The 70,168-nt window shown below is 48.8% G+C and overlaps 3 protein-coding genes across 4 annotated transcripts in view; 1 reads left to right on the top strand and 2 right to left on the bottom strand.

Moving 5' to 3' along the window:
- The first annotated feature begins 2,659 nt into the window (after window positions 1-2,659).
- Window positions 2,660-28,246, top strand: CEP41 (centrosomal protein 41). 2 transcript variants are annotated; one of them, XM_073328912.2, is made up of 11 exons: window positions 2,660-2,739; window positions 3,579-3,642; window positions 7,434-7,481; window positions 12,850-12,911; window positions 14,053-14,122; window positions 15,764-15,908; window positions 17,220-17,386; window positions 17,858-17,925; window positions 20,002-20,116; window positions 21,399-21,614; window positions 23,327-28,246. In XM_073328912.2, exons 1-11 carry the CDS (start codon window positions 2,707-2,709, stop codon window positions 23,470-23,472), a joined length of 1,134 nt encoding a protein of 377 aa, XP_073185013.1. In that variant the 5' UTR covers window positions 2,660-2,706; the 3' UTR covers window positions 23,473-28,246. The 2 variants fall into 2 exon arrangements, with proteins under 2 accessions (XP_073185013.1, XP_073185014.1); XM_073328913.2 differs by lacking the exon at window positions 7,434-7,481.
- Window positions 28,247-30,860: 2,614 nt separating this feature from the next.
- On the bottom strand, window positions 30,861-49,926 carry LOC140911131 (carboxypeptidase A1). The gene is made up of 11 exons (XM_073343561.2): window positions 49,914-49,926; window positions 45,871-45,974; window positions 42,660-42,794; window positions 41,916-42,014; window positions 39,876-39,977; window positions 38,481-38,582; window positions 37,944-38,054; window positions 36,918-37,008; window positions 33,820-34,019; window positions 32,559-32,643; window positions 30,861-31,048 (listed from the first exon to the last, which is right to left on the bottom strand). The coding sequence occupies exons 1-11, from the start codon at window positions 49,924-49,926 to the stop codon at window positions 30,861-30,863; spliced, it is 1,230 nt and encodes a 409-aa protein (XP_073199662.2).
- A 12,031-nt stretch (window positions 49,927-61,957) lies between these two features.
- Window positions 61,958-70,168, bottom strand: part of LOC140907023 (carboxypeptidase A1) — a 14,018-nt gene continuing 5,807 nt past the window's right edge. The window contains exons 5-11 of the mRNA XM_073332124.2: window positions 68,488-68,589; window positions 67,638-67,739; window positions 66,515-66,625; window positions 65,820-65,910; window positions 63,833-64,032; window positions 62,709-62,793; window positions 61,958-62,145 (exon numbers count right to left, since the gene is read on the bottom strand). Coding sequence (XP_073188225.2) covers window positions 61,958-62,145; window positions 62,709-62,793; window positions 63,833-64,032; window positions 65,820-65,910; window positions 66,515-66,625; window positions 67,638-67,739; window positions 68,488-68,589 — 879 coding nt within the window. The remainder of the gene's footprint in view (window positions 62,146-62,708; window positions 62,794-63,832; window positions 64,033-65,819; window positions 65,911-66,514; window positions 66,626-67,637; window positions 67,740-68,487; window positions 68,590-70,168) is intronic.

The raw sequence follows: 70,168 nt of genomic DNA on the forward strand, positions 1-70,168 counted from the left end.
AGGGTATGCCAGTGCAGGATGTAGCCTTAGTAGTTTAATTGATGGGTGCAGAGTTGGTTTCTAGTGGGTGATCTGCAGGCAGCTAAATTTTGACTGCAGGAGATTATGGGGTGCAAGTAGGGGTGTTGGAGGGAGCACCCATTTGAGTTGGGTGTGCCTGGGTTTGCAATGGGTGGAACTGCCAGGAGCAGTTGAAGGAAAGGAAGGGAGAGTTGAGTTTACAAGTATCAGGGAAATGCAGGAGATGGGGCCAGCTGGGCCTGCAATGGGATGAATCTGCAGGGAGCAGTCACAAGGGATCACTTGGATGAGTTAGCTTTGAAAGGGAAAGAGATGGAGGTGCTGCAGGGAGAAGCCAAAGGAGATGGAGGGAGGCTTGCCGTTGAAATGAGGGGTAGCTGCTGGGCGCAGCCGTATAGTATTAGTGGGCGATGTAGATTTGCAAATGTGGGGGACACAGGGAGCAGCTCCCACAGTGTTAACGGGGGGGGGTTGCAATGGGGGGAGCGGCAGGGGCAGCCCTCAGGAGGGGAGTTTTCAATGGGGGGAGCAGCAGGGGATGGTCCCGAGCGAGGAGGGGTGTTTGCAGTGGGGGGAGCGGCAGGGGACAGCCCCGGAGAAGGGGGTTGCCATGCGGGGAACAGCAGAGGGCAGCCCAGGGGAGAGGGGTTTGCAATGAGGGGAGCAACCCCAGGGAAAGGGGGGCTTGCTATGGGGGGAGCGGCAAGGGGCAGCTCCAGGGAGGCGGGTTTGCAATTGGGGGAGCAGCAGGGAGGGAGGGTTGCAGTGGAGGGAGAGACAGGGAACAGCCCTGGGAAGGGGGTTTGGCAGTGGGGGGGAGTGGCAGGGGGCAGTGCCAAGGAGGGGGGAGCAGTGAGGGGAGCGGCAGGGAGCAGCCGTGGGGGGAGTTGGAATGGGGGGAGCAGCAGGGGACAGCCCCGAGGAAGGGGGTTTGCAATGGAGGGGGCAGCCCTGGGGAGGGCGGGTTGCGGGGGGGGGGCGCAGCAGAGGACGGCCCCGGAGGGGGGGGTCTACTGTGGGGGGAACGGCAAGGGGCAGCCCTGGGGAGGCAGGTTTGCAATCAGGACAGCAGAACCGGGGAAGGGGGTTTGCATGTGGGGAGTGGCAGTGGACAGCTCCCGAGAGGGGGGGATGCAGTCCCATGGAAGGGGGTTTGTAGTGTGGGGAGTGGCAGGGGCCAGTGCCGATGGGGGAGGGTTGCAGTGGGGGGAGCAGCAGGGAGAGGACAGTCCCGGGAAAGGGGGGTTGCAATGGAGGGAGAGGCAGGGGGCAGCCCCAGGGCGGGGCGGGGTTGCAATGGAGGGAGCGGAAGGGGGCGGCCCCGGGGCTGGGGGGGGGTTGCAATGGAGGGAGCGGCAGGGGGCAGCCCCAGGGCGGGGCGGGGGGGGTTGCAATGGAGGGGGCGGCAGGGGGCGGCCCCGGGGCGTGTTGCAATGGAGGGGGCGGCAGGGGGCGGCCCCGGGCCTGGGGGGGGTTGCAATGGAGGGAGCGGCAGGGGGCGGCCCCGGGGCTGGGGGGGGGTTGCAATGGAGGGAGCGGCAGGGGGCGGCCCCGGGGCTGGGGGGGGGGGTTGCAATGGAGGGAGCGGCAGGGGGCGGCCCCGGGGAAGGGGGGGGGTTTGCAATGGAGGGAGCGGCAGGGGGCGGCCCCGGGGCTGGGGGGGGGGTTGCAATGGAGGGAGCGGCAGGGGGCGGCCCCGGGGCTGGGGGGAGGGTTGCAATGGAGGGAGCGGCAGGGGGCGGCCCCGGGGCTGGGGGGGGTTGCAATGGAGGGAGCGGCAGGGGGCGGCCCCGGGGCTGGGGGGGGTTGCAATGGAGGGAGCGGCAGGGGGCAGCCCCGGGGAAGAGGGGGGGGGTTTGCAATGGAGGGAGCGGCAGGGGGCAGCCCCGGGGAAGAGGGGGGGGGGTTTGCAATGGAGGGAGCGGCAGGGGGCAGCCCCAGGGCGGGGGGGGGGGTTGCAATGGAGGGAGCGGCAGGGGGCGGCCCCGGGGAAGAGGGGGGGGGGTTTGCAATGGAGGGAGCGGCAGGGGGCAGCCCCGGGGCTGGGGGGGGGGTTGCAATGGAGGGAGCGGCAGGGGGCGGCCCCGGGGCTGGGGGGGGGGGTTTGCAATGGAGGGAGCGGAAGGGGGCAGCCCCAGGGCGGGGGGGGTTGCAATGGAGGGAGCGGCAGGCGGCGGCCCCGGGGAAGAATGGGGGGGGGTTTGCAATGGAGGGAGCGGCAGGGGGCGGCCCCGGGGCTGGGGGGGGTTGCAATGGAGGGAGCGGCAGGGGGCAGCCCTGGGGGAGGGGTTGCGGGGGGGCCGCAGGGAGGACGAGCCGGGGGCCGGGGCCAGCCACACGAGCTGGGCGCGAGCCGCTGGTGGAGGGGGCGGGGTCCCCAGAGCGCAGGGCGCCCTCGGCGGTTCTGCTGCGGCGCGAGACAGCCGCCAGCCCCGGGCGCGCGCCGGCCCCGCCGCACAATCTGCCGGCGGCGGCGGCGTCCCGCGTTGCCAGGTTACCATTGATCGCTGGCCGCGCGTGCCGGGCCCCACCTCCCGCTCCGCGAGCAAGGGAACGCGTGATTGGTTCGCGGCCCGGCGGCCGGCCAATGGGCGGGCGGGTTGTTGGAGGGGGGGGCTCGCTCCAGGCGGAGGGGGCGGTGCTGGGGGGGGGCTGGTGTCACCGCTCAGCTGCCAGTTTGAAAAAATGTCGGGAAGGAGGCGCATCGGGGACCCGGAGGTGAGAGAGCGGAGCGCGGGGGCCGCGTCTGCGACCGGACCGGACCGGACCGGGGATCCCTGGGAGGGGGCTGGGCTGGCCCCGATCCTGAGGGGAGTGAGAACCGAATCCCATGGGGCGGGGGCCGCGCTGGATGACCCCGGGGGGGGTGAGAAATAAATTCGTGGGAGGCCGGGAACAAACCCTGAGACCTGGGGGCTGGTCCTGGGATTGGTGCTGGATGATCCTGGGGCGGGGGGGGGGGGGTGAGAAATGAAGCCCCTGGGAGGGGGAGCTCAGGGCAAGGGGGCTGAGGCTGGGTGATCCCGGGAGAGGGGCTAGAGGTGGAAGCAGATTCAGGCGGGAATCCCACGGGTCCCTGGAGGAGCTGGGAGAGGTTTCTGGGGGGAGGAAGGTGAACATTGCCAGCAGACGGCTGTCGGGGGGGGGGGAGCGTTGGAGGGAGAATCCCCTGGGGGGCCCTGTGCTGCGGCCTCTTTGTATGGGTGAGGGGGAGAAATTATTACTGTGGGGGGATCATGAAATGGAAGTTGAGAGCTAAAAGGGTTTTCCTTCTTTTACCCCAGAGCAAGGGGCCTTGAGGTGTTTCACCATCAAACAAGCTTGCTGACTGAGGTACTGAGGCTATTTAAAATGAGTTCAGGCTTTCTCTGGCTATAGTTATCTGTAAGGGATGTGGTGGCCCAGCTCTGTGTCCCCCCTGTACACATTTTTTTTCTACAGCTGTTTAGGGCCCTTCCAGAGAGACTGGTTGAAGCAGTCTCACTAAAGGGCTGCAGCACCTGCAGCCAATACATGGCAACATAGTCAAGGCCTGTCTTTTTTCCACCCCTAAACAGTGTTTGACCAAAAGAATTCCACAGAATCCTAAATATCAACACATAAAATCTCGCCTTGACACAGGTAAGTGAAAATATCACCTTGTGTAAGAATCAGCTAATCGGATGTCATATTATACCCAAGTACGTTATGTTACACCTCTAACTGCCTGTGTTCAGCCAGCTATTTAAAATTTGCACTGAAATAACTTCAAATTTCTGGTCATAATTGGAGCCTTTCAACTGACTGTTGATGTCAGACCCTTGATGTAACAGTGCTCGGTAAAATTCATGGCCCTGACTTTTCTAGTGTATCCTTTTTATAGATGCTATTGTTTTACCCATGATTTGAAATTACAGCTAGTATTTTAATGGCCCCTGTTAGATTTCCCCCTTCCATTTCCCCATCCTTTTCCTTGCTAACACAGAATTATATTTTGTGCATTTCATGTGACTTGTCTGATGATTTTTTAAATGTCTTAAGTAATGATGCTTCCACCACTTTCCCTTGTAAATTATGCCACCAGTTAATAGGTGCCTGTTAACTTTTTTCCTGATTATACAACCTAAACTTTTGCTCCTTCATTTTCATTCCACTACAGCTAGTTATGCCCCGTTGGACCATCCTAAGTTATTTTCTTGCCTTGTTTTTTCACGATTTGAATATTTGTAGATATGTTACCCTCTCCACTATCTTAGCTGTCATTTAATAGCCAGGGTCTACCTATTGTGTGATGGGTTCTTTACAACTCTTGAGTTGTAGTCTTAATGCTAGTGTACATATGTGGTCTAGTTCAAACAGGCTTTATTTTGGGGAAGTTCTGTGTATGGCATGTGTTAGCAGTTGCAGGTCAGACTAGATGACAGTCGTCCCTTCTAAAGTAAATGCACAACTGGGGGAGCGGGAGAAGGTGGGATGAGTTCCCATGTGACTGACTATAGAAGTTATGATCATATATAATCTTTAGCTGTCATGAAGTGATCCATCCCCTGTCATCCAGTCCCAGCAACTGGCATTCAGAGGCCTAGGGACACCCAGAACATGGGGTTGCATCCTTGACCATCTTGGCTAATAGCCATTGATGGAACTATCCTCCTTCTCTGGATTCTTAAGAATCTAATCTTGGTCCTTTTATCTTTTCCCATTATGAAATGTCATTGGATGCTGATTCTAGGGCAGATACTCCCGAATGCATCTCCCTCAAATGAGTATAATATGCTAGAAATTATTAAAGCATCACAATGTAAGAAACAAAACAAAAGGCAGGTAAAGAATTAACTAAATGCTAGGCTAAGGGGATGGGTCTTCAATATCTCCAGATTCTCCTCTGTTAAAAGGACCCAGATTTCACACAGTCATTTCTTGACCACACAATATTTTCAGTTAACAAATGTGTCAAAGACTGAACTCTTTGACTTGTATGAGTGCCCTTTTTATCTACCTTTTCAGCCCATCTCAGACCTTGTCTTGGGAGCAAATCTAAAAATCTAACCTCATTTCCCAATTCTTTTCCTCCACCACCTCATCTCTGTTGTCTCAAATCCCACATCAGAACTTTCAGGATACTTCCAGAATTAGTTTTCTTCTTGAGCCTGTTTTTACCTAAATCCCTATTTGTATCTTAATTGTTTTCTTATCTTAACTGTTGCAAATGCTCTGTTAATAGTCTTCCTTTCACTCCTCTAAGGGATCTAGAATGCAGAAGCCAAGTTAACACTGGAAACAGGACTATATTGCTTAACCTTCAGTGTCTCCCTGTCCATCTCAGGATATGTCTACACTAGAAATGCTAAGCGCTGCTGTAGCACTGTAGTATAGATGCTCTCTACAGCAAAGGAAGGAGTTCTTCTGTCACTGTAGTAAATCCACCTCTCTGAGAGGCAGTTGCTAGGTTGATGGAAGAATTCTTCCATTGACCTAGCAATTCCTCCTCCATGGCTTTGGTTGGCTTAATTACATTGCACAAGGCATGAAATTTTTCACAGGCCTGAGCAATGTAGTTAAGTCAACCTAACTTTGTAGTGTAGACCAGTCCCCGGGTTATGGCTCTGTCTAAGCTATAGATGCTACCGTGGCACAGCTATGGCACTGCAGCTGTGCTGCCGTAGCACTGTAGTGTAGACACTTTTGCTATGGCGACAGCAATGGTTTTCCGTTGCTGTAGTTAATCCACCCCCGCAAGAGGCAGTTGCTGTCTTCCATTGACCAGGTGGTGTCTACGCTCAGGCTTAGGTCAACTTAACTATGTCTCTTGGGGGGGTGTGGTGTGTGAATTTTTCACACCCCAAGCAATGTACATCGTTCGACCTACTTTTCAGGTGGAGACCAGACCTTTGAATGAAATTAAAAAATATTCTCCTGGTAGAGATCAGACTTGCTCCATCTGACATAGTATAAACTGTGACTGTATCCGAGGGGCTCCAGACACTTAAGATATTTATTATAAATTATGTAGGTTATGGTAGTGCTTAACACACCTTGAATACTGAACAAACACATAGAAAGACAGAGTTCCTGCCATAGGCGCTGACTTCAGCTCCTGCCAGTGGGTGCTCGACCCCCTTCTGCCCCCGGCCCTGCCCCGACCCCACCCCTTCCATGAGGCCCTGCCCCACTCCCATTCTAACCCCTTCCCCAAAGTCCCCACCCCAACTCCACTCCCTCCCTGCCCCATTCCAACTCCTTCCCCAAATCCCGGCCCCGCCTCTTCCCTGCCTCCTCCCTGAACGCGCCACGTTCCCGCTCCTTCCTCCCCACCAGAGAGGCCAAACAGCGGCCAAATGGAGGCGGGGGAGGAGGTGGGGTGGGAAGGGAAGGGAGCTTGGCTACCGGTGGGTGTAGAGCACCCACTAATTTTTCTCTGTGGGTGCTCCAGACCCAGAACACCCATGGCGTCAGCACCTATGGTTCTTGCCCAAGAAACCATAGAATCTAAATTGAGACATGAAACATCTAAACTTCAGTCCCTCTGTGAGGTAGGGGTAAGTAGCGCTGGGGAAAATTCTGATTCATTAATTGGTGTAAATGAAGAGTAACTCTGGAAGTCAAGGAAGTTACTTTGCATTTACACTGGGGTAACGGAGCAGAATCTTTCACAGTAATACTTACCCCTATGTCACAGAGTAATGAGAAAGAAAACGACTTAGAAGTAGTGGTCAGAGCCAGGAGTAGAACCCCAAAGTTGTGACTCCCAGTCCCCTCCTCGAATCACATTGTAGATGTCCCAGATAACATCCTTTGTAACGATCACGTCTCCATTCTGCAAAGCATTGCCAAAACCACGTGTGCTTTTAATTGGCTGGGGAATTCTGGGTGGAACCAGTAGTCTGCACACAAGCCCTCTCGGCACTTATAAGCGTGCTGCTGTTTTGGTTGGCAGACTGTGGATGCCTTTGTATCACTTTACTGCAAATTCTTCTAATAAATTAAGTGGAATGCTCACTGGCTTACTACATAGCAATTAAACACATCCTTTAAAAATAAGGTTGTGCGAAACAATTTGAGTTCCTGTGAGCCACTAAGCCTCCCAAAGACCACCTCCTCCCAAGTATTTACAGGCTTGGACCTACTGAGCACTGCCCATTCCGTGGATGCTTGCCTGCGTCAGTTCAGCCTGTTTTCTGTCTGACCTGGCTGTTCAGCTAGACCCCTCACCATGAGAGATCTTTATTAAGAGGAGAAACTCCTTCCTGTTCCTTTTTGGTATTGGGTGGACTCATCATGGTAAGGGGGGAGCTGGTGCAAGCATTGCTTCTCCCAGAGTTGCTAGGCTGCTAGAATCCAGTCTTCTCCCTTTATAAGCGTTTAAGCATTCATGTTATGAAAACTCTTATTATAAAAACAATCTGTTACAAAGTGCTTGTTTTCTGTTGTAGGAAACAGCCTGACCAAATACATTGAGAAATTGGAAGAGATCAAGAGAAGTGAGTAACGTATGCGGAGTGGAGGTTAACTCAAGGGATTTGTTGAAAGGTGCACAGTGAATCCTGACCCCTTCATTGTGAGTGGTGTAATCTGCTCTTGGGACCTGTGCCCAAATCCCATTAACTACAAATAGGTGCTGTAAGCATTCAGAGGGTGTGGTGCAGAGATAGTGTACCAAAATCTCTTTTGGATATCTACCCTGTTTCTGCATCTAGCACCTTTAATTTCCCAATGTGATTACCAAAAGCCTTTACAGTTAGGCTTTTAAATAAAGCACCAGAGCAGAGAGTTCTGGGAGCTAATCCAGAAACAGTCAGATGCCTGGTGCACATTGCATTACGGAGGACAAATGCGGATAGATTGTGGGAGGGAGGGACCAAGTACAAAGAATTCTGCAGATGGAAAAGACAAGTTCAGGATTGGCTTGGTGATGAGGGACCTTAGTCGTCTAGTACTGTTCCTGTGGTGCTGTAGACAACGATCTACGTTTATTCCTAAAGCCACCCTGGCCAGGCTTAGAAGGACATGTGTTATTTATGCCCAAACTCCTGTTTTTAGGTTGTATGTTGGCTTGTGCTCGCTTCTCCCAAAACCTTGGAAATTGTCTTTTCTTCTTCTTCCTCAAACCATAATAATTCCTTCTCTCTTCTTCCTCTCCTGCCCTTGCTCTTCTGGATTATCTGTACACCACGGCCACTAGAAGGTGACCTTACGCACACTTGGACAGGTCTGCCAACCTGCGGCTCCGGAGCCACATGCGGCTCTTCAGAGGTTAATGTGCGGCTCCTTACCTAGGCACTGATTCCAGGGCTGGAGCTATAGATGCTAACTTTCCAATGTGCTGGGGGCTCACTGCTCAACCCCCTGCTCTGCCCCAAGCCCTGCCCCCACTCCACCCCTTCCTCCAAGGTCTCTGCTCCTTTCCCTGAGCCTGCCATGCCCTTGCTCCTCCCCCACATAGCCTCCTGTGCACGTGAAACAGCTGATTGCAGTGGCCGGGGGTGGGGGAGGGCGCTGATTGTTGGGGGCTGCTGGCAGCCAGGAGGCGCTGGGGGCTGGGGAGCTGATGAGGGGCTGCTGACGTATTACTGTGGCTCTTTGGCAATGTACATTGGTAAATTCTGGCTCCTTCTCAGGCTGGCCACCCCTGTTCTATCCAGTAAAGGCAATTTTAGGTTTGATAGACAAACTGTTCCACAGGAGTGGTAGGAGGTAATTGTATTAACCATAGTGAACCTAAGCCGATTGTAAATGGCATAACTAAAATACCTCCCTCTACAGGAGCTATCTGTAATCTCTTTAGAGTTAAATGGCTTTTGTTTCTACTTCAGCTGGTTGTGTGCTTGAACTTGAGGCCTTGATTTTGATATAGTTAGACTTTTAACAGGACACCTTGTTAAAAAGTAAATGAGCCGTGTTCATCCCTGTGTAAACCCACTGAAGTCAGTGGCGTTATTATGAGGTGAATTTGCCCCAGCATATCTTAACTCTGTAGATTTTGAAGCTGATGAAACCCTAACTACTCCTCACCACTTAGTGTCTTTCTGTTGCATTTCACTTAGTTTGGCCAGTGAAACTAGGCTAGTTACTCTCAATTTCTATTTCTAGTCAGTTTTGCTTTCTTGTTCTCAATCTCCAGCACTGCTATAAATGCATGAGAAGGCAGGAAAATTATTTAAATCCAAATAACCCTGCTTTTATTGAGAAGTGAAGAAAAAAGTCACAAAACACTAAGGTCATTAGGATTTTGTATGCCCATTTTCAGGGTTTTTTAAAACTATTTTATGCTGTCCCTTTAACATTATAAAGTTCAAATTACAAGGGAGATCACATATCTGAAATACAAAAGTGTTGGTTGCTGATTTGGTAAAAAAATGTTCTTTCACTTTTTGCTCCCTCTTCTTTGTTTTTAGTTGTGAGTCTCTTGGTAAAACGAAAAGGAAAATTATCTTGTTTCACGCTATCCTTTGTTGATCAATTGGCTAAGATTTCAGTATGTACAAAGCAGTGGCAGTCCAATGGTATCTGTACCACAAATCTTGTTGTGTTGCTGTCTTCAGTTTTAACTCTGCTGTGAATCTAATTTCCTTTTGTGCTGAAGGCGTCTTGTTTAAATCCCAGTTCTAGAGTACAGTAGAGGTTTTCTCATCACATTTCTGCTGAATGGGCACCTTGTGTTCCTGGGAAATTTAGAAACTTTTTCCCCCTTGATTTCTCATGGATAGATGACACCAGTTGGACACAACATCAGATGCCTAGAACAGTCAATTCTCTGTCTCTTGTGTAACTTGAGAGAGTCAGACTCAATACTGTCAACCTGCTGGAAAATCAAAACTGATAAGATAGCTGAAACTCTGATTTTAGTCCTTTGAAGCAGAGACTTGAGAGAAGCTGCTGCAAGATCTGATCCGTTCTTAAATATATATTGCTTCGCTCATTGCTGAAGCCCAGGGAAACAAGGCTTTGTAAATATTCAGCAGGACAGTTACAGTTTAATACCAGATCCTTGATTCATAATGTCAGAAAATCGAAATGGATCTTCCGAGTCAGAGCCAGGTAAGTAATGTTGATATTGCAATCAGAAGCAGCATTTTCCTGCGCTTTCTGCTGTTCAGTGCAAATCCCCAACAAAATATTTGTTATGATTTGCTCCATTTCAGATACAGATTTGGTAAAAGTGATAGTCCTCTGAGCTCATATGAACTGCTAGGGGATAGAACGAAGTCGTAAAGATTTGTGACAGCTTCTTTTTTTGTAAATAAACTTGGTTTGAAGAAGATTAAACACCATCCAGTAGTTGCAATATGTAATTACTGTATTAGTCATTACGATACAAAAAATAGGATCCGTTGACTTTTATACATAAGTCTTCAAAACCTTTTTCTTAAACTATAATTGGGCTTTATCTTCACTTCTTTCATCCAGACAACTGAAATGAGGGAGGGATCATCTCTGAGCCATGGCTGGGGATCTCAGCCTTGGGATACAAATTACATTGACTTCAGGGGTTTTGAGTTTTGTTGCATCAGGCAAGAGAAGCAAAAGCTGTTCAGAAGAAAGATGTTTCCATTAGTTATGAGTCATGTTGGTGTTCAGGACACTGGCTAATAAGAATGGAGGTGTAGGAGGTGGCTTAATGGTCTAAGCATAAGGCTTGAAACATCTAGTCTTGCTGGAACCACAAGGGTCACCCCAGTCTTTCATATGTCCAAGGTAGCTCATTTCACAGGATTTATCTTATGTGAAGATTTTTCATATGAAACTTTATAACCAAGGTTTTGAAGGCATGTTAATGGATCCTATGGTCACCTTTGTAAGAGGGTTTCAAGGTTTTACACCTGTATTTTTTTTTCTGCTCTACTTTGGCACAGACCAGTATGGGGCACTTAGGACCTAGTAATTACTCTCCATGTTTCAACAGATCTCGTGTAGGGCAGGATGCTGAATTTGTGGATTCTTCCTGCTCTAGGGTAGTGGAAATGGCTCTGCCAAATCTCCCCCAGGAAGTGTGTGTTTGAGAGTAAGCAAATAGCGAGGATGGAGAATGTTTCAAATTGTGTATGCAAAAGCTGGTGGGGATGCTCTTGGGGTCTGTTTTATGTGACTGTCAGGCTGAAAGGTGCCCTGGAGATTGAAGGGCAATTGTAGACACTGACAATGCAAGACTTCTCCCCACTCCCACTCCATATGTAGTCAGGACCTATGGATTGTGAGGGGAGTTCAGTCTCCCTGGCCCACAGTCTCCATAGTCTTCTCAACCGAGAGGATGTCAGCAAGAGAGCTGACTAGTACTAATTCTGTTGGTGATCTTGTGGTGTCTGCTGGGATCTGGATTGAGACTCAGCAAATTCCTTTACATAAACCATGGAATAGTCAACAGATGGTAGCAATTTCAAGTCCCTAGCAGCCTGGATTTGATAAAGGGTCTGCATTCCATTATCAGTCCCCAGCTGGAGTGAGATTTCTGGGACATGTTCTTAAAATTATTAACTTCCTTCTGACGGTGATTCCCTGACCTGTGACTTCAGTGGGGAAGAAGTAAAGGAATGGAGGAATGATTGGCCCTATTTTGGTTTTCTTAAAGGGCTACAGCCCATAGAGTGTGGATGAGGGAAAGAAACATGGGTTTTGAGTGTTTAAAAAGTTGTGTGCATAATAATCTTTTGTAACAGTTGCAGACCCTAGAGACGGTAAAGCCTTATTAGGACATCTGGTGCATCCCCCCTGCCAGTGCACGGTTGTTCCTTACTGGACAGTCTCCAGTGTTCTGACCTGTCTAGTTTTAAATGCCCCAAGGAAGGAGGCTTCTACAGCTTCGCTTGGGAGACTTTCACATCCTAACAGATTCACATCAAGAAGTTCTTCCTGATATTCATCTTACATTTTCCTTTCTTACCTTTTACCCCATTACTCCTCTCGTATCACACTAAAGAATTTCTCTCCTCCTTTCTATGGAGGCTTCTCTGTTCACTGTTATATTGCCCCTCTTAGTCATCTCTTAGGCAGATGATCTATATTTAGCTCTGTTAATCTTTCTTCATAAGTCAATCCTTCTGATCACTTTTGTGGCTATTAGAGAGCTTGCCTAGTCCTTACATACAATTAGTCCGATATCCTTCTGGTAACAAGGGTTCCAACCCTGAATGCGGTGTCCCCATCAGAACTGTGTAATGTTCACTTGTCTGTACTCTAGTGTCTTGTGAGAATCGCACTCTTCTGTAGATTGTCATACTGTCATAACCAGTGGGGTCCCAGATTTGACTTTTATTGAAAATAAAGTAGGAAAACCTGAAGGATTTTCACCAATCAATTATAGTATGCAAATTATGACTTGTACACAGCAATTTCTTAAACTTAGACCCATCCCCTATCTCAGAATACTTGTCATCTAACTCTGCTATAAACAAAGCATGGGATAAAAATTTAGGTCGTAGGGACATTGTCTGTGGCTCAAGAGGCTTTGCAGCAGCAATGAGTTTGAACCGAACAGCAGGGGAGATTAGCTCACCGAAGGTAAGGGGGGCTTGTGGGGAAGGAGTCTGACTGGTGCAGTGTCCTTTCTTCTCAGACCTGCCATAAGAATGCTGAATTTGTGAACTCCTGCGCTGGAGTAGTGGAAATAGCTCAACCAAACGTCCCTCAATAAATGTGTATTTAGAGTAAGTAGGACAGGATCTGTCCGAGGTGTAAATTCTTTTGGACCTTCAGGTTTGTTCTGACCTTCCCATCAGTTACAGCAGCCTGTATCACCCAGAAATTCTAGCCTCTTTATAGGTTCGGTTGTGTGCTAATGGCTCTCGCTCATTCTCATCATTTTGATGCTGTGAATGGATGTGGGAAAATACATACTCTTTCTTTCTGTTAAAGATTACAGATACAAAAAAGATGAGCTATTCAAGAGGCTGAAAGTGACTACTTTTGCCCAACTGGTACGTATGGCTATTTCCCAGCTGGCTTCTGAACATTGCCTGCTTGTGATGAGGTTCTTGTTAGCCCCACTCTTATATTGTGACTAATGTTATTTTTGTTGCACTTGAAGCTTTTTCTGGAGGACAGGCTGTTGCCATTGTTCCCCTGTACACACTTGTTTTTTATATCAAGTAAATCACTTAGGCCATAACTTTTAGAGGTGCTGAGCACCCTTCGCTGCAACTGAAGTCAATGGAAACTCTGAGCTGTCAGCACTTATATGGAGCTTCCGAATTAGTGAATGCTTTAGAACACTCAGTTCTGTCCATCTGTAAAATGAGTTTGTAATAATAATGCACCCTTTGTAAGGTGCTTAGAGATTGCCTAATGAATGGGGCTGTAAGTGGTTTAAATAAAGTAAATGTAGTGCCCAGTTGAAATCATAACTCTAAAAGACTGGAGGGTTGTTATGTTTAGAGGTTTTTGTGTGTTTCTTTGTGGAAAAATGCAACATACCAATGAAGTAAAATATTAAAAAATGAAACAAAGCATGATCAGAAAGTACAGAAGCCAGAGAACATGGGTCAAGGTAACTAGTAAAAACCTGAAAGGGAAGACTCCTTCCCCTCCCCTTCCTAAAGTAGAACATGAATTTGCTTTGGTAGAGGCCCCCTCCTTCAATCCTTATATAGGATTAGTTCCACTACCTTCAATAGGATTACATGTATGAGTGAGGCGTGTAGGGTTGGCCCCTAATTTATGAATGCATTATATTATATTAAATAAGGCTTCTTGCACGATTACAGATTAATGCTACAAGTCTTTTTCGCTGAGTTAGTGAAGGCTCTGCAATGTGTAGATCACAACTTAGAGGTAATGTTCTATAAATGTCAGAACCCGCTATGATTTTCAAGGGATACGTCAATGGACTATCTGGGGTACCTTCATTCTGAAGCTGAGTGGCTTTTTGTTTTAATTAAGATGTGAGACCTCCGTGTGACGTGGGGGCATGGACTCACATTCGCAACCTTGGCCCAACAGAGAGGATGTCCTCACTCTCTGTGTTCTGATGCGCAGAATGCTCTGATTATTTGAAAAGCCAGTGCTGCTGCCCCTGCTCCAACAAGACACTTGTACCAGGTTTATTATTGTTTCCTACAGGTCATCCAAGTTGCTTCTCTATCTGATGAAACATTAGAAGTGTCAGCTGAGGAGATCCAAAAGCTGGAAGGTAATGATATTTATTGTAGGAATGAGGAGACGCGCTGAATTGCAGTATTTGAACTTGAGCTGTGTCCTCTGATTCTGGAGTTCAGTGTCTTAGAAAACATCATGCTTGCAAACTCACTTGACAACTTGCTGAATTTTGTCTAATTGGAGAGAAAAACAGTTTTAGTCTGCAGCTGTTTTGCCGTGTGCTATGAGCTAATTAAGCTAAGCAGGTTTGGATCTGGTCAGTTCTTGTATAGGAAACTTCCCACTATGGCACTCTTGGGAGTAGTGTTGCTGGCCCAGTACATGGCCCTTTTATTACTGAAGCAGGTATTGCTTTTTGGATAATAATTAGAACTGAGGTCCTGAGCCATTAATGATCATCTGGCCACTTTTAGAAAGATTGGGGTGCTGGCCCTACTATTGTGATCATAATTCTCTGGTACAGAATGTGTTTGGCTGATTTTCCTGGTAGTTTCTATTGGATATGTGCTTCTTTACACACTTCCTTTCAAGCTTCTTTTAAAAAAAAAACAACAAAAAAAACCCCAGAGCATCCCCCTAACTCCCTGTTCTCCTGTCTAGTGTTGCAGGTTGCCATAGGGGGCAGCATTTCAGTAGTGGGAGAAGGATCCTTATATCTAGTAGGAATGGGCCTGACTTACAAAATCAAGGTCTAGATGCAAAATTCTCCCAGTGTTCTGAGATGTCTGGCTCCTGGTTTTGATTTGGCCCATTACAGAGATGAAGTACTAATGGTGAAATTTAGATACATGTCCAAATTTCCCCCAAGTTAAGCCATGATGAGATCTGGGGTTTGGTTCAGGACCAGTGCTTAGACTTTTTTTTTTTTTTTTAATGACTCTTTGGGATCCTTTGAGAGAGCATGGTGTCTTAAATGTAAGAGATTAATAACAAACACCAAATCCTGCTACACACATGCTTCCAAGAATGGAATTTGGTCTTTGAGTTCACAAATATGTGACAGGTTTCAGAGTAACAGCCGTGTTAGTCTGTATTCGCAAAAAGAGAAGGAGGACTTGTGGCACCTTAGAGACTAACCAATTTATTAGAGCATAAGCTTTCGTGAGCTACAGCTCACTTCCTCAGATGCATATCGTGGAAACTGCAGCCGGCTTTATATATACACAGAGAATATGAAACAATACCTATTCCCACCCCACTGTCCTGCTGGTAATAGCTTATCTAGTTTGTGTGTGTATGGGGGTGGGGGGGATGTGAGAGAACCTGGATTTGTGCAGGAAATAGCCCAACTTGATTGTCATGCACATTGTGTAAAGAGTTGTCACTTTGGATGGGCTATCACCAGCAGGAGAGTGAATTTGTGTGGGGGGGTGGAGGGTGAGAAAACCTGGATTTGTGCTGGAAATGGCCCACCTGATGATCACTTTAGATAAGCTATTACCAGCAGGACAGTGGGGTGGGAGGAGGTATTGTTTCATATTCTCTGTGTATATATAAAGCCTGCTGCAGTTTCCACGATATGCATCTGAGGAAGTGAGCTGTAGCTCACGAAAGCTTATGCTCTAATAAATTGGTTAGTCTCTAAGGTGCCACAAGTACTCCTTTTCTTTTTACAAATATGTGAGTCATTCATGCACAAGCAACTTACTTTTCCATTACCTTTTTGCACTTTTAGATGGTGATACTGTTATTTCAGAGACTGATGCTGAGCTCACAGCTGGGACTAACGGGAAAGGAAGCCCCACAGAGAAGCCAGCCAGTCCAGTCCTGTTCATAAACAACACGGGAGCAGGGGAATCGTATCGGTCTACTCTGCAAAGGTACCTTATAGCAATGCACAAAGAACGGCTTTCCTCTCCCACCTACTATATTCCTCCTATTTCCCCACCAGCTGTGGTACACTCCACCTGTCCCTTCCAAATGTCTCGTATAAGAAGTCTCAGTTTTTCTGGTACTGTAGATGGCTGCTTTCATGGACTTGTCATCAATTAACAGCTAATCCCAGTGAGATCTCAAGTGACTCAGACACCATCTTTTGTCAGAATCATTTGTTTGCAAATAATTCATTGTTGCACTTCTAGTCATTGCAAAACATCCCCAGTAGCAGGTTAGGTTTGGAGTTAGAAATCCTAATGCCACAGACTTGGGGTTGCAGTGGGAGGCAGAGCTTTTCAGGTTTGAATCCTGGCCTGAATGTTAGGGACTGGAAGCTGTTACCATCTGGCAGCTGTCCAGTGACCGACCTGAAATGAGATTCAGTCCAAATCCTGCTGTTCAAGAATCTGCATTACGAACTGCCACCACCAAACTAAAACTAATGTGTCCTTGTTGATGGTCTTAATGGAAGTGCTAGTGATTGGATCATGGAAATTAAGCTCTCGTCTTTTCTAGATGTGGTCACTTCCAGGTCTGAGGCATATTAGAAAGAAGTAGGGGGGAATCTTGTACCACCACTACGCATAGTCTGTCTGGGTTAATGGAGGATTTGATCTCCAAGGCTGTCAGGCTGGTACCTTGTGTATCTTGGCTATCAATCAGCCTATCTTGAATAGGACCCAGTGGTATGATCACCATGTAGATCTTCACTCTTGAGCATCTCGCCTCCAGCTTGGTGATGGCATGTACAATCTGTGCAGCATGCTGCTTGCAGAGAATAGGCAAATAATTTACTGTGAATGAACTACCAAAAAATCTCCATTTTGGTAACCTATTGAAGTACTAGAGCTTTTAACCACTCTCCCCTTAGCAAATGATGCAGCACACTCTTTCAGAAAACCTTCTCTGAAAGGGGCCTTGCTGTGTTTCAGAGGTACTGAGTACTCCCAGACCAGCCGCTGAGACTGTGGGAGTGCAGAACCGCTGAAAATAAATATCCTAGATTTTTAAGAAGTAATCGTAAGGAAAAATCTTAAAATCTGATCTCTAGCTGTTCACTTGACTCCTTAAGTTTATTAATGAATTTTGAAGAAAGGTGGCAATAGCCTTTTCAATAGTCTTGTGTGATAACTTGTTGTGTTAGGTTGTGAATGGATCAGAAAGAAACTGAAAAGTATCCTGATCTTAATACAGAGGAACAGAAGTGCTTACAGAAGGAGAACTTGCATCAAAATCTGCTCTCTTTCCTTTTGTAGTGTGATCAGTGGTGTAGGTGAACTAGACATAGGCAAAAACCTGCAGAAGAAACCTGATGCTAATGCTAAAGACACTAACGCTAAAGATCAGCCTTACCCTGACTGCCCGTTCCTGCTGCTTGACGTACGAGATCGAGATGCGTATGACCAATGTCATATTGTTGGAGGTAAGGGAGGGAATCACTGCAGGATTCTCTGAACCTTGATCAGTGTCAGCTGCTTGCATAATATGTTCAACACTTCTTGCCCCAAAGATGGGCCTCAATGAATGCAGCAGGATGACCCTGCAAAATGAAAATCGAGACAGCCTCACTGTCTGTGATTAGAAAGCAAAATAAACCAACATAAGCAGAAAAGGAAACTGGCGGGGTGGGGTGTGAGGCGGGATGAGGGATGGACTCCTTAGTTTGAGAGATCCCAAAGACATTGTCTCCACTATTTCTCCCAAGCAGCCACTCTTATAGCCTCTCCTCCTCCCTTCCCAAAGCACCTGGGCAGAAGAAGGGAGTAGCTGAGTTGAAATTAACCCTATCTTCACTGCAAACCAGGCCTCTGTACTCTGACAGGTCCTAATCAGGTCACTCTAGGCTGTTTGGTAGGTGTTCATTCCCTAACCCCTTTTTCTCCTGTATCTGCAGCTTATTCCTACCCTATTGCAACGCTGTCTAGAACCATGAATCCTTATACGAATAGCATTCTGGAATACGTATCCTTTTTAAAGCGCGGGTGCGCTAGAGAGTCAATGTTTTGGCAGAGAAACTCCATGACTCCTGCATTGACTGAACACAGAGCCAACTCCTGCTCCCATTACATTCAGTGGGAGTTTATCTGGGACTTCAAGAGGGGGCATGACAGGGTCATCCCACGCTGACGGTGATTTACCTGATGTTAGGATTCTGTGTTACAGCTGTAAAATGCAGGTATTAAGCACCTGTCGTTTGCAAAGCCCATTGACTATAGTGGGAGCTGTGTGCATGCTGCAGCTCTCAGGATTAGACCATTTTGTGCTGATGTGTGAGCCAAGACTTGAACAGCTTGGATGGCTACCCACTGCTGATGCTGAGGTGCCACACTCTTTGGCTGAGGCACTAAACGGTGCTCCATTTGCTTCCCCACAGCAGGGGTTAGCCTTTCTCTGGAGAGTTTAGGATTAAGTGGGCAATATCTCAAACTATTGACTTCCATGCCCACAGGGGGAAGAATGGCTGTGTGTAGACCTCACTTCTTACTGCCAACTTCTGTGTTTCTACATTAACCAGCAGAAGGGTGGTGGCACAGGTCAGACTAGCAGAGGATTTTCCCTTTCCTCTGCAGGATGGGGTACGGGTCAGTTGCTAGGATCATCTGGGTATCTCTCACTAAATCAGTTCCCTGCCATTGCAGGGGCCTTGGGCACTGGTGCACCTCTGTCCCTCCTGTTTGCTGCCTGTGGCACACAATGGGTTAGTCTCCTGAAGGGTGTTATACTTTGGTCTAACTCTGGTGGTTGGTCTGAGTGTGGCAGAGGCTGGATAGCATCAATGGCTGTGATATACAGGAGGTCAGACTGGGTGATCTGGTGGTCCCTTCTGGCCTTAAATTCTATGGGCTTGTTTACACTTGAAATGCCACAGTGTAGACATTACCTATGCCAACAGGAGGGGTTCTCCCATTGGCACAGGTAATACTGCCTCTTGGGGAGCTGGATCTGGGCTTCTGACAACCTAGCACTGTTTACACCAGGGGTTAGGTTGGATTAACTATGTTGCCCAGGGGTGTGGATTTTTCGTACCCCCTGAGTGGCATAACTTTTTAGTGTAGACCAGGCCTATGACTCTAGGATTACTCTCAGGGCTTGAGTCCCAGCATGAGAAAGTGATTTTTGCCTTTCCTTGACTAAGAGTCCCATCCACTTGCAAAACTAGAATCAGTAGGGGTGGGGGAAGCTTTTGAGCTTGGTAACAGACAGGAGGTTGGGAGTTCAAGCCCAAACCTTTTGGCTGCTTTCAAATCATAGAAGATTAGGGTTGGAAGAGACCTCAATAGGTCATCTAGTCCCAATCCCCTGCTCAAAGCAGAACCAACCCCAACTAAATCATCCCACCCAGGGCTTTGTCAGGCCGGGCCTTAAAAACCTCTAAGGATGGAGATTCCACCACCTCCCTAGGTAACCCATTCCAGTGCTTCACCACCCTCCTAATGAAATAGTGTTTCCTAAGATCCAGCCTGGACCTCCCCCACTACAACCTGAGACCATTACTCCTTGTTCTGTCATCTGCTACCACTAAGAACAGCCGAGCTCCGCCCTTTTTGGAACCCGCGCACCCCCCCTTCAGGTAGTTGAAGGCTGCTATCAAAACCCCCCTCATTCTTCTCTTCTGCAGACTAAATAAGCCTAGTTCCCTCAGCCTCTCCTTGTAAGTCATGTGCCCCAACCCCCTAATAATTTTTGTTGCCCTCCGTTGACTCTCTCCAATTTGTCCACATCCTTTCTGTAGTGGGGGCCCCAAATTGGACGCAATACTCCAGATGTGACTCACCAGTGCCGAATAGAGGGGAATAGTCACTTCCCTCGATCTGCTGGCAACGCTCCTACTAATGCAGCCCAATATGCCATTAGCCTTCTTGGCAACAAGGGCACACTGCTGACTCATATCCAACCTCTCGTCCACTGTAATCCCCAGGCTAATCATGTCAATTTGTCTCCGCCACTTATGTAGCATCAAGAAGATGACATCAGACATCCAATTCATGTTAAGTTTAATAAAAAATATACAGGATCTTTAACATCTCTGCCTATCAGAAAAATGCACATGGGAAGATTATCATCCTGTATGATGATGATGAGAGACTCGCCAGTCAGGCTGCCACTACCATGTGTGAGAGAGGCTTTGAGAACGTATTCATGTTATCTGGAGGTGAGTGTGATTTCCTTTTGCAACAGAAATGTGGGGACTTGGCTTAAAATTGAGAGCTGGGGGCGAGGCTTGCCCGAATTAAATGATGAGATATGGACTAGAGCGAAGTACACGGCTCTGCCTGTGTGTTCCAGTCCTGGCCAACAAAGCCATGGCTGTTCCAGTCTTGGGCCTCTCTTAGCCAGAGACTGCCATCAATTTGGCTTGGCTTTGGCAAGTGTCTCCTAGGCTTTGTCTACATTGAGGATTTTAAGGAATTCTTTCACCCGCTGGGAGTTCTAGACTGCCATGTTCGTACCCCTGTGACATCCAACTCTGCTCAGACCAGGTCAAGAGGATGTGGGAACTTTTCTTTCTTTTTTTTTTTAAAGCTGATATCTGGTCTATACCAAATGCTTTTCTAGGGCTGGTGGAAGAATGCCCTGCACATACTGCTGCTCCTGCCATTGCTAGTACCACTGGAGAGGCACTTGTGCTAAAGTAACAGTGGGAATAATCTCTGATAATCCTGGGTGTAAACAAGGGTTGGGGGGGATAATATATAGTCATGCAACTTGTTTTCACTTGCCCTAAAATAGGTCATTCTTTAACCCAAGTCACCAGTGGTGAAAGGCTGGTGTCAAATCCATCCCACCGCTGAGGGCCCACTTTGATTCCACGATTTATAGTGTCAGCACCATGTAAATAGCTTTTACCAAGAACAGCCTGAGACAGCTAGCCTCTGTGTGTTCTAAGCAAATTGAAAAAGCCCATCACTTCAGGACCTAGGAATCCTGGCAGAGGTTGGCTCTCCTAGCTTCATTAACATCCCTTATATCAGTACCCTCCTGAAGAGCGTGTATGATAAGATGGGGGGGGGGGCACTTAGACTTTTATTTTCCTTTTCATGCTTTGCATCATACATATTTATTCCCTAAATATGCTGCAGTCTCCAAAGCCCTTTTGAAAACCTGCATCTTGTAGCTGCTTCATGAGACTTGCTGCTCCCAAGAGCAAACTCTAGGAGCTAATCCTGGAATGTGCTGAACCTCCAACTTCCACTGAAACCTGTGGCAGTCGAGGGAGCTCAGTACCTCTTGGAATATGACTTGAAATGCTCCAGCAGTTCAGAAGAGTGACCTCTATATAGGTGTCTCCTGAGCCTCACCTCATAGTTCCAGAGTAGTACTATCAGTAGCTCTCCTCCTGCCACTTCTGATCCGGAGATGAAAGTTAAGTTGAGTCTGACCAATCACGGCAAATAACTGGCCATCACTAACCATATGATCTGTATTGTCTCCAGGCCTGAAGGTCCTTGCACAGAAGGTCCCTGAAGGACTGGTCACTGGCTCATTCCCAACGTCTTGCCAGTTGGCAACCTACACTGGATCTGCCCGGAAAAGGGCCACCCCAAGGGGGACACCCGCACGTGCTGAGAATAAATGGAGATTTGCCTCAGAAGATCTACAAAAGATAGAATACTACCTGGAAGAGGAGCAGATCCCCTCAGATACTGCCAGTAAGACTCCTTGACAAACAGTGGGACTGCCCTGGAGTCCTTATGCCTGCAAAACTCCCATAGACTTCCCCTGAGCTGGCTACAGCACCATTTTATACCAGCTCTCTGGGGAAAGGAAGTGCTTTTTCATACTGACCACGGATTGTAGGCTGGAACTTGTGCCATGCTGATCCAATTGTGGACAGGGGCTTTTCTTGTGTGTATTTATAGAGCACTAAAACACCCACTGAAGACAATGGAAGCTTTGCCTGAGTAAGGACTTCAGGATTTGTCCCATAGACTATTAAAAATAATCCAGGGGCCAGGGGATTGGCCGGCACGTGCCACACCGCATAGTACCTGTGAGCCCTTATGACAATTTCCTGGTTTTCCCAGTTCATCCAGCCTTTCACTAAAACAGTGCTGTATCACTCCTCCAGCTAGTTGCTGCACTAGCCAAAGGTCTGTGTGGGTGTAGGTCCGTCACAGGGATGCTGGGGGCAGCAGATCAGCAGGGTGTATATCTTTCAGATTGCTGTCTGTGCTCTGCAAGGAGCATCCCCAGCCTGCTCTGGAGTGTCAGAGAGGATTAAACCTTCCGAACGGCAGACTGAGAGCAGTGATGAGGGGACACCGTGCAGGTTTTAGGGGCCCCAGAATGATGTGGGAGGGTTTTCTGGGGAAAGGTGATGAGCCGGGAACAGACTGTGTGGGTGGTAACAAGCATAGCCATGGCAGTCGTGCCCCACCATCCGCCAGGTCCACCTCAGACCCTCTGTGCAGAACTGTTTTCATCCCTTCCCCCTCCCAAGTGCAGGTGTAACATTGACAGACTCTGGTCGGTGGTAGGCGGGATTGAACCTTGGACCTCTGGAGCCTAGTGCATGAGCCTCTACCACGAGCTAAAAGTGAACTGGCTGTTAGCTAAGGCTGTAGAGCAGACTCCTTAATCTCTCTCTAAGTGGTCTCTGTGCCACTAGATGGGACAGAAGACCACACCCAGAAGGTGTGTGGGTTACACAGGCAGGCTGCCTCGCCTTAATGCTGGCATTGGGCAGTCTTGGGGCTGTAACGTGGTGTGATAGGTCCAGCTCTCTCAGTGCTGGGCCTGCATATTCCACACAGCCTGCCTCTCAGGGTATGTCTACACGGCAATTAAAAACCCGCAGCTGTCCTGTGCCAGCTGACTTGGGCTCTGGCTCGCAGGGCTGCTTAACTGCAGTGTAGAGGTTTGGGCTAGGAGCTCTCCCTCCCACTTCTCAAGGTCCTAGAGTCTGGGCTGTAGCTGAGCCTGAACATCTCCACTGCAGTTAAACAGCCCCGCGAGCCCAAGTCAGCTGGCGTTTAATTGCAGTGTAGACGTTCCCTCTGTGGCAAGTCACTGGATCTAGAGCGAAGTACACGGCTCTGCCTGTGTGTTCCAGTCCTGGCCAACAAAGCCATGGCTATTCCAGTCTTGGGCCTCTCTTAGCCAGAGACTGCCATCAATTTGGCTTGGCTTTCGCAAGTGTCTCCTAGGCTTTGTCTGCATTGAGGAAGCGTGAAAGGTGTGTTTGGTACCTGGGCTGTATCTCTGCCTGTCTGGACACAGTTAAAAATGACAGGCAGGTTGTATCTGTACCCCAGTCTCTCACATCAGCCCTGACCCGGCTATCGGCAAAGGAAAATAAAACCTTTCTGTCTGATTGTCTGTTCAGCACAAAATCACATGGGTTTCTGTTCTTCTTCCCCAGGCCGTCTTAGCCGTGCTTCCTCAGGCCGAGAGTCCAAGGCAACGGCTGTACGGAGCAGCCAGAACCTCCCCACCGCCAGTCCAGCTGGCTCCCTCGCCACCCGCTCCTTCAGCAGTAGCAGCCTCCAGAACAAGCCCTGGAAGTAAAGACTGTCTCTTTCTGTTGAATAAACGAATGTCCCGGTTCTGGGAACCCCTGATCAGTACATCCTGTTTGTCATTTTAGGAAGCTGCAAAGAGGAAAATTAAATCAATGATCTAACAACGGCAAGAGGGGTGGGGTGTGGCAGGCTGACATTTAGTAAAAGAAGTAAAGGTATCCCTTTCTAAGACTGATCTAAAGGGATAACGTTGTTTTGTGAAAATGAACTTTTCCCCGAAGTCTCTGACCCACAGAAGTGGGTCCATGAAATTTCTAATTTTAAAAAATGCCAGTGGAATCTGTGTTCTTAGAAAATATTCCCCCTGGGGTCTGGGATCTTAGTAATGCAGCGTTGTGCTAGCACGTGAGAACCCGAAAGGTGGATAGACTAGCCACTGTCTGTAAACAAAAGTCTTGGTGTCGAGCTGAAATACAGAAATGGAGCTAACGAATAGCACAACTAGTGACAAGTGAGCAAGATACCAAAAACACCTTTTTTAACCATCCAAAGTGTTTGTAATAAGGGCATTCTTGTAAAGAATGTACAGAATGATGTTTCACCTGACAGTGGCCCTTTATCCACAGTATGTTTACAAAATATATTTGCATTTAAAATCTTTCCCCCCTCGTGTCCTGAGTACTCGGTCTCTGTTCTGTGTTCCATGCGGTGGGGTAGTGCTCTGGGTCCGAGCGAAGTGATGTAATGATGCGTATCTTGTTTTGTGAATGATTTTAGAAGGTAACTTTGGGCATGGTGCTGAGATGGGCTGAGCAAAACTCCGACTGACTTTGCTCACAGCAGGTGCCGACTCATCTGGCTTCAGTCTCTCCTAGTGAATTTCTGCTTGCAGAGCCGGGTTGCTGGTGACTGGAGTAGTGAAGAGAACCCCAGAGTGACTCTGGAGGAATGTCCTGGTCCTTTGTGGTGATATTTGCCTCATGACATTGCAGTGCTGAGTGAACTGATCACACAGTGATCTGTCGTAAGGTCTCTGTCACAGCCCTGCAATGTCAAGCCTTCTTGTCATTGTCTGGTGACTCCCAGCAGTTCTTCATAACAGTGTTTTCTGCTCCCATCTTGGTGGCTGGGTGTGAGGGAGAAGAGGGTGTTCCTGGATGCTTGGAAGGATCCTGGCTTCTCCAGCCCATTTGGTCAGTGAGTTGCTTTCTGCTGAGTTGTGTGTCGGAGTGGTATGGGGTGCACTAGATGAACAAGGCTCATTCGCTCTACCTGAGACCAGACTCCCACCTGGCATGTGGGTCTCAGTAATGCACGCAGCTATTCTGAGCTGCAAGCTGAAGATCGCTGGTCTAGACAGTCTGAAGGGCAGATATTAATGAGCCTGCTTTCCACGATGCATATGGATCACCTTAAAATAAGGTTAAGGGGCAGAACTCAAACTTGCTCTGCTGAGCTCCTTTGATGGAGTTTGTGGCAGCAGGGCTTGGTCACTAGAGTAGTGAGGGGCTCTGCTTCACTGCGTCTTAACTGCGTCTTAACTGACTAGTGGAGGCGTGAAACTATTGCTGTCTATTGCATGACTGTCTCTCTGCAGCTGCTGTCATAATAACTTCTTGGCGTTAGCGGGGCTAGAAAAAACTGTCCCCCAGTTGTCACAATGATATTCCAGCAAGGCTCCCTGGTGGTGGGGGCTGCCCAGAATTTATGAGGCCATGAATCTGGTGACTTTCTGGGAGCCTGAGGATTTGAATGTAATGTGTATCAAAGCTTAAAACTCCTCTTAATCAAACACAAAGGGTCCCAAGCCAGCAGTATTGGCTTATGCTTGCAATGTCCTTGGTGACTGGCTAGAAGTTGTTTGGAGCCCACTAGCAGTAGAAACCTAGTTGATGTGTTGTCTTCACTCTACATAGGCTGTGTTTTGGGGACTCAGGGGACAGCCACTTGTGGACCCTGCTTTCTAGTTTTTACCTAGTGTGTTGGTTGAATTTAGTCCAACTATTTTATTTTGTCCTTTAAAGCTTGCTGTCCTCTGGCTTCATCTACACCAGAAAAATCAGACCCATAATTCACCACGGATAGTGCTCAGCTGGAAGTAGCAATAGCAGAAGTGCAAGTTTACACAGAGTGCTGGCATATTACCGCAGTGCTGCCTCACTCTACTCTGAGCCGGGTGAGTGATCAACGCTCTTGTACCCTGTCTACACTTCTGCTTCCATCACTGGAAAATTATGGGGCCTGAGATGTGATTTTGCTGGTAGGTTTAGATGGAGGGGAGAGGGTGTTAGTGGAGTGGGGTCAGCACTCATCTAACAGGGTGGTATTGGCCCTTGACTATGTCAAATATAGGCAGCAGTTAAAGCCATGGAAGTAATTCTTTCAAGGCTCTTAATCTGAATCCTCACAGAAAGAGCACTTGCTTGTTTAGGTGACTTTCCAGTGGCCAGGGATTGGTGCTCTAATGCTGATCCTGCTTAGTGCTGTCAGGGCCTGACTCTGCAATGTGCTGAGTGCTCTCAATTCCCATCAACTTCAGTGGGAACTGTGGATGCTCAGAAGCTGCTAGTGACCTTCAAAAACCAAGCTGAAGAACACACCGCTCTGGCATTGTGCAGAATAAGCCCTACCTTGATCTTATTCCTCCTCTGTAGCAATCTGCCAATGTATGTGTATTGCCAACAGCAGCATGTCTTTAAGTGGTGTAAAGATTGTAAATAGATTCACTTCTCTTTCCTTCCTTAGAGAACTAGTTGGTGGCACTGGGACAGGGCATGTATGGAAAGGCGGCTCCCTGCAAACGGGCATCGTCTCACCTTTCTGAGAGAGGCTTTGTTGTCCTGTAGCATGCCAAAAATTCCCTGCTTTCGTTTCTGCTTTATAGCACTGACAGACCAATTTTTATTTAGTACGTGCAATCTGGGTGCTGCATATAGGCAAGTGCCACAAAAACTGCTGACACCCCCGGGGATGCAGGATTTAAGCTGGCCACCTGGACCTGGCTTCCTACAGAGAAGGATGTGATGACTCAGGGAGGTGGGCTGTGTGTGTACATTTTGTAGTCCTGAGCAGGAAAGCAGCCTTCTACACACAGCTCCCATGAATATAAACTATTCCCACACTCTGCTGGGATCAAATGTGCAAGGGCTCTGGACAGAGCCTGCTGAGTGGGGCATTAAAAGTGGGTTTCAGATGCCAGCCAACACCTAACCCAGTACATCTTGCTCCAAGCACTTCTGAGACCCTATGCCACATTTGGCATTATTATACATTTTTAAATATATATATTTTTATATGTAACAAACCCTGATCCCAATTCATAAATTACAGCTCCCCACTTCCCAAGGAAATCCAGGAAGTTCCATTTTATTTAGTCAGAAAGAAAAGGCTTTTTGTACAAATCCTTGACTGTCCAAGGATAGCCTAATACACTGGATTTCTACAGAGTTGACTTCTGTGTGTATCGGACAGTTGGGTTAATCAGATGTGCAGGATTTCAAGACTAGTTGAATTGGGACTTTGAATGTGAGGTACTATCTCTCTCTCTCTCTCTCTCTCTCTCGCTCTCCTTTCTGTCTAGCCATAGGAAGCAATCTGCTCAGTAAGTCTTACAATCGTATTAACTGGTCTTACGAGAAACCTGATAACATAAGTCAGGCTATGTGAGAGGTAAGTAAGGTTTTGTTGGTCTCTTTCTGCACTTATTTATGTTTAACGAACCAGCTAGGCGATGGCGTTTGCCAACTCTGATAGTCTTGTCTTTTATTTACTGATCGGTGATACTGTGAGTCAACTGGAAAGCAAAGTGTGGTTTAGTGGTCTGATCCCAGAACTGGGAGCCAGGGACTCCCAAGTACTCCTTGGGCAAGTCACTTAACTGCTTTCTGCCTCTGTTTTCCTATCTGTAAAAGGGGACTGATAATCCTTCCTTACTGCTATAAGGCTTTGTTATTTGATGTCTGTTGCAGGCTTTGAAAAGATTTTACTTGATATTAGGAAAGTGTCATAAAAATGTGAAGTATTTTACTAATTTTGAACATCAAGGCTAAAACTGACTCGTGCTGGTTTGCATGTTAGCTTGATGGGCTGCATTCATCATTCCCCTCCAGGCGGTAAGAGTCTGACTTTTTCAGTCTATCATGAAATAAAAGCTTGAGCTAAATGGCATCTCATACAGAATCCAATCAGCTTTTTGCTTAAGACAATTGACAATAATGTTGTGCCCCTAAAAATTGCTGCATCTGGTCAATGTTGTTGAATGTTTAAAATAAAAGTGGGGGAGGGAATAAAGAGAATGTTTGTTAGTTACATGCTTAAAACACTGGGACCAATGCAACTTAAAAAGAACACATTTTATGTCTGAATACAAGGTATCTAAAGTGTGCAAGCATTCAAAAGGATTGTTACACAAAACACACGCACAGAGTAAAATTGGAGGGGAGGGGAAGGATAGAGTGTCTCAGTTGAAATCAAATAGTGATATTGAGGCAAAGGATTTTTATTATCCAGCTACAGTACTAGGGTCTGAAATCCCCTGTTGCCCTGGGCTACTAGGAAACTCTTCTCTGCATCAGAGGAAGAGTCTGAGCCAGTCAGGGTGGTTTAAGATCCTCTTAATCCTGTGCATCGAAGGAGGAGCTGATGAACGTATCTTCTTATCCTCTTATTGTCTTTGAGGGTTCATATGTTTTGCATCTTAGCTTAACTGTGTCATATGATTAGGCTGGTGCTTTTGTTTTGTTTTCGGGGGGAGGAGGATGGCACAGATTTCTACAGAGTCTTCTGGTTTTTAAATTGTTTGATTCAATAAAAAGCAAATGATGCAGGATGGCTGAGTATCGTTTTAATTGACTCTCTTTCTTTTTCTTTTTTTTTCTTAAGCTAACAGAAAAATCAGTGTGGGGCACTAACTGCAGAGCCAGGGTGCCAAAAAGGGCCTTGGCTGGGGCTATGCTCCAGCCCCACAGTGTGGCAGGGGAATTGATAGTGGGTGTGGGGAGAGGATCGTGCCGGAGACTGTTCTCTGTTTAGCATTTAAAAAAAATACAGCATAGGCAAGCTTTGCCCACCCGCGTGCCTCAGCCCTAAACTCTAGCAATCTCTTTTTATGGGTGAGAGGAGTTAATTCTCTGCTCAATATTTGTGAGATGTGGGCTTATCCATTAAGAACTGAGCCCATCCGGCTTGCACTTAATGACTCTCGGCCTTTGCCAGCCTGTCCTGGCTTTGAACCAGCAGAGCAGAGGATCTAGCCAGCTCTCTGGTCTGTTACAAAGCAGAGCTCCAGTCTTGCTCCCTTGAGGTCCAATGGGACCAAGCTCAGTTCTTTACGTATGTTTAGATGAGTGGCTCATTGTAGATCAAAAACTAGCACCATTCTTTTAAGACTCCCGGTCAGTCCATTGTTAGCCCCTGGATTGTCTCCCAGGACACGGTGTGGACATCGCTCTTCCTTGACACAACAGAGGATACTGATAAGTGATTGGATCCCAACATAAGTTTCCAGCTGTCATAAAGTTACTTGGAAAGCTGGACTCAAAAGAATTGTATCTTGGCATAATCAAGCTCATGTGCGTTGTGCGGAATGAACAGTGGGCCTGGAACTCACTGTAGCTTGGTTTCTCTTTGCCAGCAGTGCTTAAGAGTCCTAACGTTACATGCCCAGTCACTAGAGACAGAAACGGCACAGCAAGGAGTGGAATTATTTTCCTTTCCCCCTGTGACGTTGCACCCCATAATGCTTTATAGAAATATGCTTATGAGTGTAAATATGACATAACTGGAATATATTTTATGCTAGATATGCCATGTAACAGATCTTTGAAAAGGTTATGATCTACTGAATATATTCATCTTATTCGTATGCATGTATCATTTTTATATCTGAAAGTATGAGCGTTGGCTCTATGCTTGAATTTAAAGTGTTTGCTGTAGGAATCCCATAAGGCAGATTTGGACAACATAGTGTGAAGGGGTTATTCAAGTAATTGGGAGTACTTAACTAGCAATGGACTTTGGGAGACGCCAGTCCACATCTGAGCTTTCCTGGGAATGTTCAAACTAACATGTAAACAATGGCGTCAGCCTGCAAAAAGCTGAATCATTCATAGACCTGTGACTTGCCCAGGTGGCTACAGATTCAATCTTGTTGCAGTGATTTTGCACAGGAGAACAAAGGGGTTTCCGCCCACAAGAGAGAGAATATAAAAGGCCCTGGAGACTCCTCCATTTTGTCTTCAGCTGGCTCAGAAAATAGCCTCTCCACCCCAAAGAGATGCCTGAAAGAAACTGGAACAAAGGAGTAACTACGGAGGGGTGAGTGATTGCTGGACCCAGACTAGGAAGGAGTCTAATCTGTGAAAGAAGCTTATTGGAACATCTCTGAGGTGAGATTTACCTGCATTTAGTTTCCTACTGTATTAGGCTTAGACTTGCATGCTTTTGTTTTATTTTGCTTGGTATTTTACTTTGTTCCGTCTGTTATTACTTGGAAGCACTTAAATCCTACTTTTTATATTTAATAAAATCACTTATTAATACAGGGGGAGCAAACAGCTGTGCATATCTCTCTATCAGTGTTATAGAGGGTGAACAATTTATGAGTTTACCCTGTATAAGCTTTATACAGAGTAAAATGGATTTATGTGGGGTTTAAACCCTGTTGGGAACTGGGTGTCTGGGTGCTAGAGACTGGAGCACTTCTTAAGCTGTTTTCAGTTAAGTCTGTAGCTTGTGGGCGACATGGTTCAGACCTGGGTCTGTGTTTGCAGCAGGCTAGCACGTCTGGCTCAACAAGACAGGGTACTGAACACCCAAGCTGCCAAGAAAAACAGGCTCAGCACATCAGGTGGCAGTCCCAAGGGGGTTTCTGTGACCCAATCCATCACATCCCCTCCATAGAATAAGTCTTCATAGAATAAGGCTTCATAGAATAAGTTGTCCCCATTGTAGTTAAGGATGCAGCATTCGGCAGGATACAGATGTGTTCAGTCTAAGGTATCAAACGAAGGGGAGATTTCTTGAGGAGGTGCAGGTAAAGGATGGGAGAGACGATAGTGAGGCTGTTCTAGAGGGACACCAAAGAGCCTTCTTATCCGTGGAGACAACAGAAGATCTGCAGGGCAATTCCTATGCTCTTAGGGGAAACGTGCCACCGGCTTTCTTGCCGTGGGTCTAAAACTAGTGGCAGGGACGTCAGCCTTATGAACTGTACTTCTGCAGGCCACTGCATAAGGAAAAGAAGGTGTTTGCTTTGCTTTGGAGAGATTTTGGGATGGACTTGAAGTGAATCCGTTAAAGTTATCTAAACCAGGATGCAAAAATAACATACTCTTCGTTCATTCAATTTTTTTATTTAGTTGTTTGGTTTTGGCTAGTTGAATCACTCACTGGATTCCTCCAGAGAAGTAAACTGAGCTCACAGTCTGTCCTGTTTTAATAGGGATGGTCACGTGTGTACTCCATGATGGTCATCAGTGCCAGCCATGTCTCCTCGGCAGTAGGGATGATCTGGCTGGCAGGCAGTAAGAACCCATAGCGCCCTCTGTCCCGCAGTTCAAAAGTGAAGGAGTATTTAATGCCCTGGTTATAAGTCCAGTCAATGGTTCCACCGCTAGCTTGATCTAGATTCAGGAAACCCATCCAAAAGGGAAAAATGATGGCGAGCATTAGTAATGGGTGCAGAGAGAAGGGGCCAGTTATAAGGTCATTTAAATGTCACTGCCGAAAAATACAACCAGCAAATTGTTGCATAGGTCCTTGCAACAAAGGGCGAGTGTTTGGCCCTCAGTTACTTACACCAAATGAATAAAACAAGAGCTAGGGGCCTACATCACCCTCTGGCTACCAAATTTTGGGGAAGGGGGTTTAAACTTTGCTGCTGGTCCTTAGATAATGAGCTGATCTAAAAACCCAATGCAAGTTTTGTGAACAGCAGGATGTTTTCGATCTGAGCCTTGTGGCACAGGCACATCGCTCAAAGAATAAATTACAGAGGCTACAAAGAGTGGGGAAAGCCCAAGTTCCACTCTCCTCACTGATGAAGCATGTGGGTTTCTCCAGCCCACATCCCTGGCTAGAACGTGACATTTAAAGTGGAGAAATCAGACTTCAAACTTACCTAGGGATGTGGTGGATTTGATTTAGCGATGGAAATAATGGAGAGATTGGATGTGTCCTTTTTTTTTTTTTTTTCAAAGATGTGTTCTAGCTCAACCGAAAGATATAGGCTGGATGCAGAAGTCACTCAGGGCTTAGCTACACTACTGCTTACCCCCCTGAGCAACACAAGTTACATCGACTTAAAGTGGTGTCTGCACTGCACAATGTTGTTGGGAGAACATCTCCTGCCGAAAAGCTTCCGCCTTTCGTTGAGGTGGAGTAATTACGTTAACAGGAGAGCGCTCTCCCATCAACATGGTGTGTCTTCACCATGTAGCTGCACCGATGTAGCTTGGTAGTAAAGACAGGTCCTAAGTGAAATTCTAGCAGCGATCTGTTGATGCAGAGGTCAGACTAGATGACTACAATGGATGGTCCCTTTTGGCCTTCATCTATGAATCCTTCAAGGCTTTTTAAATCTCTTACTGCAGTGGTCAAACAGGGGCGCTCTCACACACACTGCACCATTGGCCAGACGCCTTATGAAGATCAGGTTGCCCTACTTTGAAGTACCACTTATTGCCCTCTGTTGAAGGCAAGATGCCGCCTCTGTGGGGTGGCTGTACCAAAGTACAAACACTGCCTGAGTGGTGACACCCATCATACTGCCAGTACATTACCATGTTCACACAGCATTGATTGAGCCCGCAAAATCCTAACCCAGCATGCACTGGCCTTAGTATGAAAACTAGGATGGATTCACTAGGGCAGCATTTTTTAAAGTTGTTCTGAGGTCCTGGTCAGGTATTTGATGGGGATGTCCTTGGACTTTACAGGGGCTTGAGAGACCAATGGTCTGATATGTGAGTGGCAATGTTCCTAGCAGCTGGACAGTGGGGACTGGCTTCCTGGCATGTCTGGCCTAGGAAAAGGTTCTCACGGTGGTTGTACTTTCCAGTAGAGTGACTAAGCTGTCTGGTTCCTCCCGCACCCACCATGGCTAAAGGGACCAGGTCATCCCCAGTAACTTACAGATGGTTGTGATGATGCTGCCGTATCTGTATTGAGTGTCATAGAGGGAAGACAGGGCAGCGACTGCAGCTTTCGCAATATTATCCTGGAGAAAAATGCAAAGGGGAGAAAAATGAGTTAGATGATGGATGTGAGCGGTGTCTGTGCTCAGAGGGAGCTGGGGTAAGATGCCAGACTGGAGCGGGGTGGGGGGGAAGTTGGGAGCTTGTTGCATCTTTCCAGGGGGAAGAGATGCAAAGGCTGGAAAAATAAAGCAGAGCATTGTTGGGAATATACAACTGACTGGGGCTGAGTGGATCTGCCCTGCAGAACTTGCTCCTGCTTGCCCATCACCCCAGTATTATGGCATTGCAGGAGCTCCCTTTCTTTCCTCTCCCTATGTTTCCCTCCCTCCTTGGGATACTGGGCACTCTTCCTTCTGCCCAATAGAGACGGCAGATTATGACGCTGTTTGAACACTGAGTTCCGGTTTGGCTGACGTTTCAGTGCTTGTATCAGGCAGACAATGTCACCTAGTGCCCCACCTGAGAGAGAAGGTCAACTAAATCATACGTGTGCCACTTCAGTGGGGCCTACAACCTTTGGCTCCAAAGCAGAACAGAGGCACCTGCTACTTGAGCTAAAGGAGGATCTTGGTTTGCTTGCAACAGTAGCCAGGCTCTTACCCTCCCTGGGCTTCAGCCACTAGAGGGCGCTATTGATGGCACATGCTGAGCCAGTGCATTACAGGTGTCTTCTGCCTTATGGGAAAATGGGATTTGTTGCCTGTCCTCCATCGTTCCCTAGGCTCTTCCTTCAACTCACCCCTTTGGATGCCCCCCTCTCACCAGCCTAGCTGGGTCGTTGCAGGCACCAGCCAGGTGCCCTAAATTCTGCTGAGTCAGCCATGTGATTTAGTTGGGGATTGGTCCTGCTTTGAGCAGGGGGTTGGACGAGATGACCTCCTGAGGTCCCTTCCAACCCTGATATTCTATGATTTGCAACTGGCTCCTCTGAGCCCCAAAACCCATTTATGCTGGTTGCAACGCAGCCACGGAGGGAGAGCAAAGAGGCCTTTGGACCAAAAATGTGCGAGAGCAGAAAAGGGGATGTGGTTGCAGAGGAGAAACCCATGCGGGGAGAAAATCCGCAGCTGGGTTGCAGGGGTTCAGGCCGGCCCTGCGGCTGAGTGACCACACAGTCTTCATATCGTTCTGGCCCCACTTTGAAAGATGATACCCCCGGCAGCCACCTCACCCTGAGGGTGTGAGGAAGACCCTACCAGTTCCTGGTAATCAGGGGCCCGGGTTTTGGTGTAGCCATAGGGATACAAGAGGAGCTGGCTGTAGCTATGGATAGAGATGAAGGTTTTGATGTTCCCATGGCTCTTCACAAAGTCCACGATGGCTTTCACCTCACGCTCCGAGTTGGCATAAGGGCCACGGTAAGTCTCAGAACAGGGGTTGCTGCTAGCCCCGGACCCTGCAGAGGGAGGAGTGTAGGCATATTCTTAATATTTGTGATTCTGTTTATAATAATTGTAAATCTGCAGTATTGATTTATAATATTTGTAAATCTGCAATATTGATTTGCAACTCCAGTTTATAACATTTGTAATTCTCCTATTTGACATAATTGTAAATCTGCGATATTGATTTACAATTCCCCATAACTGCTGCCGGTGTCTGGATTAAAGCTTGCAAACCGTCAGTTAACTCTAAGAACCTTGCAAGCCGTTAATTGACTCTACTTTCTCTGAATTGATACTTTTTCTCACTTGTTATTGAGATTGACGCTTATAAACGTAAACCACTCAATTAACGTTACTTTCTCAAATGGTTATGCGCAATTGACTCTCTATTCTGTAAACTGATACGTTGTAATGGAGATTGACATGCTTTTTAACTAACTTTACTTTCTCCAATGGTTATGTTCAATTGGCTCTACTTTGCAAACGGATATTTGTGATGGAGATTGACAAGTTTTTTTTGTAACACCCATGAAGAGCCGCTAATTGGAGCGGCGCTCATAGAAATGTCACATAGAGACTCCCACCCTCTATAGTTTGTATCAGGAATGTTAAAAAACGGGGAGTCTCAAATAAATAACACCTTTGTATGTTAAAAGAAAGTTAATACCGAAGGAATGTTAAGAGACAGGGAGTCTCAAATAAATAACAATACTCGGTGAAATAAGAAATGTGTTCTTATTAAAGTAAAGAATGTATGTGAATGAATGGTGGGTTTTGAATAATCGGTGGCAGCCTAGGAATTTGATATCAATTGACCGAAGAAGACGCCAGGTAGAAACAACCAGAGAACTCCCCGGAGGGCAAACTGGGATCCACCCGACCAATTCAAAGGATGAAGAAAGCTGATGAGCACCTGACAGCCGTCCTGGAGCCGTCATGACTAACAATATGACAAAGCAAATACCATGGACTGGCATAGGAAGAAATTCCCATGAAAAATAGACACTAAGGACTGAGAACTTTGAGTCTCCAGTTCTTCCACTACCCTTCAGGAGCATCGGATGCGCATCTGACACGGACTCAGCTCCACTCTCGTGTACAGGATACCTGGCCAGTATTCTGTCACGAGCAACTTCTAGGCTGGTAACTATAACCCCTATGCAGAACTGGTATGAATGAATTAATATATATATATATATATATATATATATATATATATATATATATATATATAAATAAAATAGCTAAGTAAGGAATATGTAACAATACAACAGTGTGAGTTTTATATATATTTCTTCTTTTTATTATTATATTTACAATAAATGTGGCATTTTGCCTTGTCCCTTTAATAAGATCCTGATAGTTTTTATTTTATTGGCATAACAGGAGGGTATCTTTGCTTCAGAAACATGGTGGCTCAGAGGGTCAGTAATGGGGGGTAGGGAGTTTTCCAGCTCTAGCTAGCACAAATTAAAGCTCTTTGCAGCTACTGGCTGTTTGGTAGCCTAGGTGGAATGAAGTTGGGGGTCTCCTCCCAGTCTCTAGCAGCCAGGTTTTCACATCACTATTGTCACTAGTTCCTCTCCATCCCCATTGGCAAACCAGAGGCCAAGGACTGAATGGGCCATGCAGTCTGAACTAGGGTTGCCAGGTGTCCAGTTTTTGACCAGAATGCCTGGTCGAAAAGGGACCCTGGCAGCTCCCGTCGACACCGCTATCCAGGCTGCTAAAAGTCTGGTTGGTGGCACAGCAGGGCTAAGGCAGGCTCCCTGCCTGCCCTGGCTCTGCACGGCTCCCGGAAGCATCCGGTGCATCTGGCTCCTAGGCACAGAGGTGGCCACAGGGGCGCTGCGTGCTGCCCCCACCCTGAGCGCTGGCTCCACAGCTCCCATTGTCTGGGAACTACGGCCAACGGGAGCTGTGGGGGCTGTGCCTGTGGGCGTGGGCAGCATGCAGAGCCCCCAGGTCCCTCCGCCTCAGAGCTGGACATGCCGGCCGCTTCTGGGAGCTGCCTGAATTAAGTGCCACCCAGAGTCCGCAACCCTTCCTGCACCCCAACCCCGTGCCCCAGCCCTGAGCCCCCTCCTGCACCCCAAACTCTCTCCTGGAGTCCTTACCCTGCACCTCCTCCCACACCCCAACTCCCTGTCCCAGCCCTGAGCTCCCTCCAGCCCTCCAAACCCTTCATCCCCAGCCCCACCCCATAGCCCCTACTCCCAGCCAGAGCCCCCAGCCCCTCCTACACCCCAAACCCCTGCCCCATCCCTGAGCCCCCTCCTGCACCCCAAACCCCTCATATCCTGCCCCATTCCTTCCTGCATCCCAGCCCCCTGCCCCAGCCCAGTGAAAGTGTGTGAGGGTGGGGGAGAGTGAGTGATGGGGGCTGGATGGAGTGAGTAGGGGTGGGACCTTGGAGAAGGGGCGGAGAAAGACTGTTCAGTTTTGTGCGATTAGTTGGCAACCCTAGTCTGAACTCCCCTTTCCCACTTCGAGGTGGGCTAAAGCACGCCAGGTGAGATTGACAGAGGGAGACATGGATTAGGCCACATGCTCAGTTCCCTTCAGGTTCTTCCTGGCTCTCCCCTGGGAACAAGATTCTGTGGCAATGCCCCCAACGACCCCCACTTTTCTGTTGATCACCCTCCCCCTGTGCTTGCCCCTTAAGGCCCAGGCTCCCCCTGCCTCTCCTTGCCGTGGAGGAGAGTGGATACACACGGGTGGGCTGGTGCTGGAGTCACTCCAAAGCAATAGAAGATGCTGCTTTGCTGTAGGGGGCAGCACAGGATAAAACCCAGCTCTTCCCATTAACCGGCTGTGAATAGCACTGCCAGGCCCTTCGCTCGCTCCCTCTCTGGGCCCAGGGGAGTCCACGTAAATTCCCCCAAGGAGAGGTTAAAGGAAAACCGTACCTCCAAAACCCGCATCCCAGTTCCTGTTGGGATCCACGCCGATGCAGGCCGACCCAGAGTTGATGGACCGGGTCTTACGCCACATGCGGTTCTGGGACAGAGGGGAGAATCATTTATCAGGGTGCCAGCCAGGGCCGCATCACTAACAGCCTGGTGTGTGGCCTTTCCACAGGGCGGAGTGAGACTAGCGTCTCCTAGGGCTGATGGGTCATGCGGTGCTGGTGGGGAGAAAGTCTGTTCTCTAGGGGCCCGAGTCTCCTCTTGCGTACACTGGAGTGAATCCACTGAAGTCAATGCAGTTACACCAATATAAAGGTGTGAGGAGAGCAGTGAGGCCTAGGAGATAGGGTGTTAGACAGGGACTCAGGAATCTTGGATTCTATTCTAGATTCTGCTATTGATTTGCTGGTTCACCTTGGGCAAATAATTCTCCCTCTCTCTCCACTCCCACCCTTTGCCTGTCTTGGCCAACTCTTTGGTGCAGGCTCCATCTCTCACTATGTGGATGTACAGCACCTACCACGTTGGTATCCTGATCTTGGTTGGTATCTCTGCTGTAATACAGATATCAAACAGTAATGCTATGGAGACTCAGGTGCCTACAATCTGGATAGATCAGGCCTCCCTTAACTTCTCTTGGGTGTACTTGCCTTCTTATAGCTCAGGGCAAATATAGGTCAATTTCCTGACCCAGCAAGGTCTGATGGAGCCTCTAACCCACATAGCAAGTTCTTCCCTGTTAAGACTGAAGCAAGTGCTAAGGCCTCCAGTGATTCTCCGTGGCCTTTCACCGTTGTGTGGGCATTGCCCAATGTGCCGGGTGGGTAGAAATGGCTCCCATTACATAGCACTGAAGCCGTAGAGTATCAGGACCCAATACACAGCTCACCAAGCTGCAGAGACACCTCCTTCCACTCCCCATCCAGCCCCCCCATCCCCCCGCTCAAGAGTTTGTTGCCTGGAAGTCCTGAGCCAGAGATCTGATCGCTGTCATAAAGGCTGGCTAAGGAGGCCAAGGAGAAATACCTTGGTGTGGGTGAAAGCAAAGCCATCGGGGTTGGTAACGATTTCCAGGAAGATGTCCAGGTTGTCCAGGATGGAGGTGAGAGAAGGGTCTTTGCCGTAACTATCAACAATCTGAACAGGGAGGCACAAGTGAGGAAAAGCCGCCCTGAGACCCAGACACATTAGTCATTCTGCTTCGTTATGCGCATAGGGCCAGAGCCACAGCCTGTGTCAATTAGCTGTCACTTGACACCAGCTGAGAACGTGGCCCATTATCCCTCGCCAGCGGCAAGGCTTGAAACCCGCAATTTTGGGGGCCTGTTTCAAGGAAGCAGGGAGCTTATTTCTGGCCTCTGTGCACAATTCCTGCCTTCATCAGGGCCCAACCCACTCACAGAAGTAACGCCACCGACTTCACCAGCTCCTAGCTGTCGTGACTATGTCAGGTGAGCTTGGTGCTGCTTCTAGGTCAAGCACATCCCAGCTAGTGGGGTCCCGGGTCTCTCTTCACCCCTCATCCTGGAATGTGCCATTCTCTGCTGAAACTGCAGGCAGTACCTTCTTCGCAAACCAGACTCCGCTGGCCTGAGTGACCCACTCCCGAGAGTGGATGCCGGTGTCGATCCAAATAGCTGGGCGCTTGGTTCCTCCAGTGCTGAACTGCATGGAAAAGCAGAGATGCAGGGGGGGTTGATTTTCTGCAGTGCAGCTCATCCATCCTTTAGTACCACGGATCGGAATGCTGCTCAGGTGACCCCTCAGGGAGTCAGTGCCATGCCAGATGTCTCTGAGCTTCAGAGATCTCCCTCCCCCTTTTTAAATGACATCATGCTTAGGAACAGGGAGCTCATATAGTCCCAGAGGAGCCATCATCCACAATGACCAGACCTTATGGCACTTGATAGATACATTGTATTGTATATTTCTTCACTCATCCCTGAAATGCAGCTACCTCTGGGGTGGAACATGGCTAAAGCACTAGACTGTGGTTTATGAAAGGAAGCAAACAATTTTGGGGGAATTTAAGTCAGCAGAATGTACTAATTACCCAGGTTGGAATTTAGCCACAGCACTAGGGTTACTAACTGTACCGCTGTAAAACGCGTTGCGGGAATCTTTAATGACCATAGGGGGTCAGGACCACAGCTTTACATCTCATCCAAAAGATGGCATCTCCAGCAGCACAGCGCACTCTATGTCATGCCAGGACATTGGCTTAACACTGTTTCAGGCGGAAGAACTGAGTCACACACCTGGCAGAAAAATTTCTATCAAAATTTTTCAACAGAAAATGGGTTTTCTGACAAAAAGGAAATTTTAACAAAAAGCATCCAGTTTTGGCCTAAATTTTTAGGTTTTTTTGACCAAAACTCAAATATTTCCAAAGTAATATGTCTAAATTTTTTGCAGGAAAAATCTCATATCTAGGGAATCACCTATACCATTCCCTGAGTTCTCCTGGAAGGCCACTAGCCAAAGCTTGACTTGGCCCCACGGAAGATAATAGAAGAGTCCATCATGGGGCGAACTCTGTCCACCGGAACTCAGATAGGGTGTTGAAAGCAATTAAAATATTCCCCAGGAAAGACTAGCTGGCAAGGGACCGAGCAAGAGAGGGGTAAATATGCTCTGCTGAATCTCTGTGGTGGTATTTAGGAAGTAAATGCCTCTTTGCTAACTAGCAATGGCAGAGGTTTATTAAGAGGAAGCTTGATTATCCTAGAGCTTGCACCAGGTTTTCACCAGGGTAACTCCACTGACATTACTGCCGATTTATACTAGTGCAACAGAAAGTAGGGTTTGCACTTGTGCATTTACACAGAGTATGTGGGCTGATTCTTTTCTTCCCTGATATAAATCAGGAGTTACTCCACTGAGAGTAATGGAGGTACATCAACGAGAAGTCGGTGTGAGAGCCGAATCAGGCCCCGTGGCCATCCCCTGTGACTTTACCTTCAGGACGTAGAGAGGGCGGCCCTCGTAACTGTTCCCGATCTGAATTTTGCTGACCAGGTTTGGATTTGCAGCGACCAATAAGTCCATGAAGTTGTAGATCTGGCGTATAAAGAGGATGCTGGAATTAGGTCTAAACAGCAGATTGGCATACACCTGTGTGGTCCCCACACTCCCTTTGCTTCAGATAACTCCTGGGACTATTTTCTAGTTTGGCGCGAGTGCTTTCTGATCCATGACATGGTGGAGGGCTTGGGGAGGGGATAACCAATCCTTATCTTCCCTTTACCAAACTTTAAACACAAACATTTGCTATTTGTATACAGCGGCCTAGGAGAAGACCTTTCTAACTAAACTGCTTGCTGAAATCTTTGAATGGGGACTTTCATTTGCTCCTCCTTGTGTTGTCCACTGCTGTTGTGTATCCGACTGCCTTACTCGCTTGAAAGTCTCAGATGATATGGGCCAGAGCATAGCTTTTCTTTTTGTTTTTGCATAGAAAATGCAATGAAGTGTGGGTGAAAAATTAGAGGTCGGTGTGACACTGCACCCTGTATTCTTCAAAGTGATATTATTATGATATGATTATGGCATAATTATGATGCATTTTATGCAAGACGGGTCATGTGATATGTCATTGAAAAAGATATAATTTGCTGATTATGATTATCCTATTTGTATGCATGTATCATTTTTGTATCTGAAGTTATGAATATTGACTATGTTTCTGTATTTCAGATATAGTTACACCTGGGTAATGCTCACTAGATAAGATGCTTTCAGTCTAGATAGCTGGTTGGGAAGGGCCTATTCAGGGCAATGAACTATTCGGGAAAACAGTAAGCCTCAGGAAAAGCTTATCCCATCTGGTGAGCCTTCCTGAGAAAGCTACAGACAGCCTGTAAGTAATGGCTACTATGACTCTACAGGGACATGTAACCAGGCCACATGATGCTGGACTCCATCTTGGGATGTCAGTAGTTTTCCACAGACTGGTCTGGGAACCAGCTTTGAAACAAAGGGTTCCCGCAATATGCAAAAGCTATATAAGGCAGGGAGTGACATCATCTGTTGTTCTTCATTCCCCACCCAAGAAGACTCATGGAAACACCTGAGGAACAAAGGCTGAACTGGGGGAAGTGCTGGACCCAGGCTAAAAGGATTTCTAGCCTATGCATGAAAGACCTGGGAATTCCAAGCTGTAAAGCAAGTGCAGCTTGCCCCTTAAGGGTCTGCAGCCTGCTTGTATCATCTCTTAGGGTGAGAATCTGCTAATTCATATCCAGTCTATCTAGTCTATTAAGCGTAGTTTGCTTTTTTGTTTATTTGCTAGGTAATCTGCTGTTTGCTACCCCTTATAATCACTTTAAACCTATCTTTTGTAGTTAATAAACTTGTTTTTGTTTTAATCTAAATCAGTGAGCTTTGACTGGAGTGCTTGGGGAAAATCTCTGCTTGGTTACCACAAGTGTGCATTGTCCTCTTCACATTGAGGGGGAGGCGGACTGGGTATTAAACCCATATACTGGCCAAATTTGACCAGGGCAGGACAGTACTGCTCTGGGGTCCCAGGCTGAGAAGCTGGTGATTAGAGAGCCTGCGTGTAACTCCAGCTGGCCGTGTTCCTACCTGTGTGAATGCTGATGAAAGTGCAAGTTTGGACGGCTTTGCAGCTTGTCACAGCAGTACAGTGTGAGAGGGAGCCCAGGCTGGTGGGTCAGGGGGCTCAGTGGTACCCCAGTTCCAGGTGGCACCCTGGGGGAACCCATCACAGCCAGTTTGGAGCCTTTAAAATCAGCCTCCAAAGTGTCCCAGCACCACAACACAGCAGAGAGAGCAATTCCAAAATGCCTCTTTGCCACAATGCAAATTGTGTGCCCACCCATGGTCTTTGCTTTGTGTGGAGCCCTAAGTGGAGAGAGTGCATGTGGTCTATTCAATGGTGAAAGCCTGTCTCATATTCTCCTAACTTGGCCTTCCACAAACGCTCCTCTCAGACCCTGGTGGGTCACACGTCAATGGGTGAGCACCGGCTGTTACCTCATCCAGAGTGTGGTAAGAGGCATAGTTAAAAGTCTCCACAGATTGGGGCATGAAATGCTGACGGATCATCTGAGTCTGTTCCTCATCCACCAGCGTCTGGAAGAGGCAGGGAGAAGCATCTGTTAGGAAAGACTAGACATGCGAAGGCATCACCAAGAGCAGAAGAAGACAGAGCACTGATTATACCGAGGAGAATGTGCCTTTCATTTCCTTGCACCTGCTTCCCCCTGTAAATGGCTGAGCTTTGACTATGAGATACAACTATTGGGCCAAACCCTTTCTCAGTTTCTATTCAGTCCAATTCTTTGCTCTCAGGATCAGATCATCCAATGAGGGTTTATCCTGCGAGCAGAGTTTCAACGGAATGAGCTCTCCAGTTTGCCTGGAAAATTTCAATTAGGCTCAGCTGAATTTAGCTCTTGATCAAATTCACTTGTTATTTTCCTGATTCACCACCAGGCCCTTAAAAACGATGGGCCAAAACCTTCTCTCACTTACATGCCCATGCAACGCTATTGCCTTCTGTGGAATTGAAAGTATGGATCCAACAGAGGGCAGAACTTGGCTTTGCATTCTCAAACACAAAGGAGCCGAGCTGGTGTAACTTAGGAGGAGACTTTGGCCCGTCAGTTATCCAGATAGATAACTCATAGAGTCACAGTGAGTTTCATGCAATATCTCTGGTTTCCTGATCCAGCCCCCTCTGCAGAGCATCTAGTCCTCTGCACATCCAGCACTCACCTGTAGATCATCTATCAGGATGGAATAGCGAATTCCACTGGACTCTAGGAAGATTTTGACGGCTTGAAGGCTGGCAAAGGGAACTCGTACATCTGTAGGAACGTCTTGGCCTCCAGGTCCCCGCCAGAAATCCAGCTGTCAAAGAACATAAGAATGGCCATACTGGGTCAGACCAAAGGTCCATCAAGCCCAGTATCCTGTCTTCCGACAATAGCCAATGCCAGGTGCAGAACAGGGAATCATCAAGTGATCCATTCCCTGTCGCCCATTCCCAGCTTCTGGCAAACAGAGGCTAGGGACACCCTCCCTGCCCATCCTGACTAATAGCCATTGCGGGACCTGTCCTCCATGAACTTATCGAGTTCTTTTTTGAACAAAGACAAAACAAATAACCCTCAACAGTGTTAGAAATATTTGGACCCATCAGCCAGCCAGGGGCTTCAGGAATTGCCCCTTGTTGAATTACACTGGGGAAACTTCTCCGGATTCCATGCAGCCAAATACCCCTGCAGTGCACTGAAAGCACCCCTGGCTGGCTGACGGGTCCAAATATTTCTAATAGTTGTGTAAGGGTTTTAGCTCTGGAAAGGTAGGGGAAGGAATTGGTTCACTCTTGAGGTGAGATGGAGTTATCATAAGGGCTGAGCAAGCTTAATAGGTGCCTCCAGAGATGAAGAGAGGTATTAAGAGGTGAATGGCAAATATTATCCCTAAGTGAGAGACATTTTAGTTGCAAACTTTTGTCTCAGTTTTGATTAGGATTGGGATCTTGTGGCACTCTGTACCTCAAAGCAGCACCCTGGAACCCCCATCTCCACCCCAGCCATATCACTGTGACATATTTTATTCGAAGCACATCATGGAAGATATCGTATGAAGTCATGATCTGCTGAAACCCACCGTTCTGCATATGTCTAGCGGTTAGTGTGTATCCGGGTATGAGATTTTGCTGTATGGTTGCTACTGAAATATGTTGTCAGTTGGCTAGTGACATACAAGGGAGGCAAATCCCTTCCCGGAGCGTACTCAGGCACCAGTAGTCAGCAGGGGAGTTGTAATCAAGGGATTTACAATGCAATGACTGTTGTACAATGGGGACTGCTCAACTCTCTTACTCAGTTGCACAAGACCACACCAGGGAGATTGCTGTGACTCAGGGAAGTTTCCTGAGTGGCTCTGGGAGCATTCCCACAATCTCCAGGAGCTGGGTGTGAGGCTCCATATGCTGGTGTGCAGAGTGATAACAGCACCTGGAGGGGTTTGCTGCTTGGCACTAGCAAAGCATCCTGAGAGGCAGCCCAGGCTGGAGAGTTAAGGGGGCAGAGCAGTACCCCAGTTTCAAGTTGTACACCGGGGGTCCCGTCACAGATCTCAAACCTTTTTGGGGGGGCGTGTTTGAAATCTGAACCTAGTGATGGATTCCAATTTCTAACATGCCCCTCCCTTTATAATGGGCCACACCGGAGCCCCAGCTCCAAAAACCTCCACTCTATGGTTGCACGTGAGACATTTTTCTGGCTCTGATCCCATCTCTAGATTAAATCCATGTGGGGGTTGCACACCCTGAGGTTCACCCAGAAATTCAAAGCAGAGCTCAGCTGGAATGGACTAGTTTCCCTTTGCTTTGCACTGAAACCATCAACTGCCTCCAAGTTCACTCAAAGGCTTTTAAGTCTCAGCAACCCTTCCTATGAACCCAAGGGTCTGACGCTCCTCTCCCACCATGCAAACCACTGCAGTTAATGGACTTACATTGGTCTAAGTGAGCGCTGACTCAGGCCTGGGGCATTCTAGGCTAGCTAGTCATTAAGAGTTACTTGTATTGTGTCTTTAAGACCTAGGGCCCAGCTTGCCATGAGACCAGGTTTGGGTTTCTTAGCAAATGTGTGGCACAGATTTTATGTGCTGATTGGCCCGGCACCCCCACTCACCCCTCTGCCCACCCCCGATCTGTTTTCTTCTTCATCTCACCTCCCCTGAGAGTCATCCGCTGGCCCCGAATGCATCATGGTGGGATGTCAAATCTAGCATTAAGAGCCATGCTGGACCCTGAAGCGAGCTGAAGGGAGCTTGGCCCCACTGACAGTCCCTTCCTAACGGTTTAGCTTAGGCCAAGCCTCAAGGAGACCCTGTGTGGTGGCACGAGGCAGTGCGGGCTGGGTGAGTCAGGCTTGGGGCTAGAGACAGCCATCACGTCCAGCAGCATCAGGAAAGCATCCCCTTACTACTGGTGGTAACAGACTCCTGCTGCCTCTTGACCGTGAGGGACAGGGGGCAGAGGATGTTTTCCTACCTAGCACAGGCTCATGGAGTGTTTTTTAACTTTATCCTCTCTGCTCCGGCCTGGGAATCCTGGGGTTTCCCTCACCGCTGCAGCCCCCTCATAATGGAGAGGTGGAAGGGAGTGTGGGGAGGCAAAGGAGGAGCTGGGGGAATATGGGATCAGCCCCCAGTGGTGCATGAAAAGCAAACTAAACTCCTCTCTCTGCTTGGCACACAGCACAGGAGAGCCGGAGAGGCATAGCAGCATCTGTTGGGTTATGCCTGATACAGAGATCTCTCCAGGGCTGAACTGTAATGTTCCAAACTCTGGGCAGCTCCCAAGCAGGGGAAGCTGCTGAGGGCCATGGGGAGGCAGCTTTTAAGCCTTTTGGGAGGCAATTGTTCCATTTGGAAGTTAAAGGAACAAATAGTGATGGTCAGAGAGAGAAATACAGACACCTAAAGCACCCGAGTGCCTAAGCACCCAGTGAGCAGAACGGACCTACCATCTCATGGGCTTGCTGTTCACAGACAGATGGGGAGACAGGACAGGAGAGACAAGTGGAAGGAAAGAAACCTGACACCCATACAGGGTAAATCCCTACAAAGAGATGGAGGAGGTCTGTTCCCATGGTACAATTAACATCTTCAGTGTTGTTGGTGCACCCGTTGAAGAGTTAATGAAGCCGTATGGTACCAAAGCACCATCGCACGAGGCACAAATTGTTCCCCTTTCTTGGCAGTCTCAGCAGAGGTCAAGAGCTGGATGGCCCTGGAGATTGAAATCCTCTAGAGATGGTCCCACCTGGCCAGGGTTGAGCCATATTACTATGGGCCCATGTGGGACCAGTTCTAGGGATCATTAGCACCCTCCTGGCCTCAGGGCTGTTAATCTGGTGCCCTTATCAACAGAGGTCTTAGACACGGCTGATCTGTGCCTTCCCGTTACCTGCAGCTCCTGCAGCTCCTCCAGCTCCTTCACCTTCTCCACATCTGCTTCATTGGCAACGAAGATACGGAGCACCTGGTTCCTGGGCAGAAGGAGAGAAGTTACTGGGGATCGTGGAGGAGAGTCTGAAGGAAGTGAGGCTGGACAAAGCGATTGAACGCCGAGGGATTCACACACCCATTCGGTTGGGATGTTAGAATACGGTCAATGCAACGGACATCATTAGGTATCGTACTATTCGGCTCTCGTGTGTGACTTCCCATCCTCAGATCACAAAGCACTTTACAAAGGCAGGTAAGTGCCATGACTCCCATTTTACAGATGGGGACGCTGGACAGGAGAGGACTTGCCCAGGGTCAGAAAGGAATTCAGTGGCCAAGCCAGGACTAGCACCCAGGTATCTTGAATCTCAGCCCTATGCCTTATCATATGGACCATGCAGTAGCATTAGTCATTCATTGAGTGCCATGGGTGTGCTTGGTATTGGCCAAGCTATAGAAGGAAATAGAGTCACGCCCAAGCAGGAACAAGCTTTAGCAGTAAGACCCTACTGCCGGTAACTCCAGAGACAATAGAGTCATAGAGTTAAAGGCGAGGCGGGACCAGATCCTCTAGTTTGGGCTCTTAATACACCACCAGCAGCAAACTAAATGACACTGGGACGTTACACGGGAGTAGTCTCACAGGTAACCCATTGATGTCTGGTTGGCTACAAAGGGAGAGGCTCCCCTTGACTGCACCAGCAAGAGTTACACCCTCGCATAACAAACCCACATTCCTACGGATACCAAGAACACCCAGAGTTATAATTAATGACAACACAAGCTATTTAAGCATAAGCTTTCATGAGCTACAGCTCACTTCACTGGATGCATTTATGCATCCGATGAAGTGAGCTGTAGCTCACGAAAGCTTATGCTCAAATAAGAAAAGTCCTCCTTTTCTTTTTGCGAATACAGACTAACACAGCTGCTACTCTGAAACACAAGCTATGAACGGTTGGGACACCTCAAGCTTCATGGCTTAAGCCAACCCTTAATTATTAAGGTATGTCTACACAGCCCACAGCAGCAAGCTTCCTGGCCTGGGTCACCAGACTAGGGCTCGCATGATCACTCTAAAAACACAGCTGCTGTGCAAACAATGCTTTTTAGTTGTGACTCTGGTCGGAGCTCGGGCTCAAAAGCCCTCCCCCTTTCTAGGCGTCAGAGCCCAGGCTCCAGCCCAAGCTGCAACATCTCCACAGCTGTTTGTAGAGCAGACATGCGAGCCCCACAAGTCTGTCTCCTCAGCTGCCACGGGCTGTGTAGACACAGCTTTAGAGACCAGGATGAAACCTGGGGTGCAAGGGGCAGATTATCCCACGTCTGCAATTGTGGGGGTGCCTACACCTTCCTCTGAAGCATCTGCCACTGCCAGGGATGGGATTCTGGATTGGATGGACCTTGGGTCAGATCCGGACTGGTCCGTCCTCTGGTCCTGTAGCTATTGCTCACATCCCGGGATTAAAACGCACACCTGACAACAGGACATTCAGCCAGCCATGTGAAACCCAGTGAATGGGGACCGCGTCCCAGTGGGGAGTCCAGAGACCCCTTCTGAACGATATAGGGGCCTGACGCAGCAGCAGTGTGCCTTCTAATTTTCCCCCACACGTGTGCAGAATGTAACTCAGATCCCATCGCATCTAACATCCCATCACAGGCCACTGGGCATATTTACTGCTAATAGTAAAAGTTCAATTCATTGCCAAAATTAGGCTATCCCATCATACCATCCCCTCCATAAACTTATCAAGCTTAGTCTTGAAGCCAGATATGTCTTTTGCCCCTACTGCTTCCCTTAGAAGGCTGTTCCCGAACTTCACTCCTCTGTTGGTTAGAAACGTTCATCTAATTTCAAGTCTAAACTTCCTGATGGCCAGTTTATATCCATTTGTTCTTGTGTCCACATTGGTACTGAGCTTAAATAATTCCTCTCCCTCCCTGATATTTATCCCTCTGATATATTTATAGAAGAGCAATCCTATCACCCCTCAGCCTTCTCTTGGTTAGGCTAAACAAGCCAAGCTCCTTGAGTCTCCTTTCATAAGACAGGTTTTCCATTTCTCGGATCATCCTAGCAGCCCTTCTCTGCACCTGTTCCAGTTTGAATTCATCCTTCTTAAACATGGGAGACCAGAACTGCGCACAGTATTCCAGGTGAGGTCTAATCACTGTCTTGTATAACGGTACTAACACCTCTTTATCCCTACTGGAAATACCTCTCCTGATGCATCCCAAGACCGCATTGGCTTTTTTCACGGCCATATCACATTGACGGCTCATAGTCATCCTGTCATCAACCAATGCTCCAGGGTCCTTCTCCTCCTCTGTTATTCCAACTGATGAGTCCCCAGCTTTTAACAAAAATTCTTGTTACTAATTCCTAAATGCATGACCTTGCACTTGTCACTATTAAATTTTATCCTATTACTAGTACTCCAGTTTACAAGGTCAACCAGATCTTCCTGTATGATAGCCCGGTCCTTCTCTGTTCTTGCAATACCTCCCAGCTTTGCGTCATCCGCAGACTTTATTAGCACCCTCCTGCTTTTTGTGCCAAGGTCAGTAATAAGCCAAGTTTACATTCAGAAAAGAGGGAGCCCAAACCCAGGAAAGGGCTAGCAGCGGTGTAGAGACGTTCCCACTCTACCTGTGGTACGGATGTGGCCCCATCACCATAGTTTTCAGAGTAACAGCCGAGTTAGTCTGTATTCGCAAAAAGAAAAGGAGGACTTGTGGCACCTTAGAGACTAACCAATTTATCTGAGCATGAGCTTTCGTGTTTGAGCTGCCTCACAATGTCTAATCTGTTTCTCCTCCCAGCCCCTCTGAGGTAGAGCAGGGCTGTTATCCCCATTGTAAAGATGGGGCACTGAGGCACAGAGAGACTAACAGCCAGATTTTCAAAGGTATTTAGACACCTAGTGGGATTTTCAAAAGCGCCTAGAGGTTAGGTGCTTTGTAAACCCCACTAGATGCCTAGCTGCCCCTTTGGGTGCCTACAAATCTTTGAAACTCTGTCCCTAAGGCACTGGACCAGGGCCAGCCTTAGGGAAACTGGCACCCTGGGCAAACTTGTATTTGTAACCTGGCCCCCCTGGACTCCCCACCCTCCATCACCTCTGGGCCCTGCTGCCTCCCTCCAGTGCTTAATTTATATTGAAAGAGGTGCCAGAGCTCAGTCCCGCACAAATGAAGCCCTGGCAGGGTGCTCTTATGGTGGGGGGCTGTTGGCCGGGCGCCCAGCTCTGAAGGACTTGCCACCGCCAGCAGCAGTGTGGGTGGCCTGGAACATGGTGTATTGGCACCCTTCGTTCTGCGCTGCTGCTGTGGCTCATGGGGCTGGGTGCTCGGCACGTGGCTCAAGGAGGGCTTTGCGCTGTCACACGGGGGCTGCAGCTTGCCAGAGCCCACGGCCCTCTGGCCGCTGCCGGCTCATCAGGGGCGCCACTTCAGATTTGGACGGGGGGCAACTTCAACCGTGATTCCAGGGGCTACTGAGGCACCTGAAAACTCTAGGTTTGGGGTGGGGAATTGTTTGGTTTTTTGCAGATAATTAAGGATTTAGCTGACATGAGCACTCTATCTAATTCCCATGTAAAGAAAGAAATTATATATACAAACACCAATTAAAGCCATATTTTAAGTTTATATGTAAATTTAGAAGAATCAGGAGATAATACAGCCAGATATTCCCAATCCCAAACCTTGAGGCATCCGTTCTGGAGCTTTAGCACAGATCTCAGAAACACACGTTTGATACTTTGTACACTCTCTTTAGGAGAGAGAAATAAAAATAAATGAAATCTGCTTAAAATCTGCTTACTTTCTCTACCAGACACACTCTGTGTTACTGCCATTGTCTACAATACTTTAGTCTGTTGTTTTCCACTCCACCAGAAATGTATTGACTTAATTTTAATATACATGATTAAGGGTTTTTTCTCTTTTATAAGAATGGGAATTTCATTTTCTAATTATTTTGGCATTTATGTTTACCGATCATAGTCATGTACGTCAGCAGACAGGGCTCCTGGGAGCAGCTTGGCCAGGAGCAGCTCCAAGGTGGGGGACCAGCGCAGCGGTGGCTGCAAAGAAAAGCAGTGAGGGGAGGAGGTGCACCCCCTTAGAACAGTGCCCTGGGTAGTCACCCAGCCTGCTCACCGCTAAGGCTGGGCCTGCACTGGCCTGAGGTCATACAGGAAGTCCATGGCAGGAGTAGAACCTAGGTCTTGAAGGACTAGCTCCCTATCCACTGGATCAGCCTCTCTCTCTGCTACATGCTGCAAACAAAGAGGACTCTGACAGATGGGAGCAACACTAAGGAGGGCAGTTCTCTGAGACTCCAGCAATCAGTCCTTGGTGACTGGGAAGGATGTCAGGAAGGATGAAGAAAGAAAGAGAATGAGAGTCAGCTGAAAGGAGATCACTTAGCCCCCAAGGAGGCCAGGTTTTGCCCCAGACTGGGTTGTAGAGCAATATACCTGCTGTGCAATTTTAACTGAAAACCATTTTGTTTTGTCATTTTTTGTTCTGAGTCCAAGAAAAGGAAGGAATGAGGAAGTCTCACATGAGTCTCAGATGTGTCTATGTCTCAAACTCTTAGGGTTTCAGCTGTATCCAGGCCAGTTCCAGAACAAAGAACAGAAATTGCATCCACAGAGTCCATAAAGTCGACAAGTATTGTCATTATTTGTATTATTCACCAACTGTTCAGAATACACCCTAAAACGTAGTCCCTGAGCCAACGCATCTAAGATGTGTAGTTCTGGGTAAGATGGCTCAGATATCTAAATTTGAAGTGTATAGTTATTGAGAACATGTTAATATCTATGGGTGGAGGTGCTGATGGCAATTTGCTTAATTAACGACTACAAGATTTGACCCTCCAGCTTTTCTTCACGAGGAAGAGCTGCCCAGAGCTCCTGTGCCTGTTTATTTTCCTTTCTTGCCTGCAGTGGGCCTGATATACCTCAGAAGTCTCCACTTTTTTTTTCTCCACTTTGAAATGTGGAACTTTCTTGGTGTTTTGGTTTTAAATAGTCTCTTGTGAGAACTGCAACCCAATCACTGCAGTGTTGCGTTTAAGACGGTTCAGGGGAGTAATTAGCCTTTGCACAGAAGTGAAAGCAGTGCTGCCAATTCTCATGATTTTGTCATGGGGCTCATGATAATTATTGTTTTCCTTAAAGTTCCAGCTCCTGGAGTCACGTGAATATGTGGTGATTTCAGCCTTCAGTCTTAAAAAGAATTAAGTTTCTACCCCTCGTGGCTGTGGAGAAAGAGCTCCCAAATATGACCCCAGTGCCCCTACAGGCTCAAAGAGCAGAAGTCAAATAAAAATCTATTATTTTTACATAATGTCATGATTTTTAAAGCCAATCTAATGAATTTTGGTGAGCCTGATTCATGATTTTTGAATATTTGGGGTTGGCAATCTTGTGAAAGTGACCTGAAAATGTCAGTTTCACTCCTGTTTAAGATCAGTTTCTGGTCTATTATTTGTAGTGAGGTACCACCCCCTAGCGCCCCAGGCAGCTGCAGTATAAACTCCCGGGGCCTTGCCCTAGCACGATGTTTCCAGCAGTTAAATGATCTGTTCCAAGCTTGGTGAACTGCGAAAAGGTGATAGAAAGTCATCTAGAATTTTCTACAGTTGTTTCAATGGTTGTATTCAAGGGTTAGTAGCAAAGTAAGAATATACATTAACATTTTAAACCTAACCAGTGTCTCTTAAGTCAGTAGTTTTCAAACTTTTTTTCCTGGGGACCCAGTTGAAGGAAATTATTGATGCCCGTGACACAACGGAGCTGGGGATGAGGGGTTTGGAGTGTGGGAGGGGCTCATGGATGGGGCCGAGGGTTGGGGTGCAGGGGTGAGGGCTGTGGGGTGGGGTTGGGAATGAAGGTTCAGGGTGTGGGAGGGGGTTCTGGGCTGGGGAGGGTTGGAGTGTGGGAGGGGGTCAGGGATCTGGGCTGGGGGTGCAGGCTCTGGGGTGGGGCCAGGGATGAAGGGCTAGGGGTGCCGGGGGGGCTCCAGGTTGGGGGGAGCTCGGGGCAGGGGTTTGGGGTGCAGGAGGGGGTCAGGGCTCTTGGCTGGGGCTGGGAATGAGGGGGTTGGGGTGCAGGAGGGGCTCTGGGTTGGGGAGGCTCAGGGCTGGGGCAAGGGGTTGGGGTGAGGAAGAGGGTCAGGGCTCTGGGCTGGGGGTGCAGGCTCTGGGGTGGGGCCGGGGATGAGGGGTCTGGGGTACAGGAAGGGGCTCTGGGTTTGGTGGGGCTCAGGGCTGGGGCAGGGGGTTGGGGTGCGGGAGGAGGTCAGGGCTCTGTGCTGGGGCTGGGGATGAGGGGTCTGGGGTGCAGGAAGGGGCTCTGGGTTTGGTGGGGTTCAGGGCTGGGGCAGTGGGTTGGGGTGTGGGAGGAGGTCAGGGCTCTGTGCTGGGGCTTGGGATGAGGGGTTTGGGGTACAGGAAGGGGTTCCAGGTTTGGGGGGGCTCAGGGCTGGGGCAGGGTTTGGGGTGAAGGAGGGGGTCAGGGGCTCTGGGGTGGGGCTGGGGATGAGGGGTTTGGGGTGCAGGAGGGGCTCTGGCTTGGAGGGGACTCAGGGCTCTTGGCTGGGGGCTGGGAATGAGGGAGTTGGGGTGCAGGAAGGGGCTCTGGGTTTGGTGGGGCTCAGGGCTGGAGCATGGGGTTGGGGTGCGGGAGGGGGTCAGGGCTCTGGGCTGGGGGGTGCAGGCTCTGGGGTGGGGCTGGGGATGAGGGGTTGGGGTGCAGGAAGGGGTTCCACGTTTGGGGGGGGCTCAGGGCTGGGGCAGGGGATTGGGGCACGGACACGGATTTACCACCGGTGGCTCCCGGTCAGCGGCACAGCCGGGGTGCACCACAGATCGTGCTGCGCCCCGGAAGCAGCCAGCAGCAGGTCTGGCTCCTAGGCAGACACCGCTCCCCTCCACCCCCCCCCAGTTCCCATTGTCTGGGAGTTCAGAGCCGGTGCTTGGGGCAAGGGCAGCGCCCGGAGCCCCATGGCCCCCTGCCTAGAAGCTGGGCCCGCGGCTGGCCGCTTCCAGGGCACAGCGCGGTGTCGGAACAGGTAGACACTAGCCTGCATTAGCCGGGCAGCACCGCCGACGGGACGATTAACGTTCCAGTCAACGGGGCTGACCAGAGCAAGGCGACCCAGCGCCTTACGTGCCACGACCCAGTAGTGGGTCGCGCCCCACGGATTGAAAAGCACCGCCTTAAGTGACTTGACACAAGCTGTCAGAACATTTTAGTAATAGAGCTGAGTGGGTCTAATATTTATTTAATTTTCTTTCTTTATATAGGAATTAGATACAGTGTTCCAGTCAGCTAATTTCTAGCTGCAAAAAAACTAAAGTTTTCAGATGCCCATAGCCTCTGGAATCATGGTTGAAGTTGCCCCTCTCCACCAAAATCTGAAATGGTGCCTCTGCCCTTCAGACAAGCTCCCTCTCTCCTGCGCTCTGGGCTACATGGCATCATCAGGCCTGCCCTTGGAGGAGCTGAGCGTCCACAGCTCCTATTCCCTTCAGACCCCCCGCCTGCCTGGGATGCAGGGGTGGAGACTTTGACCCTACGGCACCAACCCCAGCTCCCTCATCCCTGTTGGCCTCCCTCCTCTGGGGCTCCATGTGGAGGGGGTTTCCATCAGGGGTTGAGGGAAGGGCACCATGCTCTACGGCACCAGGCCCTCCTTAGCCAGCAGGAGTTAGTGCTGCTTGAAAGAGAGTTAGCCCCAGCACCAGAAGGGTAACTTTCCTCTGCAGGGAAGCAAAGAAATCTGCAGGGAACATGGATTCTGTGCGTCCGCAGTGGCACAGAATTCCCCCAGGAGTAGGCCCAGTCAATGCCAGCCTGGTTCTCACTGCATTCCCGTTGCCAGGGAGGAGGAAGATTAGGGTTGGAAGAGACCTCAGGAGGTCATCTAGTCCACCCCCCTGCTCAAAGCAGGGCCAACCCAACTAAATCATCCCAGCCAGGGCTTTGTCAAGCCGGGACTTAAAAATCTCTAAGGATGGAAATTCCACCACCTCCCTAGGGAAACCATTCCAGTGCTTCACCACCCTCCTAGTCATAGAATCATAGAATCATAGAATATCAGGGTTGGAAGGGACCTCAGGAGGTCATCTAGTCCAACCCCCTGCTCAAAGCAGGACCAAGCCCCAACTAAATCATCCCAGCCAGGGCTTTGTCAAGCCTGACCTTAAAAACTTCTAAGGAAGGAGATTCCACCACCTCCCTAGGTAACGCATTCCAGTGTTTCACCAGCCTCCTAGTGAAAAAGTTTTTCCTAATATCCAACCTAAACCTCCCCCACTGCAACTTGAGACCATTACTCCTCGTTCTGTCATCTGCTACCACTGAGAACAGTCTAGAGCCATCCTCTTTGGAACCCCCTTTCAGGTAGTTGAAAGCAGCTATCAAATCCCCCCTCATTCTTCTCTTCTGCAGGCTAAACAATCCCAGTTCCCTCAGCCTCTCCTCATAAGTCATGTGTTCCAGTCCCCTAATCATTTTTGTTGCCCTCTGCTGGACTCTCTCCAATTTTCCTACATCCTTCTTGTAGTGGGGGGCCCAAAACTGGACACAGTACTCCAGATGAGGCCTCACCAATGTCTAATAGAGGGGAACGATCACGTCCCTCGATCTGCTGGCAATGCCCCTACTTATGCATCCCAAAATGCCATTGGCCTTCTTGGCAACAACGGCACACTGCTGACTCATATCCAACTTCTCGTCCACTGTAACCCCTAGGTCCTTTTCTGCAGAACTGCTGCCTAGCCATTCGGTCCCTAGTCTGTCGCGGTGCATGGGATTCTTCCGTCCTAAGTGCAGGACCCTGCACTTGTCCTTGTTGAACCTCATCAGATTTCTTTTTGCCCAATCCTCCAATTTGTCTAGGGCCCTCTGTATCCTATCCCTACCCTCCAGCATATCTACCTCTCCTCCCAGTTTAGTGTCATCTGCAAACTTGCTGAGGGTGCAATCCACACCATCCTCCAGATCATTTATGAAGATATTGAACAAAACCGGCCCCAGGACCGACCCTTGGGGCACTCCACTTGATACCGGCTGCCAACTAGACATGGAGCCATTGATCACTACCCGTTGAGCCCGAGAATCTAGCCAGCTTTCTATCTACCTTATAGTCCATTCATCCAGCCCATACTTCTTTAACTTGCTGGCAAGAATACTGTGGGAGACCATGTCAAAAGCTTTGCTAAATTCAAGGAACAACCTGTCCACTGCTTTACCCTCATCCACAGAGCCAGTGAAATAGTGTTTCCTAATATCCAACCTAGACCTCCCCGACTGCAACTTGAGACCATTGCTCCTTGTTCTGTCATCTGCCACCACTCCATCCTCCATCCTGGAGGAGCTGAGCTCCATCCTCTTTGGAACCCCCCTTCAGGTAGCTGAAGGCTGCTATCAAATCCCCCCTCACTCTTCTCAGACTAAACAAGCCCATGCACACTAAACAAGCCCATGTCTATGTCTATAGACACCAAGTCGGTGTCTATGGTGTAAGCAGAGTCAGGATGAGCTCCACCCTGACATCTGGTGGTGAGGTGTGGCAAGTTGTGGAAAAGAACTTCAGGGGCTGATCTCATTTGCATAGGCACACCCACCCCGCCTAGAATGAGGCCATAGCTGCCCAAATGCTCACTTTGGCTGCTGTGGGATCCCCAGTGTCTCTGTTATTGGGGCAGGAAGAATAAATTGTTATTACCCTGATTATGGGAATCAAGGACAGTGGAACTGCACTTGGCCTTTTGTTATGATGGAGGGACTCGCCATCAACTAAGTAGCACTCGCTAGGCAAGGGACATGGGTTCCAAAACTCTGTGAATGGAGAGAGGCTGGGGACAAGTATTAATACTTGGTGGCATGGGCCCCCTGGGGAGGGCCTTACATGCTAATTGCACTTCCTCCTCTCTCCACTGTGGAATATCAGAGCTAATTTTGATTCCATTAGGAGTCTAGTTACAGGCTGCTGAGCGGAATTCACTTTGGGCTAATGGTGCCCCAGCACTGAGGCTCCCCTACTGCAAGCTGAATTCACCAAAGAGCTGAACTGACTAAGAGCTGAAATCACTGAGCGTTGTGTTAAGTGGTGGGGGAGCCTGCAGATCTATGGTGGAGCAGTTTGCGGGACGGCGAGCGGAGTGGCCGGTGGAGCAGAGCAGTTTGCGGGACGGCGAGCAGAACAGAGCGGCTGGTGGAGCAGAGTAATTTGTTGGAGGCCTAGAGCAGCCCATGGGGCAGCTGGCGGAGCGGAGCCCCATGGAGAGGTGGGGCCATCAGCTTTGGACCACGTAAGGTGCCCCTTAAAGCCCCCGCCCCAATCTCCACCCAGGTTGGGAGGTAAAACTCTGCAGATAAACTTTTGAACTCTGGAGCTGCCCTGACCAGGGACAGAGACTTTTGGGTCGTTGGACTTTTGGGACTTTGGGTGATTTTGGGTTGCTGGACTCAAGAACTAAAGGGAAAGGACATGGGTTGTGTTATGACTCCTGTCGGTGGTGTTTCCCCAACATAATGCCACATTGTTTCTCTCTGTTATTAAAAGGCTTTTTGTTACACTCAAACTATGTTGCTTGCCAGAGGGGAAGTATTGCCTCTTGGAGGCGCCCAGCGGGGGTGGTATATATTTGTCCCAGGTCACTGGGTGGGGGCTCGAGCCGGTTTTGCATTGTGTTATTGGAATGGAACCCCTAGGTACTGAACCCGGCCCTTGTTGCTGCCAACTCTGACAGGCAGAAGGGTTGCATGGGCATTTATCATAGTGGCATGTAGCCTCGTGGATAAAGTGGTGAACTGAGACTCAGGAGACTTGGTCTCTAGTCCTGGCTCTGGGCTGCTGTTTAACCTGGGGCAACTCCCTGTGCTTCACTTGCCCAATCACTAACATGGGGATAATGCTGCTGACTTCCTCTGTAGAGCCCTGTGATGATGAAAGGTGCTGCGTAAGAGCTAGGTAGGGCTGTTATTTGATGTTTCTATACTTGTAACGTCTTCCATTCCAAACATTTCTTGGGACAGAATGCTCGTCTCCTTTCATTCATATGTCGCCAGCCATTCCCTGAGATGAGGATCTACTGAAAGTATCAGTTGCCCTCAGTATAATCTAGTTCATTCATTAGTATCTGTATTAAAGGGTCTGTCCCAGGCATTTACAAGACACCCCTCACCCCAATATCTGGGCATACGGTGGTGCTTGGACTGAAGCTAGCAGGCACCCGCCTGCAATATCCCTCCACAGCACTACTCAATACATCTGATGAAGTGAGCTGTAGCTCACGAAAGCTCATGCTCAAATAAATTGGTTAGTCTCTAAGGTGCCACAAGTCCTCCTTTTCTTTTTGCGAATACAGACTAACACGGCTGTTCCTCTGAAACCTGTCAATACAGCTGTAGTTCATAAAATTACAGCAAAGTGGGGCAGGAAGGGCGCTCATGAGGACGCCTAGTCCAGCCCCCTGAGCTGAGGCAGGACCAGATACCCCTAGACCATCCCGCAGTGGCAGGAGCACTGTGAGTTGCTTCTTCATAACAGCTACTGACGAGGTTAAACGGGATTCCCTCTTAAAGCAAAAACTTGATTTTTCTCCTCACCTACTGTCCCTTCTTCTCCAGCTGCCTCCTGCGCTCCCTCTAGGGAGCTCACATGCACATTGCAGATGCTCACCCCTACTCTCTTCCATTAGCATCTGATCCATCTTTCACTTTCCACAGCTCAGGTTACAAGCAGCACAGTCTCTGCTAAAAGAAGCAAATCTCCTTCCAGCTGCAGCTCACCGAACAGGTGGGGTGGGGTTTGAAACCTCCAAGACCTGACACTACCCCTTTAACTAACTTCTCTGTCACATCAACTTGCAAGGCCGCATGTTAACTTCAAACCCATCCAAGGAGGAAGATCCCTGCAGGTTAAATGTCCATCTACCTACCCGACAAAGGTCTCCTTGCTGAAGGCAGCAGCCAGGAGAGCAGCAAACAACAACAGCCCCTTCATTTTCAGCAGAGTAGGATGCACCCTGGGAGATGGAGGCATTTTAAATACTGCTCCTGTAACCTTGTGCCGCAGCTCGGCTCTCAGGATGTGTCAACAGAGCCCTGCCTCCCCAGCCGGCCTCTTTCCCATGGCTCAGCGCCCTGCCCTGTCAGGAAAGCGCCGACACCTTCTGTTCCTGCCTAATTGATGCCTAGGGAATGTGCCACCTGGAAAAGTGGCAATATTTGTCAAAGCTGTGGTGGACCTCAGGGTGATAGGATGGAATGACAGATCCACTCCTCCCCCTCCACGCACCCCCCCTGCCCCTCGCTTTGCAACCCCAGCACTTGCTTGCAGCAGGCAGACAGGAGGAAACACGGCTGCCCCCCATTCCTGCACCATGCCGGCTCGGAGGCACAGGGTGTTCAGACAATTGGGCGGGCAGAGGGGGCCGTGTGTGGAAGGGGTTAGTCGGAGTAGCGGATGGAGGTTCCCTGTTAAACTGGAGGAGGGGAAGAACCTGTGATCTGCCCCGACCATGAAGGGGTAAAGGGGGAGTCAACACGATCCCCCTGGGGAAGAGGCGGCCTTACCATGTAATGTTCTGGCTTTGTGTATGTTGTGTTGTTTTACTCTTTACTTGAGGGCTTCACAGTGGGGCTCAGAGACTTACTACTGCTACCAGCTAAAGGAGCACTCCATTAGTCCGAGTAGCTGACTTACTAGGGACTCAACAAAGCCCAGCAGTGTGTCATTGGCCCCATACTGTTCGGGTTATAGGAGATCTGCTTTTTGCTCTTTGCTGTACAGTGACGAGGGTGAAGTCCTGGGTGGCCAGAGATCTGTCGCACACGTATGGGCCAGGCCTGGCCCTGCTCAGCTTAGTGACATGGATCTCGGGTGCTGAAGTTGCATTTTATTTGCAGCATGTGCCATGATGGTGCAAGCGCAGCTTCATATGGGATCCAGCCACTGTCACCGAGGCTGGCCCCAGGTGTTTTGTCCCCCAAACATTTTTGGCATCGCCCAAAATCCCACCCCAGTTTGGTGCTCCCCATCCCCCACACCCCAGAAAGTGATTTGGCACCCCCAGAAACTGATGGCGTAACTTCCCTGATTGCCCTCCCCTGAGGCCGGCCCTGACTTTCAATCCACGGCCACATACAGACAGGCCCTATGGGCAGCAGCTAAATTGCCTCTGCGTGGCATTCAGTAACACAAATCGCAGCCTTCAGCTTCAAACCCTGGACTAGTTCTGCCAGCTCCTTGAAAAGCCCTGGTCAGCTCTGATACTGTGTTTCTCCCAGTAGAGGGCAGCAGCTCTCGGACACAAACACACATACAGTACACACCCAGCCCATTGCAAGTTGCATGTGTACACACACACACACACACACGTCCCGTTGCAACTTGCATGTCCACACACACACACACGCACACACACACAGAGGCTTGGGGGGCCCTGTAGGGAAGTGTGTGGTCTGGGTCTGGCTCTTCAGAAGAGCCAGACTGGAGCAAAGTGGGTTGAGCTGTGACTCGCAGCCTTGGGAAGCAGCCTGCTTTGTCTCTCTCTGCATTTGGTTGTTGTGTGTTAGAGTGCTAGCCTCTTAGAAATAGTGTCACATTGCAACCTTTTGGGGAAAGTATGTATGGTTTGTTTCTAGCTTTCTATGTGGGTGCTGCAATCATAACACAGGGGTTTTTTGCACTTTCCCTTGAAGCGTCTGGTACTGGTCACTGTTTGAGACAGGGTCTGGGCTAAATGGCCCTTGGGTCTGATCAAGTCTGGCAGGTCCTGAGTTCTGTGGCTGTGATCAATGGCTTGATGTCTAGTTGGCAGCCAGTATCAAGCAGAGTGCCCCAGGGGTCGGTCCTGGGGCCGGTTTTGTTCAACGTCTTTATTAATGATCTGGAGGATGGGGTGGATTGCACCCTCAGCAAGTTCGCACATGACACTAAGCTGTGGGGGAGAGGCAGATACACTGGAAGATAGGGACAGGGTCCAGAGTGACCTAGACGGATTGGGCCAAAGAAATCTGATGAGGTTCAACAAGGACAAGTGCAGAGTCCTACACTTAGGACGGAAGAATCCCATGCACTGCTACAGGCTGGGGACCAACTGGCTAAGCGGCAGTTCTGCAGGAAAGGACCTGGGGATTACAGTGGATGAAAAGTTGGATATGAGTCAGCAGTGTGCCCTTGTTGCCAAGAAGGCTAACGGCATATTGGGCTGCATTAGTAGGAGCACTGCCAGCAGATCGAGGGAAGTGATTATTCCCCTCTATTCAGCACTGGTGAGCCACATCTGGAGTATTGTGTCCAGTTTGGGGCTCCCCACTACAGAAAGGCTGTGGACAAATTGGAGAGAGTCCAGCGGAGGGCAACAAAAATGATTAGGGGACTGGAACACATGACTTATGAGGAGAGGCTGAGGGAACTGGGATTGTTTAGTCTGCAGAAGAGACGAGTGAGGGGGGATTTGATTGCGGCCTTCAACTACCTGAAGGGGGGGTTCCAAAGAGGATGGAGCTTGGCTGTTCTCAGTGGTAGCAGACGATAGAACAAGGAGCAATGGTCTCAAGCTGCAGTGGGGGTGGTCTAGGTTAGATCTTAGGAAACACTATTTCACTAGGAGGGTGGTGAAACACTGGAATGGGTTCCCTAGGGAGGTGGTGGAATTTCCATCCTTAGAGGTTTTTAAGGCCCAGCTTGACAAAGCCCTGGCTGGGATGATTTAGTTGGGGTTGGTCCTGCTTTGAGCAGGAGGTTGGACCAGATGACCTCCTGAGGTCTCTTCCAACCCTAATCTTCTATGATTCTATGATTCTTCTGATGACGGTCAGCTCCAGAAGGCCTTACTAGATTCAGTTAACAAAGACTTCCTGGTGCTTATTCAGTGATCACCCTGAGATCAGGGGAACACAACAGAATCTTTTGTGTCCAGACATATCCTATAGCAGAGCCCAAGTGGAAGGTGAGTGCCCAGTAGCAGATGTGTTTTGGAGTGATTCGTCTCCTCCCCTGTGAGAGGCCCACATTAGGGGAACCCCTGAGCTCTAGCCACCTACCTCCTGCATGCTTACCAGAGTTCCGGCGGGGTTGCTTCCATGGCATTACTCCATATTTACATCAGTGTAAATGAAATTAGATGCTGGTGGACACACACAGACCTTAGGGCTCCCTTTGGCTCTCTAGCTCCCAGATTTAATAGCAGCCTGTGCTTCCTACTGTCACCACATGAGGTCTCCCTAAGTCCTGACCTGGTCTCAGCCATTATGGAAGTAGGGTCGCCAACTGTCCAGTCGCACAAACCCAAACACCCTTGCCCCACTCCCTGCTGCCCCATCCCTTCCCTGAGGCCCCGCCCCTTCTCCAAGGCCCCACCCTATGCATCCCCCCTCCCTCCGTCGCTCGCTGTCCCCCACCCTCACTCACTTTCGCCAGGCTGGGCCAGGGGGTTGGGGTACAGGCTCTGGGCTGGGGCTGAGGGGTTCGGAGTGTGGCAGGAAGCTCTGGGCTCTGCGCTGGGGTTGGGGTGCAGGAGGGGGTTCAGGGTGCAGGCTCCAGCCAGCAGGTGCTTACCTCAGGTGGCTCCTGGTTGGCGGTGCAGTGGGGCTGAGGCAGGCTCTCTGCCTGCCCTGGCCCCACACTGCTCCCGGAAGCGGCTGCCATGTCCGACCCCTTGGGGAGGGGCGGGGGCTCCTCATGCTGGCCACGCCTGCAAGCGCCACGCCCACAGCTCCCTTTAGCCACAGTTCCCAGCCAATGGGAGCTGCGGAGTCGGTGCTTGGGGCGCAAGGAGCCTGTCTTAGCCCCGCTTCACCACCAGAGTTTTAGTGCCTAAAATCTCCTGGTTTGGCTTCAGTAGCCTTTGGGAGATAGAGCCTGATTCTGGGAGACTCCCAGCTTCCTAATGGAAAAAAAGGTGTGTAAATATCTAATGCAAGGCCGAATCCTTTATTTAATGTGACACTGACCCCCATCCATTGGCTTAACCACCTGCCCCGGGCCGCTGTTGTTCATGATGTGTTAGATTAATAGGGATTGTCCCAGACGTGCTCCATGATCTTCATTAGAGCCAGCCATGTTTCTTCAGCGGTGGGGATGATCTGGCTGGCTGGCAGGAGGAAGCCGTAGCGGCCGGTGTCTCGCAGCTCAAAGGTGTAGGAGTACTTGATCCCGTTGTCGTAGCTCCAGTCGACAGTGATGCCATCAGCACGGTCTGGAAAAAACAGAACCCAGGACATAGCGTTGGAACCAAGATTGCCATGTGAACAAAGCGGGAAAATTTCAGGCTCTGCTTACACAAGGTGTAAAGGGATTGCAAGAAATCATTGCTCTGAGCCTTCAGTGCTGTGTGCAATGCTTTGCATTCATCTGCTCACAACAGACATCACAGGCCTGGCACAAATATCCACGGTACTTGCGGGTTGCAGGTCTTGGTCTTCATCTCGGGTCCCCCTGAATATGTGCAATCTACAAACATTCAGTCCCCGTGTGAACAGAAAGCCACATGCCTTGGAACTGCCCTGGTTCATCCCCGCAATGCGGGGCTTTGCAATTGGAAGTCACCCAGATGCACATGGTCCCAGCACAAATTCTGAGCCCTGGTGCTTCACGGGTACAACTATAGTGAAGGCATGTGTGGTGGGCAGACAGTTCACAATAGTGCCGTCTGAGATAATATTGCTGGGAACCGTGCATCATTAGTTATTTGGAGAGGGAAAGTGAAGAAGAACATGGGTCTTCTTCAGCCCATCCCTGCCTGAAAGACAAACCACTTACAGATGGTGTCGATCGTGCTCCCATAGGTGTATTTAGTCCCATGTAATCCAGCTAAGGCAGCCACTGCCTCTCTGGCTAGATCATTCTGCAAACAAGAGAGTAAGAGGTGAATGGCTGAGAGGTTCTTGAATTCTTCCCTCCCTTCATGGAATAGCAGCATTCACACACATTTAGTGAATGGGAATAGTCTATTTAAATCCTGGGATGGGGGGGCGGAGCTCATCAAAGCAATGAAAGGCCCCACCCCCAAGATGCGGGCGGGGCCACAGAACCCAAAATTGAACAGAATATGGGGACAAAACATGAACACACAGGGATGAACAAGCAGAGAACCCTGGACGATGCCCACTGCTCCCAGAGGCAGTCCAAGGAGTCAGTGGATTCCCCCCAGAGGAAATCTAGCCCTGAAGACCAAAGTTCTCTATCTGTCCTTAGAAGAGGTGCATCATAGACAGCTTCTCCCACCCTGCCCTGTCCAAGTGGCTCAGACCCAGCTCCACAAAGGTATTTAGGCTCCTAATTTCCATTAAATTAGGAGCCTAAAAACCTTTGTGGATCTGGGCCTGAGCGCTGAGCTGGAGCGGGGAGGGCACCCCTCTGGCAGAGAGGTAAGCTCAGCCTCCAGACCCGTTTGTTCTGTTGCCAGGCTGATGAGAGTGCAACCAGGCTGGTGCTTTTGACGACAGGGATTCCTGTCCATTAGGAAGAGGCTGAAAGTGCCAACCCGTTTCAGAATCAGTTCCCAGATGGCCATGAGTTTCACTCACCCCCAGGGTCCAGCTTTGAAGCTAGGCTCGATGGGTATGTCTGCACTGCAGCTGGGAGGTGCAATTCCCAGCTTGGGTAGACATACGAGTTCTAGCTCCGCTGAGGCCTCGCACCCTAAAAATAGCACCCCTGAGTAGATACCTAGGATCTCAGACAGGGCTGTGCTTGGGCGGTCACCACCCGGGCCACTGTGGCCACACCGCTATTTTAACATGCTAGCTTAATCAAAGTTCACACCTACACCTCCCAACTGCAGCGTAGCTGTACCTTGTATCCAGCTAATCCCCAGAACCACCAGTCCCTAGCACACAGCTGGTTTAGCCCTCTCACTATTTGCTCATGAGAGCTGTTCTCACCAGTTCCTGATGGTCAGGAGCAGGCTCTGTCTTGTAGCCATAGGGGAACAACAGCATCTGGGAATAGCTGTGGATGGAGAGCAAGGCTTTCACATTGCCATGGCTCAGGACAAAGTCCACAATGGATTTCACTTCACTCTCAGAGTGAGGGTAAGGTCCGTGGTACGTTTCTACACAGGGATTGCTACTGGAACCAGGGCCTGTGATGAAATACATGTGGTGGCAAATGAAAAGACAGCAGATTTGTGAAAAGCGTGCATTTGCATGGGTGAGTAAAACATTTGTTTTTCTAAGGGGAAAAAAGCCCAAAGTAACTGAAGATTATTTCCTCAGTAATAAATGGGACAAGTCTCAGGTTTCTAATTGATATTTGCAAACACTCCGGAATCTGAGTCACTTCATCAGACAATGTTCCAGCATTTTAACAAGACTGTGCAGTGATGATTCACCTCTAATGTAACTCCACTAAACTCCCTTCATTAAACAGTAATTAATAAGATTATGTGAGTCCTGCAAAATAAAGCAATATTGCATTAGTCACCAACAGTGGCAGAATTGTGTGTTATTGTAGTACTAAGGTAGTGATCTAGGTCAGTGGTTCTCAAAGCCGGTCCGCCGCTTGTTCAGGGAAAGCCCCTGGCCCGCCGGGCCGCTTTGTTTACCTGCCGCGTCCGCAGGTTCAGCCGATCGCGGCTCCCACTGGCCGCAGTTCGCTGCTCCAGGCCAATGGGGGCTGCGGGAAGGGCGGCCAGCACGTCCCTTGGCCTGCTCCGCTTCCTGCAGCCCCCATTGGCCAGCAGCGGTGAACCGCGGCCAGTGGCAGCCGCGATCGGCCGAACCAGCGGACGCGGCAGGTAAACAAACTGGTCCGGCGTGCCAGGGGCTTTCCCTGAATAAGTGGCGGACCGGCTTTGAGAACCACTGATCTAGGTAACTCATATGTAGCATATACTAGTACGTGGTTTTAAGAACAAATTGAGTAGAGAATCCATATTCTAGGGTTGCCAGGTGTCTGGGTTTCTACCAGAAAGTTCGGTTGAAAGGGGACCTGTGCAGTGTCCGGTCAGTACTGCTGACTGGACACCAAAAATCCGGTTACCGCAGTAACCTGCCTCCACCGCCAGGAGGGCAGGAAGAGTACCTGCAGCTGGAGGAGCTCAGCTAATGGAGAGAAGCTTAATCTGAGGAACTGGCTCCCAGCTCCGGCAGAGGGATAGGTACAGGTGCTGCCAAGGGGAGAGATCCTGACAGCGCACAGTGTTTGAGGAGCAGGACTGGCAGCCAGGCTCGCTGCCCATAATGGCGCAGTGGGGCTTCTCAGCCTCCCAGAGCCCCAGCTCTTTCCGGCCCCTTGCTCTGGGGACTGACACCCCCCTCCACTCCTCTGTACCCCAATTAGGCGGGCAGGCTCCTTGTCAGCTCCTCCCAGCCAGGTCTGCAGGTGGCAGGTGAGTCCCGGAGAAGTGGAGAGAAAGAGAGTGACGGGGGAGTGACCGGAGGGGCCTGCAGTGTCCAGTTTTGAAAAATTGGAAAGTTGGCAACACTAATGATCAGAGGTGCCATCTTTCTGAGTTGCTGGGGGGCAGAGGAGCTGATCGGGGGGGCTGCCGGTGGGAGCTGAGCACCCACTATTATTTTTCCATGGGTGCGTCAGCCCCCCAGCACCCACAGAGTCGGTGCCTATGTAATAATGACTTCCTGTCAGACAGACAGCTGAGCAGATGATTCCATTTCCTGGACACAGCAGAACTTGCTACTCCAGTGTAACAGAGAATAATAAATACATATTTCATGTCTCTAATATAAGGAGCCTTGTGAGCTCTACTGATAATCCCAAAGCACGTCCTGTACCGAGTGCAGGGGACTGGACTGCAGGACCTCTCGAGGTCCCTTCCAGTCCTATGATTCTCTGACTCTATGTTTTCACAGTAAAAAGACAGACATTAGGAATGAATAACTATCTGACATGTCCATGGCCATTCTGTACCTCCGAAGCCAGCATCCCAGTTCCTGTTGGGGTCCACGCCACGGCAGGAAGATCCTGCATTGATGGACCGGGTCTTCCGCCACATGCGGTTCTAAGAGCAAGCACAAGGGGGAACCATGTGGTTTGATTAATGGAAAGATGCTAACAGTTGGGTCTCAAGTCATTTGCATCATTGCTCAGTTATTACACCACAGAGGCAGAAGGGTGTAAAGTTTGCAGTTGAACCAATGTGATGCGGTTTGGACTGTAAAAGTCGTTACCGCACTTGGGGACTCTAGCCAGTATGCCTCAGAGAGGCTGCAGCCAGAGCTTTTTCTGGAGCAGCCCCAAATATTTTGGTCCTGACATCCCAAATGAACCTGGGATCACCCCTTGTTTAAAGCAGGGGTGGGCAAAACATAGCCCACAGACCTAATTCGGCTCAGTTGCTCTTCTGCACAGCTTTCACCTCAACAGGCAGAAACCAAAGAGAAGGCTTGATGCGGTGGGAAGGAGATACACAGGGCTTGCAGATGGGTCATTGGCTCAGCGCAGTACCACAAAGATGCCCACCCCGCCCAAAAAAACCACGATGCCCCAAGAAGGGCCTGAGATGGCTGGTCCCTGAAGGCAGCCCTGCGTGTACTCATCATGCAGCCAAGCAGTGAGAACTCCTCTTCTCTCCGCTCTTTCCTCCTTCCCCCAGAGGCACTTACTGTGCTGTGTGTATAGGCAAACCCATCGGGATTGGTGACTATCTCAAAGAAGATGTCTACGGTGTCCAGGATGGCAGTCAGTGAGGCATCCTTGCCATATTCAGTGGCTATCTACATGGAGAGAAGGTCTGAATTACCCTGAATTCTCATTTTTCACAGGGTGAGGTCCTAACAACTAACTGGAGCTGATCTATTAAGGGTAACAGTGCAAAACAGAGTGATTATATGAGATTAGGCATAACATTAGGAGAATGGCAGAATCGTTGTCTGGAACTGTTGTCTGGAAGCTGAAGCCAGACATAAGAACATAAGAATGGCCCTACTGAGTCAGACAAAAGGTCCATCTAACCCAATACCCTTCCAACAGGTGCCCCAGAGGGAATGAACAGAACAGGTAATCGCCAAGTGATCCATCCCCTGTCGCTCATTCCCAGCTTCTGACAAATTCACATTAGAAATTAGTCCCACATTTTTAACAGTGATGGGGACTAACCATTGGGACTAGCTACCAAGGGAAGTGGTGGATTCTCCATCTCTTGATATCTTCAGATCAAGACTGGTTGCCTTTGTGGAAGAGATGATTTATCTAAACGCAAGTTATGCTTTAGTCCAGCACAAGCTTTTGGACTCAATACAGGGGCAACTTGGTGCAATTTAACAGCCTGTGATATACAGAAGGCCAGATGAGCTGATCTAATGGTCTCTTCTGGCATTATTCTCTATTAATCTATGAATCAGCTGGTGGGTCTCAGTCCAGTTTCTAGTGGACAAAGGTCCACATCGCCAAATCACCAGCAGGTGCTAATTTACCCATTTGTCTGCCATCTCTGCAAAGAGATCAAGTGGGATATGGAGAGTGAACGAGATTGCAGGTCAGTTATGTCCTCTCACCGCTAGAGATTGGTCCCATCCAGCGCTGTAATTGTGAAAAGTTTATTAATCTGCCCTGTTCTCAGTGACCCTCAGACTGAACCTGCCATATCTCAGCTCATTGGGCATTAAATATATTTAGTATTACTAAATCCCACCGGGTATAAATAATCCTGCCACAGTGCCAGAGGGCTGTTCTACATGACCTCTTGAGGTCCCTTTCAGCCCTACATGTCTATGGTTCTATGATTACCTTGTTGGCAGTCCACACTCCGGTCGCCTGGGTGATCCACTCTCGAGAGTGAATGCCAGTATCAATCCAGATTGCAGGACGGTTAACTCCTCCTGTGCTGAACTGCAGGAGAAGTCAGCAAACAGAACATGCCTATATTAACTGCAGTCTAGGCATCGGCTGGTACGTGCACTTATGCACATGTTTTACTGACAGAGTCAGGTGTTTGCTCTGATAGTGTAAATGCCTATAATTTAATATCTGGCTGGCAAGATTTTATGGAACCAGGTATCAGATAATCCCTCCCTCTCTGGATCGCTGGTGCAGTTTCTTCTGAGCTCGACTGAATTAATTTCTCAGTAAAAGTCAGCTGTAATTTTAGTAACTCTTCCCTAGTCTCTTGATGATTATAAAACCCAGAGATTCTTTTATCAATTCAGGGTCTTAAATCACATCTGACACATATCTGACATATCCGCCAAAGTGATTTTAAGAAAAAGGGCTTCAGCAGCCTGTTATGTCTCTCCATTGCTCCTCATTACATACCATCCATTGCTGCTCCCCCTCCCCCTAGTAAAGCTTTAGCCTGTGGACAGACTGCTCCAGAATCTATGTAATGTTAACTCTCTGCCTTTGCTAGAAATTCTTAAATTGTGCTAGTGAGCTATCTGAGTGAGGGAAAGGATGGATGTACCATCCACTGTGTGGTATGAATACATTTCCCTGCAGCTGTTGGTGCCAATGCCGCAGAGCACTAAAGTTCATGCTTAACTTGAAGCATGTGTGTAGGTTCTGTTGATTCCCATGGGATTACTCGTTCTGAGGCGCTTTGTTGTCATACTGAATGATTAACATTACGTGCACTACCTACCTTTAGCACATAAAGAGGTCGCTTTTCATAGCTCTGCCCGATCTGAATTTTGCTAACCAGGTCTGGATTTTCAGCCACAAGATTGTCCATCCAGCTGTAGATCTAAAAGGAAGAGTTGTCAGCGCATGCACGTTAAACTGGCCTTGTGGGTTTCTGTGACAGAATACATCCCTGCATTCACACCTTACACACCCTTGTAATCATCTTTGTATACGGTATGCCTTGTAAGATATAGTTGGAAAACTCGTAATTTGCTGGCCAGTATCGTCCTGATAAAATACATGTGGCAACATTGTGTGTGAAGTTATAAGATTTCCCTGTATGATGTTCAAAACTCACAGAGCATCAAACTGGTCAAACAGGCCTATCTTGACCAAATGAGTGTATGTTTGCCTTAATTTGCATTTAAACAGTAAACAGAATCATCACGTAGGAAGGAAAAACAAAGGAAGCTCAAACAAGTGGGAAAAAACAGCAGGGAACATCCTTCCACACAGACTTATTGTTTCCTAGTGCCAGCTGAAAATGTTTTTCAAGTGGGGGACTGAAACTATAAAAGGAGAGACAAACACCCTAACACACACACCCTCTCTGCCCGTCGCATTCTCTGCCCTTGAGAAGACAAAAGGAAACAGCCTTTGGACTTTGGGGTGGGGACCCTGACCTGATGAGTTTGGACACTAACCTTGCTGGAAGCATGTGGCGAGAATTTTTGCTTGAATCTAATATAATTTGTTAAGTTAGGCACTAGCTAGCATTTTATCTTTATTTTTCTTGTAACCATTTCTGCCTGTTACACCTCATTACTTGTACTCACTTAAAATCTATCTCTTTGTAGTTAATAAATCTTTGTAGTTTTACTGTTTTATCTAATGCAATATGTTTAAGATGAAGTGTCTGGGTAACTCCATTTAAGACAATACACTGGCATACTATGCCTTTAAAGGAATAATGGGCTTAAAATTTTCTACTGTCCAGGAGCGGGCTGGGACACACAGGACATACATTTATGGGCAAAAATCTGGGACTGGGGGTATGTCGGGGTCATCCTGCAGTATAACCCAGGCTGGTGAGGGCCAGAGTATGGCTGGCAAGCTGCAGTTACACATAGACACTCAGGGGTTGACTTGCATGTTGGAAGGCTGTTTGTGAGCAGCCCAGGTGAGAGCTACTTCAGCAAGGCATTGTAAGGCATGCAAGGCTGCAGGGCAGGGGTGACACAGCCCCACACTGCATTGAATTGTACCCCAGTATGTCACAGTTTTCATCCTTTGTTCTCAGGTAACACGGGGTTCTCAGCCCCTGTGTGGTGAGCAGCAGTTGCCTACAGACATTGAGCCCCTGGTATTTTACACATCAAGGGTCTTCCACTAGACTAGATTTGCTTTGCCTCTTATTCCTGGATGCCAGAAGGCCCCCTACACCATGGAATTAATTCCCCTGGGTCCTCCCACACAACAACAATGGGAGCCAGTTTGAAGGATTCCAGGAGGCCTCTGTGGACCACTGTATGACAATTGTTGAGAACACCTGATATCACACAAAGTTCCATCATCCACCATGAAGCCGGTGCTCTGATTACATCTGAACTTTGGATCCACAAATGAGGTGAAATGGGTCTCTCAGCAGAGAAGGTAACTGCTGGGAGAATAATTAGCTAGCTACAAAGGCAGAAAGGAAT

This window comes from Lepidochelys kempii, chromosome 1 (genome assembly GCF_965140285.1).
Source record: "Lepidochelys kempii isolate rLepKem1 chromosome 1, rLepKem1.hap1, whole genome shotgun sequence".
Classification (NCBI taxonomy): domain Eukaryota; kingdom Metazoa; phylum Chordata; order Testudines; family Cheloniidae; genus Lepidochelys; species Lepidochelys kempii.

Excerpts from the sequence above, each read along its gene's own strand:
- CEP41 (XM_073328912.2), top strand. The coding sequence starts at position 2,707 with ATGTCGGGAAGGAGGCGCATCGGGGACCCGGAG. Across the intron at positions 2,740-3,578 it reads GGCGCATCGGGGACCCGGAG|TGTTTGACCAAAAGAATTCC; the intron begins GTGAGAGAGCGG and ends ACCCCTAAACAG. Across the intron at positions 12,912-14,052 it reads TGACTACTTTTGCCCAACTG|GTCATCCAAGTTGCTTCTCT; the intron begins GTACGTATGGCT and ends TGTTTCCTACAG.
- LOC140911131 (XM_073343561.2), bottom strand. Across the intron at positions 32,644-33,819 it reads CCCCTGATTACCAGGAACTG|GATAATATTGCGAAAGCTGC; the intron begins GTAGGGTCTTCC and ends ATTTTTCTCCAG. Across the intron at positions 31,049-32,558 it reads CAGCATCATCACAACCATCT|ATCAAGCTAGCGGTGGAACC; the intron begins GTAAGTTACTGG and ends TCCTGAATCTAG.